Source organism: Triturus cristatus, chromosome 8 (genome assembly GCF_964204655.1).
Source record: "Triturus cristatus chromosome 8, aTriCri1.1, whole genome shotgun sequence".
NCBI lineage: Eukaryota > Metazoa > Chordata > Amphibia > Caudata > Salamandridae > Triturus > Triturus cristatus.
In genome coordinates, this window is record NC_140591.1 from 1,684,263,964 (window position 1) to 1,684,336,052 (window position 72,089).

Here is a 72,089-nt window from a genome sequence, read left to right on the forward strand (position 1 = left end):
CTCATTCAATTACCCAGGCATTACCTATGTACTCCTCTAATCCCCCAAACATTACCCCTGTACTCATCAATCACCAATGCATTAGCTATACACCGGTTCAATCACCCAGACACTACTGTTGCACTCCTCAAATCACCCTGTCAGTATCTATGCACTCCTCCAATCACTTAGTCAGTATGTATGCACTTATAAAATCACTCAGGCACTACCTATGCATTTATGCAATCATGCAGGCACTACCGTAGTACTCCTCCAATCACCCAGGCACTGCCCTTGGTCACATACAATCACCCAGGCACTACCCATGCACTCATGCAATCACCCGGGCACTACCTATGCACTTATGCAATCATACAGACACTACCCTAGCACTCCTCAAATCACCCAGGCACTATCCTTTATTCTCATACAATCACCCAGGCACTACCCCTGCACTCATGTTATCACCCAGTCACTACCTTTGCACTCTTTCAATCACCCAGCCACTACCCATGCACTTATATAATCACTCGGGCACTACCCTTGCACTCCTCCAATCATCTAAGCACTATCCCTGTAATTATGTAATCACTTAGCCAGTAGCTATGCACTTATAAATTCACCCAGGTAGTACCTTTGCGCTCCTTCACTCATTCAGGTATTCCAACAGTACTCCTCCAATCATCCATGCACTTATAAAATCACCCAGGGACTTCCTATATACTACTGCAATCCCCAGATATGACCCCTGCACTCATCCAATCACCCAGGCTTTTCCTATGTACTCCTGTAATCCTCCAGATATTACCCCTGTACTCATGCAATCACTAATGCATTAGCTATGCACTGGTTCAATCACCCAGACACTACTGTTGCACTCATCGAATCACCCTGTCAGAATCTATGCACTCCTCCAATCACTCAGCCAGTACCCATGCACCTCTAAAGTCACTCAGGCACTACCTATGCACTTATGTAATCACCTAGGTACAACCTCTGCGCTCCTTCAATCACCCAGCCACTATCTATGCAAATATAATCACTCAGGCACTACCCTTGCACTCCTCCAATCACGTCGGCACTATCCCTGTAATTATGTAATCACTCAAGCAGTACCCATACACTTATAAAATCACCCAGGCACTACCTTTGCCCTCCTTCAATCACTAATGTACCACAACAGTAGCCCGCAATCACCCAGGCAGTACTCATGCACTTATAAAATCACCCACGCACTTCCTATGTACTCCTGTAATCCCTCACACATTACCCTTGCACTCATACAATCACCCAGGCATTACCTATGTACTCCTCTAATACCCAAACATTACCCCTGCACTCATGCAATCACCAATGCATTAGCTATGCATTGGTTCAATTACCCAAGCACTACCCTTGCACTCCTCCAATCACCCTGTCAGTATCTATGCACTCCTCCAATCACTCAGCCAGTACCTATGCACTTATATAATCACTCAGGCACTATGTCTGCACTTATGCAATCACCCAGGTACTATCCTAGTACTCCTCCTATCACCCAGGCACTCCTCCTGTACTTATGCATTCACCCAGATACTACCTCTGCACTCATGCAATCACCCAGGCATTATCCCTGCACTCCTGCAATCACCTAGGCATTATCTCTGCACTCATGCAATCATACAGGCATTACCAAAGCACTCCTTCAATCATCCAGCCACTACCCATGTTCTTATGTAATGAACCAGGCACTACCCTTGTACTCTTCAAATCACCCATGCCTGTACTCTTCCAATCACCTAACCAGTACCCATGCAATTATAAAATCACCAAAGCACTGCCATTTCACTCCTCCAATCACCCAGGCACTACCACTACACTCATACAACTACCCAGACATTACCCCTGCAGTCATGTAATCACCCACACATTACTCATGCACTCCTCCAATCTACCACACATTACCCCTGCACTCATGCAATCACCTAAGCATTACCCATGCACTCTTTCAATGACTTAGGCAGTAACCATGCAGTTATAAATTCACCCAGCCACTACCTATGCACTCCTCTAATCACCCAGGCAGTACCCCTGCACTCATTCAATCACCCAGGCACTACCTATGCACTAATGCAATAACCCAGGCACTACTGTTGCAGTCTTTCAATCACTCAGACACTATCACATGTCTCAGCTGTAGGTCTCACCACATTCCTGAAATTATGTATACATATGTTTGTTCCTTTTTCTACCAAATTCATATACAAAAATATTATACACAGAGATGTATACCTGTGTTTTATGTCTATCAACTTCACATGCATGATATGTATCAAAATGTCTATGGAAGTAGAGATATACCTCAGTCACAAGAGTATAAAGGTTTTAAAAGTTGACAGATTGCACTTTACATTTCAAACACACACTTATATTTATGTGGCATACTTCAAGTGAACTTTTCTACAGACTCATACAAAGTAGCGTAATTACTAATTTCTTACCAAACTTATTTTAAACATCACTTTTCTAATTCTTCTGCTTCACTATTGTACTACTATTCAAGTATTGAGCATAGTTAAGGGCAAAGGAGCAACGTTTCCTATGTGTCTGTTGTAAGTGTTACCATCTAACTCAAACTGTGCTTGCATGTATCGGTACCTTTTATAATGATTTCATATATAAAAGTAGTATAAAAATGGATGTATAACTGTGTTTTACACATATTGCAAGTTCAGATGCATAACACATATCAGAATAGATGTGTAAACAGACATTTACTTCAGTTAGAATTCCATAGAGACCTTCTAACTTGAGAGACTGCTCTTCACATTTTAAACACACAACTACATTTATGCGGTGTACTTTAAGAGTACTTTTCCACACACTCACACAAATTAGCTTAATCACTAATCCATTTACTAAGATCTGTTAAACCTCACTTTTGTGCTGGAGGTTCATCATTCTGTGATTAGTTACGGTGTTGGACCTAGCCAAATATAAAGTATTAATGTATCATATATGTCAGCTATAAGCCTCACCATATTCCTGAAAGTATGCATGCATATGTCTGTATATTTTCCTAGGAGTATCATATACTTTAAGAAACATCCAATTAGATATATACTTGTGTTTTATATGTGTAGCATATTCATATGCATAATACGTATCAGAATACATGTTGAAGTACATACATACCTTAGTCACAACGGCATGTAGATCTTAAAAGTTAACAGACTGTACTTCATATTTGAAGCAGATAATGAAACTTTTGTGGTATATTTGAACTGTTCCTTTTCACAGACTTATACAAAGTAGTGTAATAACTAATCCATCTCCTAACATGCCTTAAACATCACTTTTGTCCTACTGCTTCACCATTCTAGTAATGCTCAGGGTGTTGGGCCTAGGCAAATATAAAGGAAAAACATATGACATGACATTAGGGGAGAGGAGTTGGCCTAACGGCTAGGGCGGTCTACCTCGAATCTGGGGAACCAGGTTCGAGTCTCGGCAATGAAGCTGAACATCCTGTGATTCTGGGCAAATCACTTAATCTCCCCGTGCCTGAAAAAATGAATGTGTCCTCATGTAATGCAACTGGTGCTATGTAAAGCGCTCTGATACCCGATTCGGGTCAAGTTCGTGCTATATAAACCTCTGTAAAATAAAAATAAAATAAATGTCTCAGGTCTCATCATATATCTCATCATATTCCGAAAACTATATATGCATATGTCTGTATCTTTTGAAATGAAGGTTTTTCTTTAGTAATAGATGAGAATAGTTGCATATACATATTTTAATAATATTAATTAATTTGTAGAAAGTTTAGAACACATGTCTACATATATAGACTATTTTCTAGCACAACAAGTCAAGCAGTTAATATCCTACATCAGGGATACCAAAGACTTTTTGAGACGGATCGGTGAGATAAAGTGGGAGGAAGGTTACAAATTGATGGTGTTGGATATAACCAGTCTCTGTACCTGTATAACCCATAAAGATGGACTCAAGGCAGGACAGTTCTTTTTGGGCAATTGCCCTTTAAAATTTCTAGAACATAATGCCAATGAGTTGAGAACCATTCCAAGAAACAACTGGCATATATTACTAACTGACTCTGTTATAGGGCAAGACATACCTGGAAGTCCCTTAGTCCCCTTTAGAAAAGCTAGATCCATCAAGGACAGCCTTATTCACAGTCATCAGACAAAAGAGGTTCAAAAGCCAATGGTGCCATCATTGAATGGCTTTTTTCCTTGTAGAAAATGTAACGTCTGCTGTAAGAGTAAGAGAGTCCTATCTTTCGAGATCCCAGGTCTGAACAAACCAAAAAGGATCAATAAATTCTTAACCTGTACAACACCGTTTACTGTATACTGCTTGGGTTGCCTGTGCGGCCTGAAATATAAAGGCAGCACCATACACTCTACTAAGATCCGAATACTGGAACACATGAGGGCGATCAGCAATGGGGATGTTACATACCCCGTTGCCAGACACTTTAATAAAGAACATCGACAGAACAGGGATCTCTTAAGGCTCTTCTGCATCGACCATGTCCCAGTAAATCCAAGGGGGGACAGAATACTGCACCTACGATGTCGTGAGTCCCGTTATATCATTGACTTACAGATTAAGACCTCGAGGGGCATGAATAGCAGTGAAGAATTAGCAGTACATTTAGGAGATTAGATAGTTCGTATTGACACATCTGTGAAATGTTACATCTGGGTTTCCTAATGTCTTAGCCTATTCAAGCTTATTTAAGCTTACTATTGCTCTCTATCTTCTCTCTTTCCTTTTCCTTTCCTTTTTTCTCCTTTATTTGCTTGTCTCAATTTCTCTTCTACATTTATATTCTATTGAGTGCATGGTTTTATATACACATGCACATATATATATGTTTCTTCTCTATTAACCACAAGCGAAGGTCACTGATTAATGATGTTTCTATGAATGTGCTCAGGTGAATTTGCCTCAGTTATACACATACCAACCTGTAATGATTACAATAACATAAGGGACAAGGAACTGATTTACATGTTCACACACAATTTGTCTTGGTATATTGGCCCATACAGGGCTTGAATGATTTATCGTGTTAAGCAAAGATTCCCTAATAATGGCAAGATACTATTAGACTGTTATTTATTGAATGGTTGAGAGCCTTACGGTACTTACGTAGTGGGCTATACCTTTGTAGAATTTTTTTAAGTTTACAGGGCGTGATGAGTTTATAAACTCTAAATGCATGCAACTTGATCTTGAATTAATAATGAAATGCCATTTTATAAGGATTTAAACACCATGCCAAGATGGCGGAACCAAATGAGATTGTAGCTTTGGTCCCTTCTCTATGTTACTGATGAATTGTAAAGTTTAAAATAATGGTGGTTTTTGCCAAAACACGTCTGTCTGTGCACAAGTCCAATTAAAATAACGGAACTCACCCCCATGAGTGATTTCTTCATTTCAGGGTATGATTACCCTTTGGAAGGTTTGAGCTTGCATATATATATGTGTATATTTCTGAAATTAATGAACTGTTTAGACTAAATGACAAGCATGCCCTTTCAACATTTCAATTGAATGATTTTATACATGTTGTATGCATACCGTCATATACTAGTCATTGAGAAATTTTCAAAGTGTTCCCTTTTTAACGGTTCTATTATGTAAAAACTTTTTTACTATTTATGAATCACTTGCCCCACAATACTGTATTTATTTATTTAATATGATCAACTAGTTCGCTTATATCATGCTTTTAAGTGGAGTATTTCTTCTTTGTTTATCAAGTCACATGACACTTGCAGGGTGAGGGTGCTTTCAAAATGAAAAAAAGAGTATAATCTGGTCATGTGATCAAGCCCACTAGTTGGGTGAAACGCGTCATCTGCTATGTCGGTCAGTGCCAGTAATTAAAAAGAAGAATATACCTGTACGCAATTGGTGTCCGTGTCCCGTTCTTCAGCTAAGCTGCTGCTGTTGGAAATCTGATGATCTGTATATATATATGTACATATATACATATACATTTATATATATATATATATATATATTCACTGAAAAATCCATAGGTTTCAGGCACGTTATAGTTAGGAATTGGCATTTAAAAAACCTTAGAAATTCACTGAAAAAACCATAGGTTTCGGAGGTGTTATAGTTAGCTGGACATTTCCCTCGTACAAAACCCTAGAAATTCCCCTGTTATAGTTAGTTCAGCTAACTATAACTCGCGCCCCCGCAATGCACTGCTGATGACGTCACATATTACATCACTCATGACATGGTCAGTGACATCACTCATGACGTCTCAAATGACATCACTGAAAATTAAATATGTTTTATATATGTATATCTCAAGGTCGATGGAAGAATAAATGGGTATATAAGTGTCTAAATGGATGATTTCTTTTTGAAAAATTGATTGTGTAACTGACTGATTAAGTGTATCATAGTGAATACATGGCTTAGTGTTTAAATATGTAAATATCTGTATCAGTCTCTCACTTTGTGTATAAGTGGCTGCATGGGTTGGTGAGTAGCTACATGGGTGTCTATATAGGTTATTAGTTGGTTTTTTGAGTATCAGTCTGAGTGTCTGCATGGTTCGGTGGGGGGTATTACGTAGTGCATAGGTGCATGAATGAGTGACTCACTCTTTGTATGTGTTGAAGACAGCATGTGTGCAGGACTGTATGGGTGGATGAGTGTGTGTATGGGTGTGTTAGTGAGTGAATGACTGTCTCAATAGTGTCTTTATGAGTAACTACATATGTTTTAAACTAGTATATGTGACTATTGGTGTATATAAGTGAGTATATGTGAGAGTGAGAGATTAAAGAGTTCCGGTATGAATAAGTATGTGTTTCTATAAGTGATTGTTTAAAAGACTAAGTATGTCTAAGTTTCCGTAGAAGTAAGTGTGGTGGTGTGTGTATAACTGTATATGCAAATAAATGTATGTTTGATTCTTTATTAGCATGAGTGACTATGTGTGTGAGTAACTCTATGGATGAGTGGCATTGTGTAACAGGATGTATAGGTGTATGAGTACATATGATGAGTGAATACATGTATGAGTGACTGTATAGGACTGTTGGTGAATGAGTGGATCTGTATGTGGATCTTAGAATTACTGAAGAGGTTGTTGTAACTGGTATTGGTATGTCCATTGTTTTGAAAAGTTTAGTCTCTATTTTTGAATGTGTGTATCAAAGGTTATATTAGGGTGAGAGGAGGTCTGCCACTCTATCACAAGGATGATGTCATCAGTGATGTCATCAGTGATGTCATTTGAGATGTCATCAGCGATGTCATGAGTGATGTCACTGACCATGTCATGAGTGATGTAATATGTGACGTCATCAGCAGTGCATTGCGGGCGCGCGAGTTATAGTTAGCTGAACTAACTATAACGGGGGAATTTCAATGGTTTTGTACAAGTGAAAAGTCCAGCTAACTTTAACACCCCTGAAACCTATGGTTTTTTCAGTGAAGTTCTGAGGTTTTTTAAATGCTAATTCCTAACTATAACGTGCCTGAAACCTATGGTTTTTTCTGTGAATTTCAAAGGTTTTTTAAATGCTAATTTCTAACTATGCCTACAGAGATAGGACATGTGAAGAAAGAAGAAAAAATGCACAGAAAGAAAAAAAAGAAGTGCAGAAAGGAGCAACAGAAGTCTTCAAAGACGAAGAAAAGTGCAGGAAGAAGGATAACGTGCAGAAAGAACAAAAAGAAGAGCAGAAAGAAGCCTTGTTGCAAAATCATCCTGTACCCTCAACTTTTTCAGACGGATACAGGTGGTAACTGAGTCTGACTAACCAGTCCTAGAGCCAGTGCTATGTTAAAAGACACTTAGAATACAGTGAAAACACCTACATATACTAGGGAACATTATGCGTTGGGGTCCCCCTGTGATTACCATGACCTCCTCTGTAAGCCCCTAGTATATAATAGGGCAGGGGGATTAAAACTACCTCTTAAAACAGGCCACAGGGCGTTTTTGCACACGTTAACTCAGGCCTCGTCCCCTCCCTTCACCACTGTGTAAACACGCCCTGTGTCCGTTTTTAGTTGGGAGATTAAGTTCATTTGAATCCTGAGGGTCCCTAGGGTCCAACTAGCCCACTAGGTACCTCCAGTAAGTGCCACAGAGCTGCGTTGCAGAGAGGTGTAGAAAGTGGCACGGCCTGGACCACCTCTCTGCAATGCAGCTCAGTGGCGCTTACTGGAAGCACTTGGTGGGCTAGTTAGCCCCCAGGGGCCCTCAGTATTGAAGGAAAATTATATCCCCAATTTAAAACGTGCCATAGTGCGTGTTTGCACACGTCACCTCAGGCCCCGTCCCCTCCCTTCACCACTGTGTAAACGCGCCCTGTGGCTGTTCTAAGTTGAGAGATTAAGTCCCCTTGAATCCTAAGGGTCCCTAGGGTCAAACTAGACCACTGGGTACCTCCAGTAAGCGCCACAGAGCTGCGTTGCAGAGAGGTGTAAAAAGGGGCTTGGCCTCAGAACACTTGTCTGCAGCGCAGCTCCCTGGTGCATACTGGAGATGCCTGTTGGGCTAGTTGGCCCTCAGGGACCCTCAGTATTGAAGAGGAATTAATTCCCCAACTTACAACTCGCCAGGGGGCGCGTTTGCAGAGTGCTGAAAGGAGGGGGCGTGGCCTCCGGCATGATGCCAGTCTTTTATTTATTTTAATTTTTTAAGAAGGGGGGCTGTGTGGTTCCCCTTCTTATTCTAATTTATTGGGCCTGATGACCCCATCCCCCAGGGCCTGTCTCCTAATTATATTTTTTTGACCCCAATCCCCAGGGCCGGCCACTGTTTTTTATTATTTTTAAAAAATATATATTTATAGACACACCTAGGACATGCTGGACAAACCGTATGTACCTAACACCATGACGATTTGCGTGATCTTCATTAAAAGGCGACTATGCATACAATGAATCCACGTGGAATGTATTTACACCACTAGTGAAGCTCTGACATGTCTGATGCCCTACCGTGCCTAATCCCGGTAGACACCCTTGTCGTTTATTTATACAAACATGGGTAGCTATTGACGGGCACATTTAATACACATGCACACCAAGCCATTCAAAGGGGATTCGACAAAAATTCAAACAAAACTATGCAAGAAACCCCCCTCACGGTTAATAAAACACACATCCACTGCCGGATGTGTAATACTTTTTATTTTACTCTCTGGAAAGGGGACGAACATCACTTGAGAGTCACAGCACGCTCCTGGCAGAGCCCAATGCTGTGTTACACCCACCATTGCCTGCTGAGTGCCACACACCTCTGTGTTGTATTCCACTAGCTAGTGCATATGCTATGACACTCTCTAGCCCATGTGCACTGTAACACCACCCCGTGAATATGTCATGCCACACTTGTCTTCGCACAGGTTATATTGCCCCATCTAACGTGCCTTCCTCGATGCCTATGTTATAACGCACACTGCTATGCCATACATATTACAATCTGGGATCCATATCTTTGTCACAGTGCATATGCAACGTTACACTCCAAGCACATATTTTATATTACAACTTTAGAGACTAGTTAGGTTACACAACACTGCCCTGTGCATATTACACTCCAAGGCGCATATCGCATAGCACACGCTAGTGCCTGTGCTATCTCGCGCTCTCCAATGAATCTGTCATTGCGCACAATGTATTGCATATTATATTTCACGCCCGGTTCATCTTATATCACACTTTTTGGTGCATAGTTTATACCATACACTATATCTAGTTTTCATTTTCAATCGTGCTCTCAGGACTATGTTCTATATAACACTGTGTTCACCTACCCTTTTCACGGGCATTACATTTTGCAATAGGGGGTGGAGGGTCAGGGGGTATTTCTGCCAAGTGAGCCCGGAGTCACAGTCACAAAGGTCCTCTTCTTCCTGAATAAAAGTGAGATTATGCTGCTTACTTGTTCATATTTTAAGTAGTTCGCACAGACACACGTTTTAAAAACAATAAAGTTCCTAATACCCGCCTTCTCTGAACAGTTAGCTTGCTGCCCCATCCCCTCCTCCCTATCCTCTGTTGTCTGAATCCATGGACTAGCCTCCTCCCTCCTGTCATGCATGGTCTGATGTGCTGCCACTGCCCTCAATTTAGTATGATGTACCAGTCCACTCCTCCTGCCCTCCATTGCCCAATTCTATGCCCCATCATTGACCTCCTGCTTAAACTCTGTGCTTAGCTTGCTGCCCCTATTCTCCTTCCTCCTGCCCTCCGATGTCTTTGTGTATGCCCCTGCTCCATCCGTTTTGCCCACCATGTTCCATGGACCTGCCACTCCTATCTACTCTGAGTGTTCTGTTGAGCTGCCACTCCCCTCCCACCTGCCTAGCATTGTCAGATGACTGTAACCTGACCCTGCCACCTCCACCCTGCCTGTCCACATGCCATGCCCCCATCCTCTTCCTCCTGTCCTACATGGTCCATTGTACTGCCACACCCTTCTGCCCTCCCTGGTCTGTTGTGCTGCAACTGCTCCTCCTGCCTGCCCCGTGCGGTCTGTTGTGAGGCCCCTTCTCCTGAACTTTCTTGTCTGTGCACAGGTCCTGACCCTCCCTTCTATCCTCCATCGTCTTTTGTGCATGCCCCTGCACCCTCCTTCTTGCCCATCATAGCCATTGTGCTACCACTAACCCTCCCACTTGCCATGCATGGTCTTCTGTGCTGCCATGGCCCCTCCCACCTTCCCTGTGTGGTCAGTTAGCTGCCCCTGAACCCCTCCCACCTTCCCTCCATGGTCTGTGTGTATGCCATCACAGTCTCACTGTTGCTCTTCATGGTGTGTCTTGCTTCTAGTGCCCATCCTGCCTGACCTCCATGGATATCTTGCTGCTCCTGCCCTGCCCCATTGCCCCCAGCCCTCTGTTTACATGTGCAGACCCCTGCTCCCTCTCTCCTGGCTTGTCTGTTCCATTGTAATGCCCCTGATCCATCCCTCCTGCCCTTTATGGTCTGTTATGCTGCAGCTTTCTCTCCTGTCTGTCCATTATGGTCCTGCCTCTTGCCCCTCTGTTCTCTGTTGTCCATGTGCATGGTCCTGTCCCCTCCCTCTTGCTTTCTATGGATTGTTGTGCTGCACTCCCGTCCCGCAGGCCCTGTGTGGTGTATTGTGCTGCTGCAAACCCTGATGCCTGCCCTGCAGGGTCAGTTTGGTGCACCTCTCCATGTCCCTCCTGTCCTCTGTTATCCAAGTCCATTTCCCTACCCCATTTCCTTCCATGATCCAATGTACCATACTTGCGAACATTTTGAACTTGGTAAGAGGGAGATTTTGAAAAAAAACTGGGGTATTGATTTTCCCCTTTGAGTTACATTGAAAAAGAGGAGATTGTAGACAGGAGACAGATAAAATAAAGCCCATTTGAGCTTAAAAACATTGGATGTTTCCTGGCTGAATCGGGTCTGTTGGCATGTATGGTTGTACTACCATTGCCTCTTTCTTCTGCCCACAATGGTCTATTACATTGCCACAGCCTCTCTTGCAAGTCCTGTATTGTTGGTTTGTTGCCCCTGCCCCCCTTTCCACTGCCCTCCATAGTCTGTTGTGCTGCCACGGCCCTTCCTGCCTGCTCAGTGTGGTTAAATTGTTGCCTTTGCACCCTACTACCTGCCTTCAATTTTCAGAGTCCGTGCCCCTGGCCTCTGCCTCTCAACAGTATCCTAATGAACAACTAGATTGCTAACATTCTATATTTATTACAAAAGTGTGGAACGCCTGACGTCATCTTGATGTAATCAAAACTGTAATACCTAGAGCATTTCCTTTAGAAATTACATATATGAGAGGGTCTTATTGGCATCAAAATTATGGTTAGTGGTCTAAAAGACTAAAATAAGGACATATTTTCTGAGTTTTCAAATAGCGAGAAAGCACTTTTAAATTATTTGTTACCTTTATGTTTTTTTATCCAGTTGACCACTTGATTAAATGCTGCACTTAGGGGAGAGGATGTGGTGTTACTTCCAGAACTGCAGACTTTGCAACTGGGGAACCAGGTTGGAGTTTCTGCTTCAGCTCGACATTCTGTGATTCTGGTCAAATCACTTAGTCTCCCCATGTCTACAACCAAAATGAATTTGTTCTTGTGTGATGTAACCAATGCTCATGTAAAGCACTCCAATACCTGACAAGTCTGCACTATATAACACTGCAAAAACACAAAATAATAAGTGTTTTGCACACTTCTGTCATTGGGCTATATTTGGGCTACATCTGGGTGATTTTGGGCTACATTTGGGCTCTTTTGTCTCCGGTGGCCATCTTGGGAGATTTATTTGTTATGAAGTTTCCTAATTTCCTCATGTACTGCAGTCTCCTCAGTAGGAAATACTTTCAGTTTTTTACTTTGATTCCAAAGGCATTCAGATGTGTTACACATTTGCCATACATTCAGAATGTTAGCACTCTTTTTGCTCATTAGATCACTGTAGTAAAGCTACTGCTCACCAGGGAAAACTGCTGCTGGTATTGAAAGTGCATGTTTCAGTCTGCATGTCAGAATTTTTTAATGAAATAGAAGAGGATTTGAGAAGTCACTCAAAATGTGCCCTAATTTTTCTTTCTGCAGCACTAATCATACTTTTAATGGAAAAATGAACCCCCTAATTTTGTTCCTTTTTAAATTAAATGTTTTAAGAGTTACCACATTAATCCAAGCAAGATGGCTTCAGGTGTGCCATACGTTTATCATAAGTAGGACTGTTAGCGCTCTAGTTGTTCTTTGGAACACTCTGGGAAGCTGCAGTAGAACACAAAGGAATCACTGACAGTCTTTGCCCTTGTTGGATGTACATGTTTTACTGAGAATGTCAGACTTCATTCTCACATGACTGAGAAAGATAATGTGAATTTACAGAAAATAAGCTCTCAGTTTAGCTTATTGATCACCTTCCAAACCTCTGTGGGAAAAGCATGAGAAAATATTTTTCTCTCAATCATGATATCCCAGCAGAAGGCTTTTTCACATGGTGAAATCACCTTAGAACATACCACAATTCCTAAAATGAGTATGGTACCATCAAAAAATGATTTATAATGTAACTAAAGTCTTAAAACCTTCTATTAACTGCAATGCTTTTTAATGAGGTGCTATCATGCATATTGGTCCCAAGATGGCTGCCAACACTTCTTGGATGAAGTGCTGACAGCCAATCAGATCTCAGGATGAGATGTGTGGTTAGGCTCCGCCCACATATATATATATGATTTTACTTTTGATTTTCTCAGGAACTACTGAACAGATTGACACCAGACCTGCAAAAGGCACATCCCTGACCTGAGGACTACCTCTCTGCCAAATTTCAAGTAATTGTGTTCAGCCGTTCGGGCTGTACCTTGGACTAAAGGACTCTATGGAAAATTGCATGGGGAAAACGCGTTTTGGGACCCCCCTTTTTTCTCAGCCCCCGCTTGACGAATCCCCCCGAGACTTTTAGGGTAGGAGCGAAGCGGAGCGCCCCACCCATTTTGAAAATTTCGTGAGGATTCGTCAACCGGTGCCAAAGTTATTCCAAATAGACTGTTGCGGATTTCCTATGGAAACACGGTCCTAACTATAACTATCTACTGGCGATCGCCAGTAGATAATATATATATATATATATATATATATATATATATATATATATATATATATATATATATATATATTCACTGAAAAAACCATAGGTTTCACACACGTTATAGTTAGGAATTAGCATTTAAAAAACCTTGCAAATTCACTGAAAAAACCATAGGTTTCACACAAGTTATAGTTAGCTGTACATTTCACTCGTAAAAAACCAATGAAATTCCCCCGTTATAGTTAGTGCAGGCAACTATAACTCACGCGACCGCAATCCTCTGCTGATGCTAATACTGTATTTAGACACTTATTTGCCCATGTCTTCTTCCATTAAATTTTAGCTATACATATATTACAAATATTTTTTTCTCATAAAGACACATATGTCATCAGCAGAGGATTGCGGTCGCGTGAGTTATAGTTGCCTGCACTAACTATAACGGGGGAATTTCATTGGTTTTTTACGAGTGAAATGTACAGCTAACTATAACTTGTGTGAAACCTATGGTTTTTTCAGTGAATTTGCAAGGTTTTTTAAATGCTAATTCCTAACTATAACGTGTGTGAAACCTATGGTTTTTTCAGTGAATTTGTACGGTTTTTTAAATGCTAAGTTACTTTACGCCATTCGTGGCATGCGCGCCCAGTTAACGCAGTTCGTTCCGTGCACGCACGGTGCGCTTCGCGCACCTACTTTACGCAGTTAGTGCCGTGCACGCACAGTGGTCACGCGGTGCGCTGTGCGCACCGCGTGCCCACGTTATGCGGGATGGGCCATGTACGCACGATGCGCTTCGCGCACCGTGCGCACATGGGGGGCATATTATGCGCATCGTTGTGAAATGTATTCTTTATTAATTTCACACATGTAATATGCCTTGCACAAATGGTGCCCTTCAGGCACCATTTGCACACGGGGTGGGGAGAGTGTGTATAATTTTTTTTTTTTTTTAAATGTTACCGTACGCGTACGGTAAGCGTAATCGGCGATTTTTCGAAAAAAAACTAAAACATTTTTTTGGGCCTTGGGGGTTGTTTGGGGACCCCTATATCAATGCTGGGTGGTTATGATCTCAATATACTGCCCCTTTAGACATTTTTTGGCTTCATTTTTGCTGGCCCACTCAGAGTGCGAGAGAGAAAATGGCGGCCGCTGCTTCCTGGTTTCGACCGATTCGAATGTTTACTAAGATCTAAGAGCCAATCAGAATCGCGCTCGCGCACGCCACCGTACGCGTACGGTAAGCGCACCGTAAGCGCACCGTAAGCTGGCTCAGATATATATATTGATTTAAAGGCTATTTTCTCAGAATCTACTGAACAGATTTACACCAAACCTACAAAAGGCACTTCCTTGACCTGAGGACTACCTCTCTGCCAAATTTCATTTAATTCTGTTCAGCCGTTCGGGCTGTAGCTCTGTCTAAAGGTCCTACGGAAAAATGCATGGGAAAAACGCGTTTTGGGACCCCCCTTTTATCTCAGCACCCGCTTGACGAATCCCCCCGAGACTTTCAGGGTAGGAGCGGAGCTCAACGCCCCACCTATTTTGAAAATTTCGCGAGGATTCGTCGACCGGCGCCAAAGTTATTCAAAATAGAATGTTGCGGATTTCCTATGGTAAGAGGGTCCTAACTATAACTACCTACTGGCGACCGCCAGTAGGTAATATATATATATATATATTTTACTAAAAAAACCAAAGGTTACAGGGACGTTATAGTTAGGCTCAGATTTCACTTGTACAAAACCAGTAGAATTCAGCAGTTATAGTTACCTGAGCTACCTATAACTTATGCCCCTGCAATGCACTGCTTACGACCTCACATATTACATCAATCATGACATGTTCAGTGACATCACTGATGACATCATTGATCACATCTCAAATGACATCACCGATAACATCATAGATGACATCATCAAGTGTGTATAACAGTTTTTAAGAGTTTATGGGTGTTAAAAATATATACTATATATAATACAAACGTTAAATCAGTATACTAGGTGCACTACCACTGAGGGATTCTACTTCTCACATATATTATGTGAGTGGCTGTGTGACTGTATGTATCCTTGTGTGTATGGGTGTCTGAATGGGTGTTTACGTGGGTGTATGTGTAGCTGTGTGGGTAGTGAGACACTCAGTGAGTGGCTGTATTAGTGAGTGAGTGGGTATGTCATTGGCTGTATAGATGAGTGGCTCTATCGGTGGGTAAGTGTGTGTGTGTAGTGACTGTATGGGTGAGTGAGGGGCTGTTTAAGTGGGTATTTAGTTAAGTGAGTTGGCCTGTGAATGGCTGTATTTGAGTGAGTGTCTTTGTGAATGGCTGTATGGGTGAGGGAGCACATGTGTGAATGCCTTTATGGATGTGTGAATGGGTATGTAAGTGATTTGTGGGTGTGTGAACAAGAGTGTGAGTGCATGTATAGGTGACTGAGTAGCTGTGTTGAGAGGCTGTAAAAGTAACTGAGTTGGTATGTGAGTGGATCCTTGGGCGAGTGAGTGAATGTGTGAGTACTGGTATGGGTCTTTGAATGGGTATGTGAGTGGTTGTGTGGGTGTATGAGTAGGCATACAAGAGGTTGTATGTGGTCTAAGTGAGTGTTTGAATGGTTCTGTGGATAATGTCATGAGTTATGTCATGAGTGATGTCATTTCAGATGATATCAATGATGTCTTGAGTGATGTCATTTCAGATGTCACCAGTGATGTCCTCAGTGATGTCACTGACTATGTCATAAGTGATTTAATATTTGAGGTCATAAGCAGTGTATTGCGTGGGCATAAATTATAGCTAGCTTAGGCAACTATAACTGCTGAATTTTACTGGTTTTGTACGAGTGAAATCTAAGCAGGAGTATAGTGTCCCTGTAACCTTTGTTTTTTTCTGTTAATTTATATGGGTTTTTTTAAACTCTGTTTCCTAAATATAATGACCCTGTAACCTTTTGTTTTTTTAGGTACATTTCTAAGATTTTTCAAATTCTATTTTCTAACTATAACGTTCCTCTAATATGTGTTTTTTAAGTGAATTTCTACGTTTTTTAACTAGTAGTCGTGTTTGCAGAGTGGGGGCGAAAAAGGCCGGGACTCTGGCCAGTTCCCAGGAATCCTGTTGTGTTGGACTTACTGGTAGTAACAGGAGGGCTTCTGGGTCACCAAGAACAATACAATACTTGGACACAATTTGTATTTAACTATTGTTTGGGATGGAATTATCACCAAAAGAGAAGCATCACAAACAAAAGATTGAGCCTTGATCAAGTTGCGGGATAGTGTGCCCACCAGGTGCCGAAACACGTGTTGGCTAAGTATTCATCATAATGAAAAAAGAAAAAAAGAAATTAAGAAAAGAGAAACCAAAGAAGATTGATTGATTGTTTACTGGGTTTTAACATATATGTGGGACCGTGTTTTTGTCATTGATATTTCACCCAGGCTTGAAGGGTGCCAATTGCATCTCTGAGTGACAGGTGACCTTCGCTATCTTAATCAACAATCTAGTTGTCCCTATAACTTATGGTCCATTAAGAGTGATGTCTTTGGAAGGAGATATTAACATTGTGAAGAAACTAATGAGATAGATCGCCAGTAGACACTTTTTGAAATAATACATTGACAAAGACCTTTCCATTCTGGGGTTATATTTAGAAAGGATTTTACTTTTAATGATTTGGATTCCTGAAGAAATATGGCTACTAATAAAGAAATTTAAAAAAAATCTAAATAATTTACTGCAGAGTGCTCTATTTCTAGATAAGAATAGCATACGTTGATGTTAAAGAGAACTACAGTGATCGATATACAAAGACACAGGTCAGGGATATCCTCAGCTCACTGCAATGGTCTGTTTTCAAAGATTAGTTGAGAAGGGAAATCAATCTCTGCTACATGCAATAGAAAGGAAGGCATATTGATAATGGAATACAACTTAAACAGTGTATTCTCTGTTTATGAGAGATCTCTCACAGCTGATAAATATTCATCATTTTCAAACTGCTTTACCTTTTTGCCCTAATGAAGGCATGTGAAGTTGGAAAACATGCCGAAACATGTCAAAATTCTTCTTGCTTATGACTGGGTAAGTTAGTATCTTGATGGTGATTCTCACAGTTAGTGGTTAGAAGATGAAATGGGAAGTCTGAGACTGAATGACATTCACACTGAAAATAGAGTTGTGTGATGCACGTGTTCATTCATTTTCACAATAGTTTAATAAAATGAAAACTAAGAGCAAAAATTAGCAAGCAACAGTTCTTATTTTAGCTGTATAACACAGAATAGCCTGGAGAGACATGCTAGTGCCCCAGGCCTGCTATTTGTAACAAGGAAGAATTTTTCGAAGGGGTTCTCGAGGGTGATTATGTAGCTGTTGCACATAGAAGTGCCTCATTTTACCTCCATACATCCGTTCAAATCTCCTGGTGACACCTGGCAGTCTGTTCTTTCCTCTCCCTCACTGACCTATCCAGTGTAAATCAGTGGGGTGGCATTGGGTGCTACATGTGTCACACTGTCACAGAAGAAACACTTAGGAAATGCAGTGTGGTATGTGATGGAGCCTGGAGAGGAGGAAGACCAAATAAAAAAAAAAGGTGGAACGCCACTCATATTAGAAGTAGCCATTTATTGATCAAATTAACTATACTTAATGCAGCAAGAAATGTCATTTTCCCATGCATGATAAATACACATATCAAGAGTAACAATCATCAAAATAATACAACTAATACAATAACTTTACAAATGTTAGTTGACTGAAAAGACAAAAAGGGCAAGTTGAGTGAATCAGTTTAGAAATCATGTTATATGATTTTACACAAGAAGGATGAGCCGTCAAGAGCATGTGCAAAGGGTGGTGCTGAGCAGTGCCTTGTAAGGCTCAGTAACCAGGATCATTTATGAGACAATTGTAAAATGTATTGACAATATTTGTTGTTGCACATTGTTAAAGAGGACCCTCTGATACTGGGCTTAAAAGTTGGTGATGGGGTGAATTGGCAACTGCTGGACCAATAAAGCACATACGCTAATTCACTGCAGCGTCTGCTGAAGGTGGATGACTGTATGGCGACACCCGGATAACCTCTGTTCCAAGGAGTCCTTGACATCTTGTGGGCCTCTGATTTGCAAGTTTCAATGGCAAGAATAAGTGCTAAACCTGCATCATCCTGAGTGCTATTGTAGGTTCTAAGTAAGTCCTCTCAGGAGAGAGTGGAGGTAATGAAAGAGATGCTCATTTTCCAACTGATGAGAGAAGAAGGTCCATGAAATATAATAGGTGGGTTGTCAAAGTAATGAATAGCTGTCTAGGACTCATATCCATTGCGAGTAGAAGCAGGATTCTTTCATAAGAGCAGGTAATGAGGTAGATCTTTGTATCACACTCCTAGCAGAGAATCAGCAGAATAAAACTCCCATCAAGTCCATATCCAAAGAGAGCAGGAGGTCTGAGGTCATGTTTCGTGGTATGTGAGCAATTTGAGTGAGAGGGGTCTCCTGTCCTACTTTCAGCAGGACTGTTGGAGGTGGAATGACCGTTCCAATTGTAGGAGCAAAGAAATGGATTGGACAATAGTGGAGAAGTCACTGGTATTCCTTAAACTGTAAGTAATGTCTTCGCCCCCTAACCCTCTGGATAAAATGTCCTGTTGCAGTCATTCCAACCCCTGTTTTTTGCTAGATTTGTCCTATGTCACTCTTACACTGTTAAACAACTACTACCTCCTCCGGGGATGCGCACCTGGGTCTTCATGTTTAAAACTGTCCTATGCTTTCACATTTGTGTTTGAAGATTTACTAGACGGATCATAATCAGAATATTTGTATCCAAAGTTTGCTGCTTGTCTCACATAGTCCTTGATCATTACTGGAGGTATGGAGGGCACTATGAAATCATTTTGGCCGTGCCCATATATTTTGCTCTTCGGGTACATTTCCCTGGTAGCGTTGTATTTCACGCACCAGCGTTCGTATATTCTGCAGAAAGAGAAGATGCAGTTGTTAATAGGGCAAGAACATGCAATCATTAGAAGAGATAACATTGAGATGAAGGAGGGAATTCCGTGTTAATTAATGACTCTGACTGGGGACAATCCATCTCTTACAACATGTGACATGCAGGTGAGGGAGAAGAGCATTTGGTAGAAATGGATGTGATAATAGTCCAGATTCAGCTGCCAGGTTACCTGAGAGGAGTACACAGAGGAAAATGCTGTGGCGATGATTTGGAAATGAGGCTAGCTCTGGCTGGTAGAATGTACCAAATATCAGGGAAAGTAAATGTGGCGCTGAGACAGGGGAAATCTGGTTAGCCCCAGTTGTACACATTGCTGGGCACATTTATGAAGGTTTTGTGTCAGCGTTGCACCACGCCAGGGGTGACACAAAAGCTAAATGATATTTATCAAGCCACGGAAGGCCACCTTGCGTGGGCCTGAGTGGTTCCATACATCTAGAGTAATGCAAGGCAGCACAAATCGTTGCCTTGCGTTACTCTGTGGGAGGGAGGTGTGCCATGGATGAAGCATGGGTGTGCCCACGCATCCACCCATGGATTCTGACACAATCCCAGATTCACCAACATTGGTAGACCGGGAAATGTGTCAGAATTGTACACCTCTCCACCAGAGACGCATTGAGGAGAAATATCTTTATTTCTTGTTGTTTGCATTATGCAGCACACTTAGAAAGAGGAAAATGCCTCTGAGGGTTGAAACAATCCTGCCTTTAATGCAGGCACCACTGAAATTACGTAAGGGTGCCTGCATTGGTGCTAGGAAGGCAAAAGTGCCAGTGCTAAGAAAGGAATGGAGTGCGCCGTATAATGGTAAATACAGCCCATTCCTGCACTTTCTCTCTTACGCAGCGCAGCAAGGCACCTTGCGGCGAAAAAGGGAAAGGGCGGTAATGTGCCATATTTACCATTATGTGGCACGCGTCTGTCCTCGTCTGTGAAAGCGTACGTTTGGCTGCGTAGAGTCAATGCAGGTACCCTTGCGTCATGGTGCAAGGGTGCCTGTGTTGTAGGCAGGATTGTTTTTGTGCAGGAAGGGTATAGCCAGAGGCAGAAGGGCCTAAGGGATTTTAGAACATTCCACCCACTAAGGGCAGAATGTTCTAAATTAAAAGGTGAGAAAGAGAAACATTGGAATGCTGGAGCTGCTCCATTATCTTCAATAGAGCTCTCAACATTCTAGTGTTCTAATGGCCAGTATAGCTCGCTATGGTGGGCTAGACGGCTATTAAAACATTATACCTTATGAGGTCAGAATTTCCTAACGCAAAAACAAAGGCCTCTCGGAGCCCGGGGTGGGTTGAGCCGCCCGAGGCTCCAAAGCCTTTGTTTTACAGCTGCTGCTGTGATGGTTCAGCAGATAACAGCAGTTTGCAGGACCACAGCTGTTAGCTGCTGAACCTTCACAACAATAGCTGGGAAAGGAAGCAGAAGTCAGCCCCCGGCACGCCCTTAGCTCGAATAAACTGACTTTGTCATTCAGCCGATCCAGGGAGACCCAGGACCTGAGCAGAATTTCCCCTTCCCTCCGTGCAAGGCTCCAATGATACTGTGAGCCACGGGCGAAGGGAGCGGGGGAAGGCTCCTGTTTGTCCTGCTGCGCATGCTCTGCGTTTTGCTTTCACCTGCCCAATCCATATATTTTGGAATGCAGAGGCTGTGTATTAGGACATTGTACTGTTGTGAGCAGTGGTCTATACCGTTTCTCATAGGCTGATGCTGCACTATTGCATTGACTGGAGAGCTCAAAATTCCAATGTTCTAATATATAACATATACTTTGAGTTAAATGCGGCTGCAGTCAATGGGACCATTTGCTATGTCTAGCTGATAGAACGTGCAACACACTCCAGCAGACGTAATGGGGTGCCAGTGGATTAGACAAGCACTGGCCAGCTGTCAGAATGCATACCATGTAGCTTGAGGGTAATGATGGGCTGTTTATGTGTGGATGCGATCACTGAGTCGACACTGAACTCTGGTAACTCGCTATAACTGGGTTTCTCAGAATACCCAATGAGAAGGCTCAAGGGGGCTTGCCTGCTTGATTTTAACTCACCTTATGCATTTCTTGGTGTTGGCTTTTGGGCAGCATGAAGGGCCCATTAATGGACATTTGCACGGTTCACAGTCCGCACTAATATGTCAATTATCTATTTCTGAAATCTAAGGATGTACCCTAAAAGTCTGTGTGTACATCGTGGACAGACGCACAACATCTCTTTAAAGGTTCTTGCTTTAGAAGCCAGAGACAAGGTGGTTGAGCTGTGTCCATGTGGTCCCTACACTTTGAGGACTGTCTCTCTCTCATAATTGTCTCAAGGTGTTTATGCAGTAGCTGTAACATCAGTTTTTTTCTTATTGTCCATTCAGACATTTTTCAACCATAGATTGTGCCTTACTTGTCAATGAATGAATGGTGCAAAAGGAACATGGGATCGTTGCCGGATAGGGACACCAGGCTCATTGTTCCTCCCATGTACATGTGGAACAAGTTGTGCAAACTCCGCCTTATCATCTTGCCGCTGGATGGATCAACGAAGCCTATGAATGGAAAATGTGATGGAATCTTTAGTATGAAAAGTTGATGAATATATTAGAACACACAGACTCATGAGGAGAAACAAGGAGCAATAAATAAAACACATGGGGCCCGATTCACAAAAGTAATCTGAGACAAAATCCTAACTTTATGACTTTCGGTATACATGAAGGGCATTTAGGAGTAGTAAAGTTAGGATTTTGTCTCAGTTAAACTTACGTTTTGGTCTTAAAGCAGAGTCTTTATTGCAAGATTTAGGATTGAATGAATATGTCTTAATTAAGGGGAATGCTTTGCTGAGCCTCTCCGGAACAGCAAATTAGTTTAAAAAGTTAGGGCCCGATTCACAAAAGTAATCTGAGACAAAATCCTAATTATACTACTCCTAAATGCGCTTTGTGAATACCGAAAGTCGTAAAGTTAGCATTCCCCTTAATTAAGACATATTCATTTAATCCTATATCTTGCAATAAGGACTCTGCTTGTTGTAAGTGGGCGTTCTTCAATTCCAAGAATGTTCACCACGTATAAAGGCTGCTGGTGAAGAATCCTGTCTCTGAACACAGTTATTCAATGCAAGATTTGTTGAGTGCATGGTATTGTCCCTGGGGAGTGACTGGGAGAGTGGGGCCAATGGTGTGGGTCATCAGTCGAGATCTTTGTCAGTCTTTGCAATTGATTGTTCACTTGTGCTTCAAATTATTGCACAAGTTGGAGTATAAGATTATCTATTTTATAACAGAAGGCCTGATATAATCCCTGTTTCTAACACGGGTGAGTTAAAGGCCACAAATGTAGATCTTGTTTATCTTTTCTGCTTCCTTCATCCCAACTCGTTACCAAATCAGGTCTTGTCCCCTCAGCTTCCCTTCTATTGCTCCAGTAGTAGCCTTTAGGTAAAGCAGTGAAGCTTCAACCTCTGCAGTCAATCATGCTTCAGAGTGTCCTCTGGTGCAGCGAGAATTATGACACACTTATTACAGCACTGGAAATAGGCGAGGGTGATACTCACGGAGTTTGACTCAGCGAACTTACATAGAACCTCCGTGAGGTTCTGCCGAGTTCCGCCAATGGCCAGAAATAGGCACGTTGTGCTGCCAAAGCTGTGATTTAGTCTTGGGAACGCATTCCATGCTGAAATATCAGCACAAACAGCACCAATGGTGCACCAGAGGGCGCAGCTACTTGAGATGATTTTGGTGCCGCTCAAGTAGATTTTCTACTTTAGCAGCGGCCTTCTGGCCATGAACCACAAATAATGGCGACCTGCTGCATTAGAAAAAACTGGCCGGACTGGAAATCGCGGTGGGGACACAAAATCTTGCTTGACAATTTACCATTCTGGAGCTGTGCATGAGAAAAAATTCTGCCATGCGGTGATTGCGAGAATTTGTCCAGAACTCAGCATTACAAGAGTAATGCGGAGTTGCCAAAATGCCACCAATTTCACCAGCGAAACAGAATATTTTCCCATCCCTACCTGAGAATTGTCTCCTCATTTAAAGGTTCCAGGGTCAGCTGTTGACTGACACCGTGAGATCTGATGCACTTTCCATCCTTTCACTGTATTCACTCCATAGAAAAGAGTAAAGACTTAAACATGTGGCTTCATGTTACCTCCTCCATCCGTTCCTTCTTTGATCAGATATGTGAAAGAAGAAGAGAGACTTCACACACAACCAAGATATTTGTGAAAGACCGTATTGCACCTACCTTCCAGACAGTTGCGGAAGCTGTGCTGCGAAGTGATATTGTACGGAGGCGTGTCATAGTCCTTCCACTGCAACACGTCCTGCACTTGCTGAGCGGAGGGCAGCTGGCTGTTGTTGGGGTCTGCACCAGGGTTCCTGAAAATAGGCTCCAATCTGCACTTATCTTCTGCAACTGTGCAATACTTATCAGGGTAGTTAAACCCGCTGCATATACTCTGGAAATGGTATGGAAGGAAGAGAATTTAGAAGCTGGAAAGTCAGAAGAGAGAGCTGTATTGTGTGAGGCAGTACATGTTAGAATATTTTTTTTTCTACTTCATACATCATAGACAACTCCTCCACCTAAAGACTGATCACTGTAGACCTCTTAGTGATCTTATAGAAAGCAGGGCCACAAAGTCTATAATTTCCTGGTCAATGGTCCTTGTTGGCCTATTAAAATCATTGAGCAAGGGCAGTTTGAATGAACTTTGGTTGTGGTGTCAGTAGTGCCCTGAAAAGAGCCTCAGGACTCAGAGACAGGAGATCCATCATATTCAGTTACATAGCAGGGGTCTGCTGCTACTCTTTGGCCCCTATTGCAGCTAATGGGCTCATTCCATTTCCAATGCAAACTCCCTTGTGTCCTCCAAAGAAGAAGTCAGAGTTGGTGATGCTATTACCCCAGGCTCAACTTTTGCACCCTGAACTGACCTTGTAAAACCAGGTGAGAATGAAGTTTGCAAATATCCTGAGGCTGTGGTAGCCTGGCAGAGCATTTAAGGACAAGCTCACCATGTCTGGTTGGAACATTTAGATATCGATTTACCAGTACAATACAGATAGAAAAGTTGGTAATTTGTATGAAACAAAAACAATTTTATGACACATAAAAAATTAAATATATACAGAAAAATTATCAACCAAACAAGATACATCACACCCATCAAACAAAGCAGCACAATGCCACAAATGTAAAATAGTGACAACACTGGGTACCTGTGTGATATTCAGCTCATGAAGTTCTTAATTACTAATCCATGGCACAAGTCCATCTCAGCCTGGGTGGCCGAAGACCATGTATGTTTTATGTTTGACATAATTTTCCAATGATCAGAGTTTTAGAAGTGATTGGATTATTTATCATTAGCAGGTGTCCTACCAACCCAGTCAGAGGAGTTATTCTTTCTGTGTGTACTGCATTAGTTGTTCCTCTGTGTCATGTGAATGAGTGTGTTTGGTGCCTTATTGTGTTGACTTGTAATGGTCCAAACGGGACTTTAGCTCAGAAAATTAATCAGCACATCTCAATTGTATTCTTTGGATGGTCACAACTTGCAACTTGATAACACCTTATAGCAATGTGATCCTGTCTCTCATCTAAATGTAAACACATCTAGCATGTGACAGTCTTGCACACTAGCTTCTGGCTACAAACATTGCTGTGGGTGCGCCTTAGAATGCCAGAACTTGAAACCCGCACACAAACCTCTCCTGGAAATACATGTTTTTATACTTAGCAGTGCAATCACTTTACAAAGTTGTTTCTTCCCTCTAGTTGATGTCAGTATTTGACATTCCTTTGCCAAACATATGCATACCTAGAGCAGTTCATTTCGGTCTTTTCAGACCAAAAAGGTTGGCATGTTAAACCCTTTACCTGCATGCCCAGATGGCCTCCATAGGCCTCCCAGTTGAAGTGAAATGGGCCGTTCTCTGAAATGTGCTCCGGGTTGAGTCTGTGTGCCCAGCAATGTGGGCAGTACAGATATGTGTCTTAGCAACACATCAGCATACATAATGACGGACATCACGTTATCGGATACCTCGACGTTCAGGGAAATGTGGAGTTTTGTGTTTCTCTGCCCCCCTACTCTTAGTCTTAACGCTTGCATTTTAAAATTCTAATTTTGCTCTAAATTAGAAAGCACAGTGAAAGAGAATGAAGGACACTGAGTAAGGACTAATGCAGCATGCACAGAAAGAATAATCAAGCACTCTAACTCTGAAAATAGAAAAAGAATAAATAAGAGAATCAGCTCAAAAAATCAGAAAAGATAATAAAAGAAAGGCGGACAAGATTTACAGGGCCGTTGGATCTCTGAGCTCAAAACAATGGAAACAAGAATTAAAGCCCTGTTTGTAGAAATGGAAAGAGGAGGTCAGCTCTTGGACATAGGAAAAGGTAGTTCCTTTTGCAGTTGCTAAAATGGGACAAGTGGAAGGCTGCAAGTACTGCTGCACTGCTCCTTGGAAGTGAACAATTTACAAAAAAGGAGGGACAAATAAGACATGTTAATCACTTAAAAGTAAGGATTTTTAAAGGACACTGAAATAGGCAAATGAAAAGCAATGGGTGAGCTTTATGGCCACAAAGTATGTACAACATGTCTTGAAAAAAGACAGCACAAGCGATGTCTAGGCTCAACCTGTAAGTATGCCAGATGGGATCAGGAAAAGTTGGAGCTGCTCTGAATACTGCTCCATCTTCTTTGCCTCTGCTGGTGCAGCAGATACAACAGAGGCAGAGAGATCCCCACCAGGCAGGAATAGGTTGACCTCCGGTAGGGGCATGGAAGCCAAGGACTCCTCTGACTGGGTTGGTAGGACACCTGCTAATGATAAATAATCCAATCACTTCTAAACTCTGATCATTGGAAAATGATGTCAAACATAAAACATACATGGTCTTCGGCCACCCAGGCTGAGATGGACTTGTGCCATGAGAGGCAGAGTGGCACCGTGAAAGGACAAGTAGAGGAGACCCACAAAGAACTATCCCTTGGCAGAGGGAGACAGTTTGCTTACCAGACTGTTAACATTCATCTCATCTATACTTGCACAAGGATGGTTTTGGGTAGTGCTTCAGCTAGTCCTTGGTGTATGGCGGCTGCTTGGCACTCTATGCCCGTGTACTGGGACAACCTGGACTGGATGGGGGTTTCCATGCAGGCATGGTCTTCAGTGCAAAAGCCAGCAGAGTTTGGGTAGACCTTCATGTTTAATCCAGGCCTGCAGGGAAGGGTCAATATGCAGCTCCAGCTTCAAGGAGCAGTTCAGCGGTGCGGCACTTACAAGTTGATATAGATACTTTGCATGCAGGGTGAGGCTCAGATTGCATTTATAATTCATGCCAGGTGGACAGCACCACAGGAACAATTGTTACCAGCCTATATTTACTGTTTAAATTGTAGCCATTCAGGTTGGAGCAGACTTTTCCACCCAGAGACAACACAAAATGGAGCAAGCCTTGTCCTGCTTGGGAAGTTAACTATGGAAGACCTTGTATTTAGAGGCACCTCAATGTCAGCCAAAAATAGAAAGATCCACAGTCTCTTCAGTGTCAAACACAAAAATGGTATGGCAGCTGCCCTGACAATAAAGGGCTTTCGTGTTTGTAGCGTGAACTCCCCCCCAAGACCTGCATGTTCCCCTCACTCACTTAGTGCAGTAGGGAGCTGACAATAAACTCCTTTCTAGGACTGCTTCTATCAGATGACAGGCCAGCCCTCCACCAGAATTCCATTAATTATGGTGGGCTTGACCTGTGTCCCTCAAAACCTGGTTATATAATATTATGGAGCTACTGTTGGGAGACACAATTCCTTTGGGTGATTTTGTTGCTTGATTAGTATACCTATATATGGACCAACAGAATTTTCAAGTCTGGGCTGGTGTCAATCAACATTGGGCATGCTCAAGATATGTTAGTGAATTAGACACAACACTCCAAAGACTGTGATCCAAGTTGTACACGTATTCTCATACATGGCTGTTACACATACAATATATAAAGTACATAAAAGCTTGACTTAGTGACAAGGTGACACAATGTGGACACATCAGTCTAACAATACCATATCATAAATGAAATAAAATAAATGTAGAACAAAAAAACGAATTCAGTGGAAGAATGTCCGTTTTCCAATTGTAAACAGCTCAACTCCATAGAGCTTATATTAATACTGGTACTTTCTCTAGGCTTGCTGCCCGTGAATATGGATCATCAATGTTATCATTGACGTTTCGACCCTGTGGGTATGTGATAATTGTTATGTATCACAGCAGGTCTTCCTCAGGAGTACATAAACATGAACAGCACGGATAGAAAGTGGCTTGTAATTGGTCGTAGTGAGAAGCAAAACTCCTCCAGGCCTGGATGGAGTCTAAACATGGATTAAAACATGTCTACAAGATGTAAGCTTTGTATCCCAATATAGAGATGCATAGGTCACAACCTATCTTTTTCTATTGCTCAGGTTAATAGGTGGCTTCAAACCTTTGTTTGCTAAAGGGCAAGTGAGAATATACTATACCATATTTACAGGGCACCCCATAAAAATGTATCATAAAATGAGAGAGAATAAGGGAATAAAATTAGTTTTGGCTGACAGGGTTCTAGGGTATGCTTACAAGTCACACTCTTTCATCTTCTAGCTTGTGGGTGATGTGGGCCAAGAAGATCATGGATATTTGGTTTGTGAATTTTAAATATGTTGGAGCCATTTTCTCCAAGTAAAGTAATTCTCTGCCCTCTAGAGTAAAGGGCTGCCTATCAGTTGTAGAACACAACAATGGTAAGTGGTGAAGCTATGTGGACACATATTTAAATTCTTTTATGATACAATTTAAGTTTGAAGAGGTTCCTAGGAACTCAAATATGATCAATTGTGTATTGTAGTGGAGGAGCACTGGGCTGATTCTCTCACATGAACAACAGTGAAGGAAACATCCCATTGTAGGTACTTATTGTTTTACCTACTTTGTACCCCTTTCTATTATACATGACTTTCCAGACACAAACATACATCATGGCAAGTTTCTAAACAGACAGGCAGAGTTGTGTATTTACCTTCCAATTGGCGAAGTACGAGGTAGAAGTCAGCAACCCCTGGGAATCGCTCTTGCCCATCATGTCGTCCGTGCAGATGCTGCATGTCCGTCCGTCCATGCTCCAGTCGTAGTACGGAAGGGCAAAATCATGGTCATGGGTCAGAATCTGAATTTCCCTCTCGAGAAAGAGGAGGTACCACCGATGCCAAGAAGGGAAGTTGGGGCCTTCATGAGCAAGGTTTATGGTCACATCAAACATATTATTATCTAGGAATGGTGCAAAGGAATAAAAGTGCATCCAGGCAAAGATATCATACACAGTGGCTTCAACGAAGCGGAAGGTGTTTCTGTCATACCTGTTGCCTGTAATGAGAATCTTATATCTTGCACTTGTTTTCAATTTTGCAAGGCTCAGATAACTGAAAAATGTCAATCTCTCCTGACGAGAGAGCTCACGGATGTCCCTCCTGATGATGGTCTTCTTCTCAGTGCACGTGTCTCCATAGCAGCCAAACTTACATTCTCCACAGTCAAAACCACCGTAGTTCCCATTGCAGACACAAACACTGTCATAGAACTCATGTGGCCAGTCTAAGCGGTCATCGTTGGTCTGAGTGAAGCTCCTCTTCTCTGAATACGTCTGATGCATGAACCTGCAGCGTCCTCTTCCTGAGTCTACCCCACACATGCTGCCGTCCTTCCACTTGGGGCAGCAGCGCCTGTCCTTCAAGGCCTGATCAGTAGTGCAGGCAGTGGGGAACTGCCCCAGGACCCCACTAAGGAACACAGGGAGCAGCACAAGGGAGAACAGCATGGTTGCCTCAGATCTTTGATGATCTAGGGTATTCCTGGGGAGGAAATAAAACTTAATGAATTCCATGTTATCCTGATTTGAAAGGCATGCATTCAAACAAGGTATATGGGCATGCCAGAGGACATTAGTGCAACAGCAGCATCAGCCTTATAAATATAACTATTGTGCCAATGGTGGGAACCCGCCCCGGAGGAGCCTGGTTCTCCTACTTCAGCCTGCTTTGACCCGAGTTATTCCTCTCAATTGCTTGGTGGCATTAATTACCCATGTCTTTTGATCAGACACCATCTAGTCTTTGTGTATGTACATGGACTTGTGTGCTGAGAAATAAAAACCAGGAGAAGGAAATAGAATGGTGAAGTTTGAGGAGAATAAAAATGAGTCAAGATTCTGGATGAATCATCAGGAAGACATCTGAGATGAGAAGACCCTGGAAGGAACAAGAAGGAACACCAAAGCTTCTCTGCATGGAGCCCAGAAGTTGGAAGGAAAGTGAGCATCTGTAAATCTGCCAACTTCTTCCTATAGGCTTTCCAATGCCTTCCACTCTTGATCATATTCCATATATCTGCATCTGTTGCCTATATTCTGATCACATCCTCAGTTCTGGAGTCTCCACTCAGAGCACGGATTGGATCCAACAATCTGTTTCTTCAGTATTCTCAGACTGTTGTTCTCTGAGGTTTTAATGTTCCAAATTCCCTTCAAACTGTCAAACTCTGTGTACTCTGGGTCCCACCCTCAGGATAATCTCTTTGTTCACATCAGCGGTCACCACATGCTTGAGGCCGTGAGAGACCCTCTCCAGTCTGTACCCTCCAATCACCCCACTGGAATCCCACTCTAAGGCGCATCTGCTGGCCCACAATGAAGATCCAAAGTTCTCTGACACCCTGAGACCCTCTGTAGTCTGCACTTTCCCTTCCTCCAACACACTGGTAAGTGAAGTCCAACCCTAAGGCTTCTCTCCTACTTCTCCAGAGTTCTGATCACCATTTCTCTGCCTAATCACTGTCTCAGTAAGTGTCTCTAAATGGTGATGAGACAGAACAGAGCAAAAAAATTCAAACTGCAATAATATTTAGTGAAAACAATCGTGGAATGGAAATATTGAGTGCAAGAATATTGTTGTCAAGAATATCGATTTGAAGGTAAGTAAAATTGATTTTAAAAATATAGAAGTCATTAATATCGTTGGCAAAAATATAGGGGCTTATTACGATGGAGGTGAACCCGCCACCGACAGGCTGTCTGTGGCTGGTTCACCGCCGTCATGAGGCCCTTTTCCACCGTCCATATTATAATGACAGGCGGTAATGTGGCGGTCGGAAAACTCTGACCGCCACACATCCGACAGCCTCTTTGAGCCAGCCAGCGCTGCGGAGGCCCTTGTAATCCCATAAATGGCGGTGGTGCCTACCGTACATTGTGGGATCACGATGGTCCATCCCAGCCAGCCTTTTCATGGCGGTTCACCCGCCATGGAAAGGCTGGCGGGGATGGACTCTGGGAGCCTCTGGCGGGCACCCTTTTCACCCAGGAACTTTGGTTTTAGGCCCCCCCACATTTCCCTGTACCGTGTGGCAGGCATCCCAGGGTGCCTGCCACTTAGCACAGGGAAATGTAAAAAGTGAATTTATAACAATGCGGCAGGTGCTGCAGCAAGCAGCACCCGCCGCAATGTTAAGTATGGCACTGGTGGCCTCCTTGGTGGCGGTCGCATCGTAATACCTGTCGGACTGCCGCCTTGTAGGCGATGGCATACTAACTGAAGTCTATCCGCCATTGTAATCACCCCCATAGTTGTTAAAAATACTGTTTTGTAATCATTATGTTTTTAGTATCTATTTTAAATGTATATGACATAATTTTTTTGTTTATTGTTTATTTTTCTTACAATATTAGTTACACTTTTAGTAGTTATAAATTTAATTTAATTAAAGTTTGTCTGTAGCGGGTTGTGGGTTTATAGGGGTATCAGGTGGGAAGTAATTTATTTTTAATGTATTAATAATTAGTTGTTAATTAATAATAATTAATTACTTGATAATTATGTTGATTGTGTAATATTTGTGTATAATTTTTTTTAGCTAAGAGTTGTGGAGTAATAGGGTTTTTTTATGTTTCTTACAATATTAGTTACATTTTTAGTTGTTCCGAAATTTTATGTAATTTAATTTTGTGTTTTTTAGTACTGTAGCGGGTTGTGGGGTGATAGGGGCATAGGGTGAGCCATAATTTATTTTTAATGTATTAATAATTAGTTATTAATTAATATTAATTAATTAATTGAGCATTAATTATGTTAATTGTTTAGTCAAATGTTTTTAGGTTTGGGTTGTGGGGCATATAGGGGTAATGGATGGAGAGTAAACTATTTTATTTTATTTGTTAATTACTTGTGTGAAAATCTAATCATTATTTACTTTTGTTATTACTTGTTTTTACTTTTGTTTAATTTTGAGTTGGGGTTGTGCAGTATATATGGGTAAAGGGTAGGAAGTTAATCAGTTTTAATGAATTGAGATTTAGATTTTCATAAATAATATTTGTTTAATTCATAAATATTTATTTTACTTGTGCAAGTACATTTTTTCTTAATTTAGATGTGGGTTGTGGGGTTTGTAGGGGTGTGGGGTAGGAAGTAAATTAATTTTAAATTTTTAACATTAAATATATTTCTATTTTGTATTCAACATATTTTTTATGTATTTACTGTTTTTAAATTATTTTCATTTTTAAGATATTTATTTTGTTATAATTTTGCACTGACTGGGGTGGGAGTAGTACATTTTACCCCCCTGCAATCCATCAATTTCCCTACTAATGCACAGATTGGAGTGGGAATAGGAAATGTTACCCCTCCTCAATCCAACACTTTCCCTACTGTTGCACTGACTGGAGTTGGAATAGTAAATTTTACCCCTCCGCAATCCAACACTTTCCCTACTGTTGCACTGACTGGACTTGGAATAGTAAATGTTACCCCTCTGCAATCCAACACTTTCCCTACTGTTGCACTGACTGGAGTTGGAATAGTACATTTTACCCCTCTGCAATCCAACACTTTCGCTACCTTTGCACTGACTGGAGTGTGAATATTATTATTTTTGTTTTTGTTAATTTTAATATTTACTGTTGTGTTATCTGTATTGGGAATAGTAAATTGGAGTATTTTCAAATCTTATGTTTTAACAAATGTTATATTTATTGTAGTTAGAGTAGTAAATCTTAGTTTTGTGTAAAGTAATCCATTTTTTTATTGTTCTGTGGTGATAGGTGGAAGTACCTATTTTTATATTTATTTTGTATAAAAATGCTTTTTTAATGTATTGGGAAATGTATATGTATTTGTCGTTGAATCCTGCTGCCCGGAACCCGGGGGAAGTGAAGCCCGGGACCACCTGCCCCAACACCCTCGCGGCCGCTGCCACCAACGTCAGCCAGCTCAATCAATCAATCAATCAATCACATAATTTGTAAAGCGCACTACATACCCGTGAGGGTTTCAAGGCCCTGGGGGGGGTAGGGGGGGGGGGCTGCTGCTATTGGTCGAAGAGCCAGGTCTTGAGTTGTCTCCTGAAGGTCAGCAGGTCCTTGGTCTGTCGCAGGTAGAGGGGGAGGGTGTTCCAGGTCCGGGCGGCGCAATGGGAGAAGGATCTGCCTCCGGAAGTAGTTCTCCAGATGCGTGGGATCGTGGCCAGGGCGTGGTCGGCAGAGCGGAGTATCCTGTTGGGTACGTAGAAGGAGAGTCGGCTGTTGAGATAGGCTGGGCCGGTTTTGTGGAGTGCCTTGTGTGCGTGGATCAGGAGCTTGAAGGAGATTCTTTTGTTGACAGAGAGCCAGTGAAGGTTCCTCAGGTGGGGGGTGATGTGGTCGCGGCGTGGGACGTCGAGGATCAGGCGTGCAGAGGCATTCTGGATTCTCTGTAGTCTGCTGATGAGCTTGGATGAGGCGCCAGCATAGAGGGCGTTTCCGTAGCCTGCTGACTAGGGCCTGGGTGACTGTTTTCCTCGTGTTTGTTGGGATCCATCTGTAGATCTTGCGGAGCATGCGGAGGGTGTTGAAACAGGTGGAGGAGACTGCGTTGACTTGTTTGGTCATGGAGAGTTTCGAGTCGAGGATGACTCCCAGTTTGCGTGCATGGTCGGTGGGGGCCGGGGGGGCCCCAGTGACATAGGCCACCAAGAGTCATCCCATGCGGAGGGGTTGGACCCGAGGATGAGGATTTCTGTCTTGTCTGTGTTCAGTTTGAGGCGGCTGTCCTCCATCCAGTCTGCGACGGCCTTCATTCCCTGGTGGAGGCTGGATTTGGCGGTGAGGGGGTCCTTGGTGAGGGAGAGGATCAGCTGAGTGTCGTCGGCATAGGAGATTATTTTGAGGTCGTGCTGTTGGCCGATGCATGCTAGTGGTGCCATGTAGACGTTGAACAGCGTCAGGCTGAGGGAAGATCCTTGAGGGACGCCGCAGATGATCTCGGAGGCATCGGATCGGAACAGGGGGAGGCGGACTCTCTGAGTTCTGCCGGAGAGGAAGGAGGTGGTCCAGTCCAGGGCCTTGTCTCGGATCCCTGCATCGTGGAGGCGCGTGCGTAGTGTCCGGTGGCAGACGGTGTTGAAGGCGGCGGAGAGGTCCAGGAGGATGAGGGCTGCCGTCTCGCCGTTGTCTAGCAGGATCCTGATGTCGTCTGTGGCGGCGATGAGGGTGGTCTCGGTGCTGTGGTTGCTGCAGAATCCTGATTGGGACGGGTCCAGGATGTTGTTGTCTTCGAGGTGACGGGTGAGCTGGATGTTTACTATCTTCTTGATGACCTTTGCTTGGAACGGAAGCAAGGAGATGGGTCGGAAGTTCTTGAGGTCGCTCGGATCTGCCTTGGGTTTCTTCAGTAGGGTGTTGATCTCTGCGTGATTCCAGTTCTTAGGGAAGGTGGCAGTTTCGAAGGAGAGGTTGATGATTTTGTGCATGTGTGGTGTGATGAAATTGCTGGCTTTGTTGAAGATGTGGTGCGGGAGAGGGTCGGATGGGGATCCGGAGTGGATTGTTCCCATGGTCTTGATTGTGTCCTCAATGCTCACGTTGGCCCAGGTTGTCAGGGTGTCGTGGGCAGTGGGGTGCAGTGGGTTCGGTGCGGTGTGGTCGGCAGGGGTCGTCCGGGGTCTGAAGCTGTCATGGATGTCGGTGATTTTCCGGTGAAAGAAGGTGGCGAGGGAGTCGCACAGGGCTTGCGATGGTGGGATGTCATTGGCGTTGGAGCTGGGGTTGGAGCATGCCTTCACGATGGTGAAGAGCTCCTTGCTGTTGTGTGCGTTGTTGTCAAGGCGTCTGTGAAGGAGGTTCTTTTGGCGGTCCTGATGAGGTGGTGGTGGTTGCGGATGGCGTCTTTGTGGGCAGTGCGGCTGTCTGGCGTCTTGACACTGTGCCATATGTTTTCCCGTTTCCGGCAGGTGCGTTTTGAGTCGAGGAGTTCCGGTGTGAACCAGCTGACTCTTCGGCTGGTGTCTCTGCTGGTGGGGTGTTTCAGTGGGGCGACGGTGTTGGCACAGTCGTTCATCCAGCGTGCAAGGGTGAGTGCACCTTCATCTGGGCTGGTGGGTTTCATCGGAGGGTTAAGTGTGAGGCTTGTCTGTAGTTGTTCTTGGGTGACTTTGCCCCAGCAGTGGCGGAGGGTCTGTAGTGTACGGTGGTGTGTGAGGGGTTTTCGGAAGGAGAAGTGGATGCAGTGGTGATCTGTCCAGGTGAGTTCGGAGGCATGGCTGATGGTGACTTGGGGGCTTTAGGAGAAGATGGCATCTAGCGTGTGGCCGGCGATGTGGGTCGGCATCGTGACGAGCTGTTTCAGTCCGAGGTTGGCGAGATTGTCGATCAGGGTGGAGGAGTTGCTGTCGTTGTTGTTCTCCAGGTGATAGTTCAGGTTTCCAAGGAGGATGTAGTCGGTGGAGATCAGCGCGTGCGTGCTGATGAGGTCGGCGATGGAGTCGCAGAATTGAGGCTGGGGTCCTGGCGTTCTGTAGACGAGGGTGCCTCTTAGGGTGGTCTTGGGGTCCATGTGGATCTGGAAGTGCATGTGTTCGGCGGTGCTGAGGGTGTCGTTGGTGTTTGTTGAGACCCTGATGGTGTTTTTGTGGACGATGGCAATTCCTCCTCCGGCCCTGTTGGTGCGGTCTCTGCGTGTGATCTTGTACCCGTCTGGGATGGCTATGGCGATGTCTGGCGAGGAGGTTTCGTTCATCCAGGTCTCGGTCAGGAAGGCGACGTCCGGTGATGTGGTGTCGAGTAGGTCCCAGAGTTCGACGGCGTATTTGTGTGCGGAGAGGGTGTTGATCAGGATGCATCTAAGCTGGTTGGGTTCCGGCATGGCAGGCGTCTTGGCGCTTTCAAGGCAGGAGAAGCTGCAGTTCCGGCAGGTGAAGGGACCGTGGGTGCGCTTCGGGGCGGCCTTGCAGCAGGTGTGGTTTCTTCCTGGTTGAGAGCGACAAGGGTGCTGGTGTCGTAATGGAGGCGGTCTTTATGGGTGGTGTGGGGGCAGGGGTTCTGGTGCTGGGCGCAGTCCAGGCGCGGACGGGCGCAGACGGGCTTGCCTTAGGCACGCCTTCGGCGCGCCAGCGGCACGGCCACCATATATGAGGAGGTGGGGAGGTAGGAGCAGCTGGGAGGCGGAAGGCGAGGGACGGGTGGAGCGAATGGGCACGGAGGGGGTGGGGCCGCAGGGGAGGCAGCGGTGGGGGAAAGGAGACCGGCGTGGGGCACGGACTCGAGCAGGGACACAGAAGTATAAAACAGCACAAAATCAGAGGGGTACTGAAGTCAGAGGTACAGAATGTAAGGGGGCACAGAAGTACAAAAACAGCACAAAATCAGAGGGGCACAGAAGTCAGTGGTACAGAATATAAGGGGGCACAGACACAGCGGAAATGAACCTTAGGCCACCACTGGCCACCAGGGATGAGGCGCAGGTGGAGCCTGCGGGTGGTGGAGGGCCTTGAATCACCGGCGGCACCAGGAGACAGCGGGGCGACGGTGGAGCTGCAGTGGGGGGAGCGACCTACCAGGAAGGTCAAGGGTCGCTCTCCTCACCGCGCAGCGGCCGCCATATATGGGGAGGTGGGGAGGGAGGAGCAGCTGGGAGGCGGGAGGCGAGGGACGGGTGGAGCAAATGGGTGTGAAGGGGGCGGGCCGCAGGGGAGGCAGCGGCGGGGGAAAGGAGACCATCATGGCGCACGGACTCGAGCAGGGGCACAGAAGTACAAAACAGCACAAAATCAGAGGGGTACTGAAGTCAGAGGTACAGAATGTAAGGGGGAACAGAAGTACAAAAACAGCACAAAATCAGAGGGGCACAGAAGTCAGTGGTACAGAATATAAGGGGGCACAGACACAGCGGAAACGAACCTTAGGCCACCACTGGCCACCAGGGATGAGGCGCAGGTGGAGCCTGCGGGTGGTGGAGGGCCTCGAATCACCTGCGGCAGCAGGAGAAAGCAGGGTGACGGCGGAGCTGCAGTGGGGGGGGGAGCGACCTACCAGGAAGGTCAAGCCAGCTAGCGCCCGGAGATGCTTAAAAAAGAGAGCGGGCTCCGGCAGCGCAGGAAGCCCGACTTTTGTTGTTGAATCCTGCTGTCCGGAACCTGGAGGAAGTGAAGCCCAGGATTACCTCTCCCAACCCCCCTCACGGCCATTGCCGCCAACGTCAGCAGGATAGCTCCCGGAGGCGCTTAAAAAGGAGAGCGGGCTCCCGCAGCAGCCAGAAGAGGCCGGGCTGGGCCACCCCCCTAAGTCCTCGAAGGGGAGCGGGATAGATCCTGGAAAGCGGACCCCTGTAAAGGTTCACTAAGGTTATTAGCATAAGGCCACCAGTGCATTTATTACCGTACACTAACCTAATTCATCTGTAAACATTGGGAGGAGAGCAGGGGCGGGGAAGCCAAACGCAGCACCAGCGCAGCCGGCCTCCTCTATCCAGCAAACTTCATTAGACCGGATGCTACAGAGAGCCATTGGCGTAGTGGCAAATGAAATTGAACTAACAGAAAGGCGACTATCCCTCACACCGATCCTCGCCTCACCTCCTAGCCCACTTGACCTAACAGGTTCGCCACTGACCACGGACCAGGAACACGCCTCCTCCGACACAATACCTTCTGTAGAAAGTAGGGCGGACGATCTACACCCAGGAGGGGCCCGCCCCAAAAAAGGGAAAACCAAAGCCACTATATCTACCCCCTGAGACTTCTATTGCTGCAAGATCAAATGACCATAGCCTCTCTTCCAAAGGAGGCCCAGAACAGCCAGCCTGGGTCATGGACGTGGTAGTGGACATGCAGGTCCAAGTAAGGACCATAGTGAAGGACGAACTAAAAAATGTATGGGATCGGGTCGATAAGCTTGTAAAACTGGTCAAACGCTGGATGGACAGGACCGAGGTGATTTTGAGGGAAAAGGAACTGCCCCACATAAGACCTGGCCCCCAGCTCCCAAAAATTAATACGCCCCCTCCCAACAAAACACCACAAATATATCCGGAGAAGGAGGGTAAGCAATCCAGTAGCCCTAAGGGGGTGGGGAAAGAAAACAACACCCATGGACAGGAGTACAGGCAGGGAGCACAGAAGGAAATAGTTAACGCCCATGGGGCAGCCAGTAACTCTGAAAGCTACCTTAGTGGTGCGAGGGCCAGGCAGAGGAGCAGGCCACAGAGGGGACCCCATGAGGCAGGGACAGCCCTCCCGTGTATCAACCTACCCCCAGCCTCAATCCCCTATGTAGTTCCGGAACTAAAAAAAGACACTAGGGAATCCTATTATGATTTAAAGAATAAATGTTCCCATTGGCTGATCAACAACAAACAGTTCTCTCACAGAGAAGTAAACTAAATGATTATGTTTCGTAGGGTGGGGTGGGTAGGCTGGAGACCCAAAGACATCACTGGCGACTGAATTGTCATCAACTTTAGGAACAAGGTGACTGTAAACTCTCTCCTAGATCACCACATATATAGGCTTGGGAGGTCTGTCAATTTACTACCCTTAGGCTATTCTTATCCCCCAGGCCAGTATCGACAAGAGCCCAGAGGAGCCTATTACCCGAGGGGGGCAATTCAACAGAGCAATCAATTTTTCCCACCCTCGCTGGCACAATTATCTCCACTTTTTTTTAACATCCCTGTGAATAATAGGTTCAGTCCACTTGGGGCAGTAGATTGACTGAGCAAAGAAGCGCCACGCACACAAGCTAAAGCTCAACCTGCAGAGGAGGGGAAAGGCATCATATTAGAGGAAAAACCGAACCAAGATCTTATGTGTAAACTGATCCTAGAAATACCCCTTGTTGACATATACTTAAGCAAACCAGCACCTAGGGATGAAAATGCCTTCCCTACAGCCAGAAATGTATATATTCCGAATCCCGGCCCAAACTCACCATTATAGATAGTAAAACCATCGAACCCCCCTTATATGTCACACCAGTGCACTCCCCAAGCGTAAAAATACTTCATGGAACACAGAGGAATTAACATCTAAGTTGAAGAACCCTGACTGGGGACTCTTCATTGAACACCACGAAACCTGTATGTTCCAAGAAACATGGTCTAGGGCGTACGCGGTCTTTAGCATCCCAGCCACCCACGCGGGGAGAGGTAGACCCTCAAGGGGACTGTCCATTTGGGTTGGAGTCCATCTAGGCTGTGAGGCCAAATTTATTGAAAATACCTCTCGTGATATTCTTTGTGTCCTCTTAACTTTCCAGTCAAAACTAAATATACTGTTAATAAATCTATACTCACGCCCGATGCCCCGGGGCAAGAGTCTAGTACCTTAGACCAACTCAACATGCTTCTCCCATCCTTTCCACCAAATTGAGGGGTAATTATTGGCAGCGATTTTAACTGCCAATTCGAGCCCCTGGATGGTCTGGTGACAGGTCTAATGGATGAAGAGGACCAATATTGGTCCGTCCCTGTGCCAAACATTTTCCCAGTAAGGACTTGGACCCCGCTAGCTCTCCAGATACATACATTAACACTAAACTTCTCTTTAAGAGCATGTAATGGACGCACAACGTCTGATAGCCCGGGGAACTTTACCTTTAATAGACCGGGCCAAACCTCAATTATTGATTATAATATGCTAGATGTGAAGTCCTGGTACATCCCCATCACAATAGTGATCACAAGGCCCTTATTTTAGAAATAGCATCGCCGTGTACTATGAAGGCACAGGTCAAACCCCCAACTCCAGCCCAAAGCCTGATTCTGACCAACGGTGGGAGAAGAGTACGCTGGGCTGAAACTTCTTAATCAAAAGACAAATTAGCCAAACTGTACCATCAAGCAATGCCCTATATTTTAGCCACATCTCAAATAACATAGAGCAATGGAGCCCCCAACTCCTTTTCAAGGCTCTCTCAAAACCACCATGATCTGGTCGACACTATGGCTGCCTTTTTCTACCAAAATAAAAAGCAGAGAGCACATAATAAGCCGAAGCGAAAATGGTTTAATGGCAATTGTCGATCTGCCAAATCTGACCTAATCACCGCCATCAAAAGTAGCGACAAAGTAAAAATCAAAGAAGCGAGAGCTGCCTACAAGGGCGTCACAACTAAAGCTAAAAAACTCTGGGAAGCTCAAAGATGGGAGGACGTGAGAAATGCACTCATTTCACACGATCTGAGGTCCTTCTGGAATATCTTAAATACTGGCTCCCAGGTTGGTAGACCGGCCATTGATCCCAATATAGATGAAGGAGTCTGGAATAGGGGTGGGCGGAATTCGCGTAATCGCGTTACGCAAATCTCCGCGAAACGGTAAAAAATCTCCGCGAACACGCAGAAATTCCGCGAACACGCGGAATTGCTTGTTCGCGATGCTTTTTTCCTGTTCACAATCGCTGTTTGCGTGCTCGGGGAGAAATATCTCGCGAACACGCATTTTGAGAACGCGAACAAGCAAAATATTTCGTGAAGTCGCGGAAAGCAGAATTTTGTGCAATTTCGCGTTCTCCGCGGAACGCAAAATTACCCAAATTCCGCAAATTCCGCGAGCGGAACGGAATTTACCGCCCAGGCCTAGTCTGGAAGGCACACTATGAAACCCTCCATAGAAAGGACAAAGAAGGAGATGAAAGCATGGCAAGAGCATCACTGCATTCAGGCCCTAACCCAGAAGATGCTCCCCCAATTTCGGTAGGAGAAGTTACCGACGCCCTAGGGAAGATAGTACCTGCAAAAGCGGCAGGTCTGGACAAGATCCCTGGCGATCTCTGCTAATCTGAACCCACCTTCTGGGCTCCCTATCTGGCCACTCTTTTTAATGCCATACTACAAGGCATGGCAATACCCACCACGTGGGCTGGAGCTGAAATTATACCAATCTACAAAAAGAGTTCCCCGCTCCTGCCTGCGAATTATCGCCCGATTAGCCTTATTGATGTTGGCCAGAAAATGTTTGCTTGTGTGTTACTGGGGGCCTCCAAGAAAGGATGAAGTAACACAATATCTTAACCCCCCTCCAAGCTGGGTTTAGAGCTAGGAGATCAACGATCGATCAAATATTCAGGCTGAAGTTGATATACTGGAAATCTTTCTTCATTGAGGGGGCAGCCTTTATCTCATTTTTGTAGATTTAAAATCTGCTTTTGACTTGGTCCCGAGGGAAAAATTATGGGCAATCCTATCAGCTATGGGAGTACCAGAACATCTGTGCAGGCAGTTAAAACGTCTCCATGAGGGTAACTTTGCCCGTATCAGATATGGTAGGACTGGCGAACTTTCAGCCCCATTGCCCGTAGAGAGAGTAGTTCACCAGGGCTGCGTCCTGGCGCCCACACTCTTTTCCCTCTATATTAATGGTATAATAGACTTCTTGATTGCAGGGGAGAACATTGATGCCCCCAGGTTGGCGCAGCGTAAGATCCCGGCCCTGATGTTTGCGGTCGATACGCTTCTCCACACAAAATCCCCTATGGGAATTTAGAGGACCCTTGACAACTTTAGCACCTTCTGCAAACATCGTGGGCCTGGAGAATAATCTGCAAAAAAACTAAGTATATGGCCTTTAATGTAGACAACTCTACCCGCCCCAATCCCTGTTTGGACGGCAGTCCTCTCGAGAGAGTAACCATCTTTGAATACCTGGGACTGACGTTGACCGAGATAATGGATTGGGGTGCCCAAATCAATGAAGCAGGGCTGAAGTTCACTCAAACGGGGGGTATTTTAAAATTATATAGGAGTTGCACTGAAAAAACACTCAGTCCAGTGATAGAAATTTACAAGGTGCAGGCCAGGTCTGCTGCTCTCTACGGTGCAGAACTATGGGGTCATTGTGCACCGGGCCCGTTAGTCCGACCTGAGAATTTTTTTATTAGAAAGCTTCTGGGCCTCCCCATCAGTACTCCCTTAACACCACTCCGCTTGAACCTTGGGGTTAGACCCATTGCGGATGAGGTTGCTCTGAGGCCTCTTCTCTATTGGCATCGCCTCTGGAGCACCCTGGAACTAGCTGCATATAGGGATGAATTAACCAACGTAATGGGCCTGCGAGGCTCGGGGAGGATACCCTGGTTGGTTTACATTAAGAACATCTGTGAGGGTTTGGGTTGGGGCAATTTATGGAGTAATGCGGAAGATACTGCCCAAACAACACCTAGAAAGTTCTTGGTAGAGTGCTATAGAGAGCTAAAGCTCAATGAGCTTGAAAGGAGAACTACCGCCGGTCGCCTAACGGTGGCATTTCTGGCTATAAAAAATAGGTATACACTAGAACTGGCACTGGATGACATCCAGCCTCTCCTTGCCAAAAAGCTTTATGTCCAGTTCAGACACGGAGTCCTCCCGTTGCGCTATTTCACTAGTAAATGGGAGGGGACCTCAACTGGGGGATGTCCGGCCTGTATCCACTCTGATGAAACAGAATTGCATGTGTTATTTTTCTGCAAGGGTTATGGGAAGGCCAGGTCACGCTGGCTAACCCAACTCTGTAGAAATCTGGGGTCCAGACGTTGTAGTGAAGTGTATAGGATACTTAAATCGAGTACGCAAATGCCTATTGTCTACTCCACTTCACGGTTTTTATTTACTATGTGGTGCACTCGAAGGGCCATCCTAAAAAAAATGGCTCAATAGAACGATATTCCAGAAACTGTATGACTGACCCCAACTGCATTCTTCTGGTTACATTTTGGGATGGGGGGGGCTACAACTGTAACTGGATTAATAATTGGTATTATACCCAATTTTTATAGCACTTTTTTAAATTTTACAAACTTCTATGAATTCAATGTATTTTATTGCCTGTTTTTAATGTTGCTTTTATGGCATTGATTGCCGAAATAAAGTTTTATGATGAAATAATGTATTTTATGTTGTAATTAAGATAATTCTGTGTTTGAATTATTATTATAATAATATTTAAAAATGTCAAGATTTTTGTTTGTAAATTATTTATAATTACATTTTTAAAAATATGTGTTTACTTTTTATTTTAAACTAAACTGGTTTTCTTTTTTAATATTTTATGATTTTTGTATATTTAAACATGTATCTATATATTTTGGATAATATATCATTTACAATTTTTAAATTATATTATTATTTAAAATATTAGTTTATTTATATATGCATATAGCAGCGTAATGGTGGAATAAGGACTTCATTTCCAGAAACCTCCCCGTGTCGGTGTCCCGTCCATGGTGTGGAGAATCGGACGTGGCGTTCATATATATATATTTGTTTACATTTTTAACAGTCATTTTATTTGTTATATTTGTTACATTTAAATACATTTTATTTTTGTAAATTGATGTTAGTATTTAATATATGTTTAGTTTAATAGTTTAAATTATATATATTTAAAAATCGATATTTAATACAACTATCTTTATGTACTAACCTTTTCAAGTAAAGGCAGTTGATATTTTCGTATTCTATATTTTTTACTCAATAATTTTTTCTTCAACATTTTTTTCCTCGATATTCTGTTGGTGACCTGCTGGAAAGTACCGAATATTAGTGAACACGATATTCCGTGGGATACTCTGAATGTATCACTGGGTATGTGTTTCGGTACAGTAGACAACGCAGACTCAGCCCTGCTCAAGGGCTTCCCAGTCTGTGCAAATAAAGACAATTTGGCACATGCTGGGTGATTGGTGTTCCCTTGGATCAATGACTGTTCTCATTGGAAGCTGGGACTGCATCTCACACCTCCTGGTTCCACACTCAGAATTAACAGACAAGATCAACCCTCAATGCAGGCCGGGCCCCTGCTGCTGCCAAAATACTGTGAACCCCATTTACTTTTCAAGACAACTGTTCTTATTTAGTTCAATTTTGTTCCAAATACACAATTTTTTATATTTCCAGACTGCCATGGACTCCTGGCTTGGAGTGCATGCGCTTCCAGAGTTACCACTTAAACGGGGCGTCTCCCTCTTCAGGGCCTCCTCCTGGGTGGAAATGCATGAGACTGTTTCCATGTGTGGGAGCAGAGGTGAATGGCAATCAATCAATCAATCATGGCATTTGTAAAGCGCACTAAATACCCGCGAGGGTCTCAAGGCGCTAGGGGGGGGGGGAAGCTGCTACTGTTTGAAGAGCCAGGTCTTGAGAAGTCTTCTGAAGGTCAGAAGGTCTTCGGTCTGCTGCATACTTGAATGGATGCGGTGCAGACATGTGGTGGGATGAGGAGACATGGGCATCTCTACCTTCCACTGTCTCAAGTGAGTGACTGTAAGAGTCGCTGTTACCTAGGCTCTTCTGGGAGGGGTGTAAGTTGGTAGGGATATAATAATAATAATAATGTAGCCAGCATTACATCACAAGACCAGAGGCACAAGAGCAACACATTCATTATGGGTTCATCATAGATACAGGTTTTCATTTTCTGAGTCAAGGACGAAAACTATTGCTGGAATACAGGCTGCTGGATTATTGCTGTTCACCAACTTCTGTATCTCATTGAGTAACCTTCCCTCATGCCTCTCTGCAGTTTATAAGCTAACACCAGACATAACACAGATGTAACATGATATGACAGCCACACACCAAGGAAGAGAGGCACAGAGAGACAGCCACACACCAAGGAAGAGAGGCACAGAGTGACAGCCACACACCAAGGAAGAGAAGCACCGAGGGTCAGCCACACACCAAGAAAGAGGGACAGCCACGCACCAAGTAGAGGCACAGAGAGGTACTGAGGGACAGCCACACACCAAGGAGAGGCACAGAGTGACAACCACACACCAGAGAGGCACAGAGGGACAGCCACACACCAAGGAAGAGAGGCACACACTAAGGAAGAGACGCACTAAGTGACAGCCACACACCAAGTAAAGGGACAGACTGACAGCCACACACCAGTGAGGCACAGAGTGACAGCCACACACCAAGGATGAGAGGCATACACCAAGGAAGAGAAGCACGGCGTGACAGCCACACACCAATGATAAGAGGCACGGAGTCACAGGCACACACCAAAGAAGAGAGGCACACACCAAGGAAGAGAAGCACAGAGTGACAGACACACACAAAGGAAGAGAGGCACACACCAAGGAAGAGAAGCACAGAGTGACAGCCACACACAAGAGAGGTACAGAGTGACAGCCACACACCAAGAAAGAGAGGCACAGAGGGACAGCCACTCACTAAAGAAGAGAGGCACACACCAAGGACAAGAGGCATTGAGGGACAGCCACACACCAAGGAGAGGCACAAGTGACAGCCACACACAAGAGAGGTACAGAGTGACATCCACACTCCAAGGGAGAGAGGCACAGATGGAATTCCACAAACCAAGGAAGAGAGGCACAGATTGACAGCCACACACCAGAGAGGCACAGAGTGACAGCCACACACTAAAGAAGAGAGGCACACAGCAAGGAAGAGAGGCACAAATAGACAGCCACAAACCAAGGAAGAGAGGCACACACCAACAAAGAGAGACACTGAGTGACAGCCACACACCAAGGTGAGGCACAGAGTGACAGCCACACATCAAAGAAGAGAGGCACAGAGAAAAATCCACACTCCAGAGAGGCACAGAGTTACAGCCACACACCAAGGAAGAGAGGCACAGAGTGACAGCCACTTAACAAGGAGGCGAGGCACAGAGTGACAGCCACACACCAAGGAAGAGAGGCACAGAGTGACAGCCATACACCAAGGAAGCGAGGCACAGAGTGACAGCCACCTAACAAGGAGGAGAGGCACAGAGGGACAGCCACACATCAAGGAAGAGAGGCACACACTAAGGAAGTTAGGCACAATATGAAAGCCACATGCCAATAAAGAGAGGTACACACCAAGGAAGAGACGCACTGAGTGACAGCCACACACCAAGGAGAGGCACAGAGTGACAGCCACACACCACAGAAGAGAGGCGCAGAGTCTATATGCCCAAGACACTGGTGAACGTATGCTCTGGAAGGAGGCGGTGACAAACAAATGTGCAGGGAACCCATTGGCTGCTGAGAAGGGCCCCTTCCACATCAGGGAGTCCCTCTAACTTTCACAGGGAGGTAGATGCATGCAGAGATGAGGCTATGGACGATCAGGCACAGCATAAGGTATGCCCAAACACACAAAAGGACTGCCAAGACAAACGTATCCAGCTTTAGGTGCGATGCCACAGGGGCTGTGCCTTGCTTACATGAAAAACACAGGCCGGAAAGCCTGCTCAACGCACATCTACAATGGCTTTGTCACATCCACCACGTTTGAGGCAGAGTATCCCGTCCGCCAAGCTCTAAGTAAAGCTCTGTGTCTCTGACCCTTAGAAAGCACGAGGCCTCTGTGTCTCTGACCCTTAGAAAGCACAAGGCCTTTGTGTCTTCACAGGTGAGACATGAAAAGACTCCTTTAATCGAAGGAGAACCCCACTCCGAGGCAGTCCGGACACCACCAAAGACTTGAGAATGTGTTAACCTTCCTTGGACTAACACGAGACAATATACACAAGTACATGGCATGCCACCGACTCTTTGTGGAGGTGGCTCCAAGCCCACAGAGCCCAGGGGCACAAGTCTCCCATGGGAGAAGGAGGGCCCTGGGCAGAGTGGAGGCATCAGACTCTCTCTGGGTGTTTGAAAGCTGTGAGGGCGAGGGAGCAACAGTTCTGACATTGAGGACCTGAGGCTCCCCTGCCGCTGCCTGGCCACAACCTATGACTCAAAGAGGGGGGCATTTCTCCCTACGTGAAGTGAAGTGCCCATCACCATCCCTCCATACCCTGGGCCTGGAGGAACTGGCTACAGAGGCAACAACAGTGGGTCCATTTGACCATAATACCGTAGCTGCAGAAAACCGGTGCAAGAAAGGGCTCAAGATAAATACAATTGTAATCACATAGGTTGATGAAGCAGGTAAAAGGGGTAATAAAGAGAGGGAAGGTGGAGAGTGGCACTACTGGTTCAAGCAGGGTCACCAGTATACCGGTAGAGTAATATCTGAGCATGACAGGTGGGTCTGCAAAGGACGTTTGGAAAAAGGAAGAAGTGAAAATCAAAAGGGCTGGGTTGAATGTTTACAGGTTAAGGCTAGGTTTGTTTGATTCAATGTAATTTGCATGAGAGAGCGCTCCTAGTGTGCCTGGCATCGGGGTGAGGATGTGGCACTTCAGGAATGAACCAAAGTCCTGTCTGTATGCTCTGTTTTCTGCCTTGGCGAGGTGGGAAGCATGGATGCCATCCAAGCTAAGCAAGGTATGTAGGACACGTGCCACCTCTGAGGGCTATAATTTAAAGTGAGTCACTCCCAGGTACCTTGGCACTGATGGTACACTGTGCAGTGAGTCTGCACAGAAGGCATGCATGCCACTTGCTATCCTTCCTCAGGGGCAGAAGCAGCGAAGGAGGGTAGGAGCTGCCAGGACAGATGCCTGACACATGCCTCTTGCTTGTCACAGTGAGGCATGGTGCAGACTCTCAGCAAAAAGATGGAAGCAAGCAGCAGCATGCCCAGCACTTCAGGTGCACCAAGGCTGGCATGGTGTGCCTGTGTCCTAGTGAAGATTCAGGAGGAGCACCAGAGGTGACCATAGCCACCAAGCAACTTCTGCGAAGCAGTCTAGGGTGTCACCAGGGGAGCAGGGCAGCTCTCTGGGAATATAAACCAGGAATGCCCAGAAATACTAGTTACAACAACTGCCCCACTGAGCACACAGCACTGTTTCCACTGTGAAGAACCACTACAGAAGGTCTAGAGCACCACACTATCACCACACCAGAGACCTGTGAGAACCACAGAAGACAAAGGGCACATGTCCCCTCACCAGACTTACACAGAGAGCTCTAGAACAGATCATGGACCCACTGAACTATCTTTGCCACTTGATTGTGCATTGTGGCAGTTCAAAGGGGGCTCACAGGATAGTGTTAACTCAAAGACTTGACTGTGAAGATTCAGCTTTGAAACTCCCTAACCAGACAGAGATTTACTTTCATGTGGAGGTTTCTCTGCTTTCAGAGAATAGAGGGAGGGGTGTATGTTAGCGAGAGAGGGGGTATTTAGTAGAAAAAGAGAGAGAGAGAGATTGTGTATATTTGAGTGTTTGTGTGTGTGCATGTTTGTGTGTATGTGTGCGCGCACACAAGAGTATGTTGGTACACAAGCATGTATTTATGTGTAACCATGTGTACATGCACATGTGGCTATGTTTGTTGGGCGACGTAATTGTTTTCCCTGAATTTTCTTAAAGTGCACAGGATCAAACATTTAGAAAAAGGCTAGAGAAGGCAATTCAAAGATGGTGATTCACCTCTCACTTAGGTAGGTGTAAGGTTGAGATAAGCAGACAGTTCAATATAAACAAAGCAAACCCCGGATTGTGTCTGAGGGAAACAACAAGCAAGCAGATGAGGCTGTCTTAGGATAAGCTGGTACCCCACCTTCAGAGATGGACCCCCCAAAACTACCTTGTAGATGTACAGTTGACATATCTTCATGGTGGTCTCAGCTCTAGTAGGTCAGAGCCTGCATCTATGCCTCTGTGACCTTGAGCTCAATGTCAGGAAAGGGCTGCACAAGTGACCTTCCTGCACACACAGCAGACACCACTGCACTGCAGGACCTAGCATCCTGGTCCCTGGAGGAAGAGAATCCTGCCCTGTACTGTACCTTTGGGCTCAGGCTGAGCTATCAAGAGCCGATGAAGGTCCACCTCGTCGCTCTCCAACCTTCTTCGGCAGGTGCTTGGAGTCTGCAGATGGGCACACATTTATAGGGCCTACACAGCACGAGAAGCTGGTGCTTAAGAATGGGGTGGAGCCAGCTTTCTAGCAGGAAGTTGTGTAAGAGCTGCTGGTGTGTGAGCAGCCTGCAGGTCCTGTGACTGGAGCAAGCAGCAGATTTAATAAGGGTAGGGTAAGGCGCTGCAAGCACAATTATCTCACCCTCAGGATAATTTGGGAACAGCCCTGGTGTGACATCCTATCTTCAATATTTACCTCATCTAAGCTACATATGGAAAGTAAACGTGCACATTCCAACTGACGCCAACAGCACTTTTACAGCACATGTGAAATATTCCACACACAGTACATTCCTCAGAGTCCTGACTGATAACAAGATTCCCAGACTGGAAATGTAGATTAAAATACACACTCATGATTTGGAACTGCGGTGTTGAGAACAGTCAGCAGGGAGGACAGTCCAATTCCAATGAGTGGCCTGTTCCAGCACTAGGAGGCAGTAAAGAGCCTGTCAGTGTTGTGGCTAGCAGTGCTCCAGAAACCTTGAACGGGGGTAGGTTGTGGGCTCGCCACCTCTACAGATGGAGGGGAAGGTGGTCAATGTACACTCGTACTCTAGGTAGTCAAGGTACACTAGTACACTAGGTAGGTAGCCACGGTACATTAGTACTGTAGCTAGGTAGCCAAGGTACACTAGTACTCTAGGTAGGTAGTAAAGGGACACTAGTACCCTAGGTAGGTGGTCATGGTACACTAGTACTCTAGCCAAGCTCCATTAGGACTCAAGGTAGGTAGTCAAGGAACGCTAGTACTTTAGGTAGGTAGTAAAGGCACACTTGTACCCTATGTAGGTAGTCAAGGTACATTAGTACTCTAGCCAAGGTACACTAGTAAACTAGGTAGATAGACAAGGTACATCACTACTGTAGGTAGGTAGTCAAGGTACAGTCATATTCTAGGTAGTTACACTAGTAGTCTAGGCAGTTAGTCAAGGTACACTAGTACTCTAGATATTTAGTCAAGGAACACTAGTACTTTCGGTAGGTGGCCAATGTACACTAACCCACAGAGCAGAGAATACAGACAGATGTCCCGTCAGCCCTCTCCCACAGCCGAAGTGAGAAAGATCTTCAACTGGACTGCCAGTGACAGTCAGGTTATAATTGAGTCCTCCTCACTACTGACCCAGAGTCAGCACAAAGAAGATACCGGGACTGGTATTTGAGAGGGTTTTATTATAGGCAAACCTGGTGCATAATATATGTAGACAATTATAGGCCAATAGGACACTTGTATTGGCAATAACAAAAATAGAGAGCAAGTGGAATAAGAATAAAAACGTACACGATATTAGCTGGCCTTCTTTCTCTAAAAGTGCAAATGCCAATCCTTAGTAAGTGGAGGGTTTGCCATTCTTGTAGGTGGGATGGAGAAGCCACATTTCTGGCCACATGGGAAGATGCCCTGTGTCAGTAAAGAGCCCACTCTGTGGTCTGAAGTCCGCGGGGAGATGTTCCTGCCTGGCACGAATGTGTTTGTGTTCGGTGGAGGCTCCTCAGCTAAGGTGGAGGAGTGTCGCCCGACTGCTTTCAAGCAGTGCAACAAGGAACAATAAAATGATAATAACGGGATGTTATTATCATTTTATAGTTCACATCCACTTTGCAGGCTCTGGGAGGGCGAGGCTGCTCTGCTCTCAGAGCAGGGCAGGGGTGGAATGTTTTGCTCACTGCTAAGTGCACAATGACGCTTTGATCGGCCAAACCACAATGGGCACTTTGCATTTTCTCCATGCTGGCTGCATTACAGCCTGTGCAGAGAACATGCCCAAGCCCCCAGCTCCCGTCTGAGCGCCGTGCTACGGCGCTCAGACCAATCACCAATCACATTGCATTGTGATTGGTCAGGGGAGCCTGGCAGTGCTTCCTGGTTCAGCCGAGTCCGACGGAGGAGAGACGCTTGAAGCAGCGATATGGTAAATGGATGTTTTTTTTTTCCATCCACCCTACCACTCCCAATCCCTGCCCACCGCCACTGCTCTGTGCAGTCAAGCCACCATTGTGGTGGATCCCTTTCAAGCACTGCAGCTTATCTAAGCAGACGCCATGTTTAAAGCACCTGCTCGGCAAATGTTTTTGTTGAGAGAAAAAAACTCTCAAGAAGTTTGTATTCTCAATACAAAGAACAAATAGCCTGATGTTCTTGGAGTTATCTACATGCACATTGAGACCATGCTACATTTTCCTTGCCTGTGTCTGTCATGTCTTCTATGGCAGGCACTGGCTAGAATTAATCAACAATGATCACCTGCCTTTGACAGGGCAGGGCTACCACCACTATGCCTCAGTGGTCTGGTAGAAGACGGATTGCCAGGTTAAAGTCTGCCATTGGTAGAGTCAGATGAAGTTCGGCCAGGGGTAACTACTCAGTTTCCCCACCTCTAACTGAGGGGCTTAACCATGAGTTTAGTGTTTCAAAAGGATTGTTGCTTTACAGCACTCTCCCCATTCTGCCAAACCCAAAAAGAGTCCCAGAGTCTATAATGAGGAACTCTATGAATTGTATGTAATCAGGGCCAGCTTTAGCACTGTTTGCTCCCGGTGCGACATTCATTTCTGGCGTCCCCCCCCCCATTGACCTCCTCCTTGGATTCCCGTATGACCACCGGGCAAAAATGCTGCCCATCTCTCCATAAACACTCTCTCACATACATTTAATTTGTTTTAAAATACTTGTAAAGGCTAACTTTACTAACAAGAATGTATATCTATCCAAACACACCCTTTTCAGCAGCATTAGAAAGAGTTAATGAAAAGACTAGGGGGAAAAAACACAACTTCCAAACCTATTTAATGCAGTTTGCATGCAGCTCTTTGATGATAGTTTGTAACGGTCACAGTTCTATATTCAATCAAATCAATCAATCAGGTGTTTGTTAAGCGCGACTACTCATCTGTAACGGTCTCAAGGCTCTGGGGGGTGGGGGGTGTCACAGGTTCCAGTCCATCAAGGAGGGGGTCTGTTGAAGAGCCAGGTTTTGAGCTTTCTTGCGAAGATGGGGAGCGATGTTGTCTGTCTGAGGTGGAGCGGAAGGTCGTTCCAGGTTATGGCTGCGCGGAAGGAGAAGGAGCGGCCTCCCGATCTGGTCTTTCTGGTGCGGGGGACCACGGCATAGGAGAGCTGGGCTGATCGTAGGGTCCTTTGGGGTGCGTAGAATTTGAGTCAGCTGTTCAGTTAAGCTGGTCCGGTGTCATGGAGGGCCTTGTGAGCGTGGGTTATCATCTTGAAGGTGACTCTATTTTCGATGGGGAGCCAGTGGAGTGTGCGCAGGTGCTGGGAGATGTGGCAGTGCCTTGGCAGGTTGAGGACCAGCCTTTCGGTGGCGTTTTGGATGTTCTGTAGCTTGTGGGTGAGGTTTTTGTTTATTCCGGCATTGAGTGCGTTGCCGTAGTCGAGCCTGCTTGTGACCATGGGGTGAGTGACGGTCTTTCTGTGGTCGAGGGGGATCCATTTGAAGGTCGTACATAGGAGGTGAAGGGTGTGGAAGCAGGAGGACGAGACAGAGTTGATCTGGCGGTCCATTTTGAGCACTGAGTCCAGGATGATTCCCAGGTTGCGTGCGTGGTCCGTGAGGGAGGGCGGGCTTCTGAGGGTGGGGGGCCACCAGGGCCATGATGAGTACTTTAGTTGTAGGCAGCTGTTTTTCATCCATTTGGCGACGGCTTCCATGCCTTCTTGAAAGTTGTGTTTGGAGGTGTTGGGTTTGTTGGATAGGGAGAGGATGAGTTGGGTGTTGTCTGCGTATGGCACAATGTTGAGTCCGTAGGTTCTGACAATGGGGCGAGCGGAGCCATATAGACGTTGAAGAGCGTAGGGCTGAGGGAGGACCCCTGGGGGACTCCGCAGGTGGAAGGTGTAGGGTCCGAGAGGAAAGGGTGGAGTCTGACCCGCTGCGTTCTGGCGGAGAGGAAGGATCGGATCCAGTCCAGGGCCTTGTCTTGGATCCCTGCATCGTGGAGTCTGCGTATTAGGGTGCGGTGAGAGACTGTGTTGAACGCCGCTGAGAGGTCAAGGAGGATGAGGGCTGCTGTTTCTCCTTTGTCCAGTAAGGTATGTATGTGTTCTGTTGCGGCGAGGAGGGTGGTTTCCGTACTGTGGTTTTTTCAGAAGCCGGATTGGGAGGAGTCAAGGATGTTGTGTTCTTCGATGAATGTGGCGAGTCGGCGGTTGATGGCTTTCTTGATGACTTTCGCTGGGAACGGGAGCAGGGAGATGGGTCTGTAGTTTTTGAGGTCGGTGGGGTCCACCGAGGGTTTCTTCAGGAGGAGGTTGATCTTAGCATGTTTCCAGTCGCCAGGGAATGAGGCGGTTGCCAGGGAGCGGTTGATGGTGTGGCAGAGCATAGGTGCGATGGTGTTGGCGGCTCTGTTGAAAATGTGGTGGGGGCACGGGTCTGTGGGGGCCCAGGAGTGGATTGACTTCATCGTCTTCAGTGTGTCTTCGGTGGTGAGGGAGGTCCAGTTGTCGATCGCTGGCTTCAGGCTGTCGGGGGTGATTGGTGAGGGTTCAGTATGTTGGTTATCTTCGTCGAAGTTGTTGTAGATGCTCTTGATTTTGTGGTGGAAAAAGGTGCTGAGTTTGTCGCAGAGGTCTTGTGAGGGAGGGATGTCGGTGGACTCGCTGGTGGGCTGGGCAAACTTCTTGATGATGTTGAAGAGTTCTTTGCTGTTGTGTGCATGAGTGGAGATTCTGTCTTCAATCGCTTGTTTTTCTGATGAGTTGGTGGTGGCCGTTGGTGGCGGCTTGAAGTTGTTGTGGGCTTCTGTGGATTTGGTGTTCCTCCGGGCCTTTTCGAGGTAGCGGCAAGTGCGGCTGGACTTTCGAAGTTCGGTGGTGAAACATCTAGCTTTCTTGGCGTGGGTGTTGTTGTTTTCCTTGAGGGGGTCTATGGTGTTGGCGCTGTCGGAGATCCATCTGTGCAGGGTTCGGGCTGCGGTGTTGGGGTCGTCATTTTCCACGATGGTTGGGGTGGAGTTGCTGAGTAATGAGGTTAGCTGGTCATCAGTGATTCTAGTCCAGTTCCTTCGTGAGAGCAGGTGCTGGTGTCTGTGGATGGTGGGTGTTCTGCAGGTGAAGTGGATGCACCGATGGTCAGTCCAAGGGAGTTCGATGGTGTGGCTGAAGGTGATGGAGTTTCTTGTTGTGAAGAGGGGGTCGAGGGTGTGTCCTGCTGAGTGCATGGGTTCGGTCATGATTTGACAGAGTCCAATATTGTGGAGGTTATCCAGGTGGGATGTGGTGCTGGGGTCCAGTTGGTTGTCGAGGTGGACGTTGAGGTCTCCCAGTAGGGTGTAGTTGGTGGACGCGATGGCATGCGGGGAGATGATGTCCATGATGGAGTTGGCGAAAAGTTCGTGGGGTCCAGGGGGTCGGTAGATGAGGGTTTCTTGGAGGGTGGAGTTAGGGCTGGCGAGTATCTTGAAGTGAAGGTGTTCCATCAGCTCTGTGGGCTCGTCGGGGAGTGTGCTCAGGCGGAGGGTGGATTTGTGGACGATGGCAATTCCTCCTCCAAGCGGCTGGGGCGGTCCTTCCTGGAGATCTTGTATCCTTGGGGAATGGTGATATCTGTTCAAGAGGTGGTGTTGGTCCAGGTTTCAGTAAAGAATGCTACGTCCTGGGTGGTGCTGACGAGGAGGTCCCAGATTTCGGTGGCATGTTTGTGGAGGGATCGGACATTGACGAGGATGCATTGCAGGGTCTTCGGTTTGGTTGTGTTCTTGCTGGCGGGTTGCGCTGGTTCCGTGGTCTTGGGGGCGCTGCAAGTGTGCTGGCAGCGGTGACAGCTGAAGGGTCCGTGGGTGTCGGCTGGTGATGCTACCTTGCAGTTGTTGTCACGGCCTGGGTTGAGAGTGGGGAGTGTGGAGTGTGTAGGAAGGTGGAATATGACTATGTGATTGCCCCCACTTTTTTCCTGGTGCTTTGCTGGTTTATGACATAGTTGGACTGGGATCCTGCTATTCAGGGCCCCAGTCTATCTGCTTTCTCTGTAAAATGGTTTCCATGTACATTAGGTACATATCTAATTGGATTCTGGAGTGCCTTATAAGCCCCTAGTATATGGTATACTATGTACCTAGGACATAGGTACCTCAGAGGCCTACCAGGGGCTGCAGCATGTATTATGCCACCCCTGGGAAGCACTCCAAAATGACACCACAGGTCTGCTACTGCAGCCTGGGTAAGGGTGTGCTTGCACCCCTTACTGTGGTATAGGCTACCTATATCACTACCTTATACAGACACATATAAACCTATAAGCCACTCCTATGGCAGGCCTTGACAATCCTGAAGGCAGAGTGCTTGGTTTTATGTGAGAGGGTGCCCAAGCATGAGCTGAGCCCCTCTGCAGCTTTCAGAAATACTTCCTTATGGCTGTTCTGTGATACAGCCATACCATATACTCTTAAGTGCATTATAACCTCGCGGTAAATGCTAACTTTGGGATGGCTGAATCAAAACATGTCATGTTTGGTGTCAAATGTTTTGGAATACTACCCCCCCGCCAGTCCTGGTGGCGGGGGTAGCATTCCACCCTTCTAGAGGGAGAGACATGTTCACACTGGCTAAACCCGGTTAAAACTTTCCAAAGCCCTGGCATCACAAAATGGATGCCACTGCCACAGACACGGGTCTGGCCTCCTGCTGCTGAGGGAAACTCTGGCAGGGCAGGCCTGGACAATAGGTTTACTGTCACAATGAGGTGTAACCACCTCCCCCAGAAAGGCAGATGTGTATTGGGGCAGGGTGGGTGCATTCAGAGAATGCTTTTGAGACACTGCCTGGGGCACACAAGGTGTCCCTGTGCATAGCCCAGTTCAAACCGGTTGCAGGGGCACTCAGCCCCTGCTCTGGTGCAAAACTGGACAAAGGGGAAGGGGTGTAACCACCCCCACCCCAGGCCCTCCCATAGGTGGGGCCTTAGAGTTAGTCCATCCCCTAAACTTAGTATAAGTATAGGAATCCAGTCCCTAGGACTTTAGATTACCCTGGACGAACCTCTGAAAGATATATCCTGGACCTTCGACTTTCTATCACGTCTAGAAGATGGAAGAAATCTCCCTTGGGTCAAGGAGTGACTCCCCTGCTTGGCAGGCACCAAAGAAGCAACTGACCGGTCTGCATTGCTGAAGCTCCCGCCGGACGCCGAAGTCTTTGCATCACCAGAGGTGGATTTCCAGACTTCCCCGAGGCTACCCTGAATCCACAGCAAAGCTGAGGCCCGTGGCTATCGTGGGTAATGTGGAACTGTGACCCCTGGACACCGTGAACTTTTGCAGCAACAACACCTTCCTGGTCATCCTCGAAGTTATGCTTTGGGCTTCCAGTAGCCGCAGTCTTGAGGACCTCTTGCACCAAAGATTGTTGGCCTCCACTCCACGAGTGACCCGTGGGCCAGCTTTCAGTGCGACCACTTGAGGCTCCTTTGCAATCACTAGCCCATTGGCTAGCAGGTCCCCACGAAGGCAACTCTACTTCTGTTGGGGCTTTTATGGTTGCTCCAGAATTGCTCTTACTTACCCTCGCTGCGTGAGTCCATCAGACCATGCTGATCTGCACCGCAGTCCTTTCTCTGATTTCCTGTGACTTGCCGTTGCCAAGGCTTGTTGGGTCCTTCCTCGTCGCCGACACCGCAGCACTTGACAAACTTTGTGGGACAGCTCGAATCCAGCTCGTGGACTTCATCGACGCCTCCTGGATCTCGTGGCTGAAGAGTCAAGACACCCATCAACTCACCTGAAGCACCCGACCTCTATGGGCATTGATCCATCCTGCCCCCACTGCTTTCAGGTTCCTTACATCCTAGATCCAGGTTTGGATCTCTCCGGACACTTCTCCTCTTCACGGCAGCAGCAGTTCTTTGCAGGTTTCCATTGAAATCGACGACGCGACCCGACACCAAAAGACACCTATGCACCCGGCTTTCCTGGGTGAGGTAACTCGAGTGCTCTGGTACTCTCGTGGGTGCTAGCCCTAGAACTACCTAAGTCCAAGAGGGTTTGGTCCTGACTCGATTAGAAGTGTCCCTAATGTTTAAAATTCCAACCGTAACATTCCCCATAGAAAGTAATAGGAACCCGCGGTTGTGTTTCCACACTGCATACAGTTCCTGTGGGTTCCCTGTGTTCCTATCTTGGGTGGTTCCGTGGGGTCCCAGCGATTCTATTGGCAATAGGCCTAGTGCCTATTACAGTCGTGATTCTTATACCACTTTTTCAGTATATGGTTTGGTACGCCCCTAGGGCCCAAACGTGTATTTGTGCGTTTACTGATGCTTGCTTACTTGTAAACTAAGTACTTCGAACTCCAGTCTCATAAAGAGACTAGAGGGGTGTGTTTAACCCTAAATACATATATTTTGAATATTTACCTGGTGTGGTTGTCTTTTCATTTGATCATCCAAGAGATTATAGACTGGTAAAACAAGCTGCTTTACATTCCTTCAAGATTTAGCCTGAAGGCTGCTCTCCATAGCTACCACTTGGATAGCTTTCAATAAAGGTTGTCTTTAACCAATTCACCATAAGGGGTTGTTTGGACTGATAAAAGGTGCCCAGTAGAACTAGTGGACAGCATATATCAGGCCACCTTCTCACACTTGTCCAAGGTGAATCTGTGTTTTTACTTGCTGTGACATGACTGGTGAAACTCTTAGTCACAGAGGCTAGACAGGTGGGATGGGGGATGTGGCCATTTCCAGCACAAGGACCTCCATTTTGGAATGATTGATGAAGAGGGAATTCTCCTTCACCACTGATGGATGTTCTAAAGCCACTCGCTCATGATGGATACGTCATTCACCGTGTGTCCCAGGTGGAAGATGATCTGTGTCTCATCTGCATGCTTTTGAAAGTGCACGTGCACAGCAGCTAACTCTCTGGCAAAAAGTATACGCTGAACAACGACAGCGATGAAGAGGGACTTGCCAGAAGGCGCTAACCCTGTGCGTGGAGTCCAACGGGAGCAGTGCACTCCTCTGCCTCTCACCACCTCCACCAGTGACCAGATGCACAGGAAGAGGATGGACAGCGGTATACATGGAGAAAAGGGAATGGCACATGAGAGACAAAAGAGGCCATGGGCTCCAGCACTTGAGCAGCCACTCATGTTCATCGAGGATGTTTGCAGGATGCAGAGGAAATCTACAATACACAGAGAGGTTTGAAGTCACTTGCTATAGTAGGTTGTATTGATAACTGTAAATGTGATTGGACATACCTAAGACATACCTTAGGATATTTCTAACAGACTCTCTGTACTTTGATGCAGAACTTGTTTTTTCCCAAACTTAAATACTGTCATCACTATGCGTCTTCTGTCGAAGATGAGTTTTAGTTTGTACTTTGACTTTTGTTTGGTAACCAAAAATGTTAATATTTTGATATTCCCTAATCTTGATAATTCACGTGTTCCTAACAGTGACGGTTCCTCCGGTAGGGCGGCAGGGCGGCGCCCACCCTGCTGCCAGTGCGGCAAACATGAAACATAAAATGGTAATAAAGTGATTTTATGCCCATTTTATTTTTCAGCGCAGCCGGCCAGCACAAGCCAAGTTTTGGGGCGGGGCCATTGCTTCTGACTGACAGCAGTGGAGGAGAAGTGGTGAACAAGTGTAAAATGTGCATGTCACTTTGGCTGGCTTTCGATTGGCCGGCTGTCTTCCAACAGCCACCCTGATATGCACACATAAAACTTTTCCGACCACAGCTGTCTTAGACAGCTGGGTGGAGAGTAGGCACAGGCTTCGAGTACCTGTAGGAGAGCTGAGCCGACTAATCCGGGAGATTCTCTCATGCTGATTGACAGCATGAGAGCAGCGTCTGGATTGGATAGGAGAGTTCGCTTCCTCTGCCTTTTTGCCACGGACTGCAGGGCCAGAGTGCAGTAGGTAAGTACGTTTTTAAAAAATGTTTCAATTGATTTATTTGTTTGTACACATGGTCACCCAGTGTGAGAAACTCGCACCTACTTCAGCCTCAAACCCAGAGCTCTTAATCATGGCCCTCTATAAACACTGTATATAATGGACCCTTCGATGCCAAACTTTGGGGGGCGGCTAAGGACATTCCTTGCTTCAAAAAGAGCCTGAAAGTGGGTCGATAAATGTGCATGATCGCCTCACCACTTGTAAATAGAAAAGCCGCCACTGCTTGTGATACTAACATGTGGTGCAAAGAATTGTTTTATTTGTGCACTCTTTTACACTCCTGCAAGAGGTAAGCATCAGTGGGTCTAAATATAAAAGATTCCATTCTGCATGTGTTGCCTGTATATGAAGAGAAGGCACACCATCATAAAATATACGCTTAAAAGATCTAACCTTCTCACATATAATAAACAAAACTCACGGCACAAACAGTACACAGTATGTGCAGTCAAATACCACTTCATGACGGCAAAATGACTCAATAAATCACTCATAAATGACTGGCTGCCTAAGGACTGTGGCACAACAAACAAACCCAACATATTGTGAAGAATTGTTTTGTATTGTATGGTGGTACTGCCCCTTTGTGGGGCCCTGAATCTGTGTGGTTGGAGTGTGTTGTCTTTGTTTGATCCTATGTGGGAAGTGTTTCCATATCATCAGTGAGGACCACGAGGTGTGGTCATCGTGCTATGGCACGCGGTGCCTGGCAGTGCCATGCATGAAGGCGTGAGAGAGACAGGCGCGCAGTTCATAGTTTTCAGGCCACTGTCAGCTTTGAGCCGCTCTGCAGGTGCCCTATAGGATTTCTGATGTTCATAGTCACGTACCTCATTTACAAACAGGGTTGCCCCTTCTGAGATATTTTGTTTAAAGTTTATGGTCCTGAGCAAGCATAACCTAAAGAGAGAAATGGTGGCAGGATCAGCTTTGGTAGACTTTGTTAAAACCATGCCATGTTTGATTGGTGAGGTGTCAAGAAGCGTCATAGCATGTAGCTAGCTGGGACCTGCGGTCGGGGACAAGATTACAAAGTCTCCATTGGCCAGTGGCATGTAGCAAATCTTTCTTTCATTGCATGCCTGACCAATTGGTAATGGGAGGTTTATTTGAGGCGGCCTGGTACAGCAGTCGGAGAGAGGCGTGACCTGTAGCAGTTGTGACATATGTGAGCGTTAGCGTCAAGCAGTAACAAAGGAATTAATATACAAGCTGTATGAACTACAATCAGCTGACCAACCCCTGAGTGCCGTGGAATTCTTAGCATTCCTTGTCATCTCTCCATACACCAACTCTCCCAACCTAAATAAATAAGGTACCAGTCCTATATCAATCTGGGAAGGCATTTCAATCCATCAAAACACTAAATTAACAGACCAGACACAGAAGAGAAAACAGAGGCAGTTCACTGTGCTCTGGTGGAAGCTTCAGCCTGAATTAGTCTATAGACAGCAAGTAACATTGTGAATCACTTCCAAAGAGGGCACCTCAGAAACAGAATTTAGAAAGAATATTTGTTTCAAGTGTGTTATGAAGAAGAAAGGAATCAGTACACATGCAGGGCCGGATTCACAAAGGCAAACTTAGACCAAAAGTTTAAGTTTATACCTGAAGGTTAGGTTTAGACCAAAAGTCTAACTTAGCTAGCAGTAAAGTTAGGCTTTAGGTCAAACTTAGACTTCAGGTTGAAACTTAAGGGGCCTCATTTACTAGACACCTTGTGACACTTTCGCATGTGCAGAGCGTCACCTTTTTAGGCTCCAGTGACGCAATGTACCGCAGCTTATTTACAAGCCCGTGCAAAGCCACTTGGCTTTTCATGCCTTGTAAATATGTGCCCCTTTCAAGCAGAACACTGCATGAAAGGGGCGTTCCATGGGCGTTGCAGCGGGTGTTTCCACAGCAACACCCGTGGAACCTGACGTATTCCTAGATTTACGAGGAATCGTAAAACTGAGAATGTGTCAGAATCCAACACCACCCTGGGGGTTGGGTTAGGGAGGTGCAACGAGGAGAAATATTCCTATTTCTCATTGTTTTTTTATTTCTATGTATGCTGCTTCTGCAACACAAATCACCTGAATTGATTGATATTGTGCAGAAAGGTATCCCTTCCTGCACAAGCTCAATCAACCCCACAACGCCGGCACCCTTGCAGCATGGCACAAGTGTGGCTGCGTTGGTGCACAGCAGTCAACTGTGCACCAGCACAGGTGAAATGGACAGAAATACCTCCTATCTCATGGATATGGCACCTTCTTGCCCTTTTCTTTTGACACAGGGAGTGTATCAAGATTCCTTGCGGCGCTGCCCTGAGAAAAAACCTCATCAATGAGGCCCTTAAACTCTTGGTCGAAGTTCACCTTTGTGAATTGGGCCCACAATCTCTATTTCCCATTCCATCATGTCCCCACACTCCCACCTCTAGCCTCACAAATGGTTTCTTTGAGGAGCTCTATCACCGGCTCCTGATTGCTGAACATAAAGGCCCTGATTACAAAGTGGGTGGAGAGGTATCCCAGGTGGAATGCGGTTCCATCCAATCACAACTGGCCCTGTGTTCCTACGTCTGCTACTCTTCTTTCAGCTCTGCACAGGTCAAATGTATTTTTATTTTATAGGTCATTAAAACCTTTGCAAAAAGCTAAAGCACAGTAAATGTAAAAACAGAAGGTGGTAAAGAAATAAAACAAAATCAACAGTCAGTGTCTAATTCAAAAAGACCACATTTTGCAAAAAAAAGGACTTTAATTGAATAATAATTGAAGACCCAAGAGGGCAATGATCTTTAAACTGAATGCAAGTCTGCTTATGGGGCCACAGTGTCTTAGCACTGGAAAAGGTACCACCAACTGCAGAACTACCCATGCCCCAGTCCCTTGGCAGGTACTTGAATGGGACAGGGATTTAAGATGTAAATTAATCCTCAAAGTGCCTAAGTGCCAATGGTGTATAACCATCTGCTTGAAATGCCAGATGTCATGGTGTCATAGCTGCAACAACAAGGCAGCTAGAGTAACTCTCCCCATACATCAGATGCACCAGTTTGGAGGCAACTCCTCAGGCTGAGGTGGAAGTCTTTTTGCTGCAAGGTCTAGAAATGCAATCACCTGGGCCTTAGCCTGGTATTGGCCCCATTGTAGCGCTCTATCACGGCTTGTCTACAACTGCGCACACCCAGGGAGATGAAATGAGATGAAGCAGGCATTTGTGCTCAGACAGGAGTGTGGGCGTATACAAATAACGGCACTATCCATTCTTGCACCAAGTGCTTAATTTGGAAAACAATAAGTGCCAGGGCCCTCATCAGGCGTCCTCCGCAGCTTGCACCACTCCTTACCCCTGTCAGCACTGCCAAAGGCAGTGGGTACACAACTACTAACCAGCACTCTGCTACAGGTATGACCATTCAGACTATTCCAGGCCCCCAAAACCTTTGAAATTGGCTTTTGTGGCAGGTATTAGTTATTTTTAATGTGTATCAAATTAATAAAGAATTGCTGTTTGTTAGGCTTGGCATCTTTGGCGTGGTGTCCCCTTACTTTTTGCCTCTACCTCCTGTATTTTTGATGCTGTGCTGAATTTTGTTTTTGCTGGCTTAGATGCTTGGGCACTTTGCCACTGATGATCAGTGTCAAAGTGCAAGTGCTCCCTGTATAAATTGTTGTTACAATTGGTTCTCCTTGATTGGCTTATTTGATTTACTGGTAAGTCCCTAGTACAGTGCTGATACTTTATTTTTCTAAACTAATGTGGTGTACATTTGTGGTGTTATCACTGTATTACTGTGTGTTTTCAGTACAAATACTTTACGCATTGCCATTGAGATGAGTCTGTCTACTGGTGCCAATCTACCCAGGGGCTGAGCAGGGGTTATCTAAAGTGTGTATCCCCCTTACCCTGATTAGAAGCAAGGGTCCATATTTGGACAAAGGTACCTATCTCTGCCAACTAGAGACCCTAATTTCTAACACTGTTCTGCTCATCTCTAAATGATACAAACAGGGCCACCATGTGGCAGCTGTCATAAGTGCTGGTGTTGACAATCAAGTGCTGGTTCTGAGTACCAGAAACCATTGGCTCAAATTAAGTGCTGCTTCAACCGTCTGCATGTAGAGTTAGTCCAGTCGGCCTGCTGCCCGGCCCAATGAGTCGGAGCTGGAAGCACTCTCAGGTGCTGGCCAGCACCGGGGTCCATGAGCTAGTGCTAGAGGTCCCCACATCCACTAGCCAGCCACCCAGGCCAATGAGCCAGAGCTGGAAGCACCCCCAGGCATTAGCCAGCCACCTGGGGCAATGAGCCAGAGCTGGAAGCACCCCCAGGCATTGTCCATTGGTCCGATGAGCCAGAGGTAGAAGCCCCCACAGGTGCTGGCCAGCCACCTGGGCTGATGAACAAGAGCTGGAAGGGCCCTCAGCATTAGCCAGCCACCGGGGCCAATGAGCCAGAGCCTGAAGCGCCCCCAGGCGCTGGCCACCCTGGTCAATGAGCCAGAGACAAAAGCGCCCCCAGGCACTGGGAGAAGAGCTGACTAATGTTGGATTTATAGCAGCAACTGTCCAAACAGGTTAGCCTACAAAACTGTATGTAAGTGTTTATCATACTCCAGGCGTGGCACCTCCTGGTATATGTATTTTTATCTTCGAAGACAGATTGCTGACGCAAGTGGTTGTTGATTTGTTTTTTTAAACTCTGTAACAGAGAGGACAGGGCGCCACAGTTGATGTACTTGAACAGCCTCCAAGCTGCTGATGAGATGGTCTGTAAAAAAGGATTCTAGATCTAGATTCCTTATTTTGTGCCAGAGTAGATGGTCCACCGGGGGAGGGGGTGGTAGAGGGGGTGGTGGTGGGGCTCCTGGGGGCTGTCATTTTTAAAAAAAAGATAATGTTATAAATGCAGCTTGCCTCGCATGCCGTTGGCTACCATAGCCTAAACTCGAGTCAGATCTGTGTCCTATCTAGCACACGACATCATTACTTGACGCATGCGCATGGTGTGTGCCTGGAGACTGCTGAGATGCGAAGTTCCAATATTTCATTCTTTTATTGAATAAATGCAGTGCTAATTGTTATATTATTGGCAGTACATGCAGGGCCTTCCTTAATACGTCATATATACAGACCAACACAAACAACACAGTTCAGGTCAGTGACAACCCCCGAGCTGCTGTAAGGTGAATCGCACAGATGAGTGGTGAATCCACAGATAAGTGGTGAATCCCACAGATGAGAGTTGAATCCCACTGATGAGCGGTGAATCCCACAGATGGGCGATGAATCCCACGGATGAGCGATGAATCCCACAAATGAGCAGTGAATCCCAAAGATGAGCGAGGAATCCCACAGATGAGCGGTGAATCCCACAGATGAGAGTTGAATCCCACTGATGAGCGGTGAATCCCACAGATGAGCGATGAATCCCATGGATGAGCGATGAATTCCACAGATGAGCAGTGAACCCACAGATGAGCGATGAATCCCACAGATGAGCAGTGAATCCCACTGATGAGCGGTGAATCCCACAGACGAGCGATAAATCCCACGGATGAGCGATGAATCCCACAGATGAGCAGTGAATCCCACAGATGAGCGATGAATCCCACAGATGAACGGTGAACCGCACAGATGACAGTTGAATCCCACTGATGAGTGGTGAATCCCACAGATGAGCGATGAATCCCACGGATGAGCGATGAATCCCACAGATGAGCAGTGAATCCCACAGATGAGCGATGAATCCCACAGATGAACGTTAAATCTCACAGATGAGAGTTTAATCTTACTGATGAGTGGTGAATCCACAGATGAGCAATTAATCCCACGGATGAGCGATGAATACCACAGATGAGCAGTGAATCCCACAGATGAGAGTTGAATCCAACTGATGAGCGATGAATCCTATAGATGAGCGGTGGATCCCACAGATGAGTGGTGAATACCACAGATGAGCGATGAATCCCACAGATGAGCGGTGAATCCCCCAGATGAGCGGTGAATCCCACAGATGAGTGGTGAATCCCACAGATGAGCGGTGAATCCCACAGATGAGTGATGAATTCCACAGAGGAGCGGTGAATCCCACTGCTAAGCGGTGAATCCCACAGATGAGCGAAGAATCCCACAGATGAGCGGTGAATCCCACAGATGAGCGATGAATCCCACAGATGAGCAGTGAATCCCACAGATGAGCCGTGAATTCCACTGATGAGCGGTGAATCCCATAGATGAGCCATGAATCCCACAGATGAACGGTGAAACCCACTGATGAGCGGTGAATCCCACAGATGAGCCGTGAATTCCACTGATGAGCGGTGAATCCCATAGATGAGCCATGAATCCCACAGATGAACGGTGAAACCCACTGATGAGCGGTGAATCCCACAGATGAGCCGTGAATCCCACAGATGAGCGATGAATCCCACAGATGAGCGGTGAATCCCACAGATGAGCGATGAATCCCACAGATGAGCGGAGAATCCCACAGATGAGCCGTGAATTCCACTGATGAGCGGTGAATCCCATAGATGAGCCATGAATCCCACAGATGAATGGTGAAACCCACTGATGAGCGGTGAATCCCACAGATGAGCGGTGAATCCCACTGATGAGCGGTGAATCCCACAGATGAGACGTCAGCTTAGCCCAGAACACAACAATACTTCTGTTAAAGAGCATTATTGTATTCTTATGTGCTACAAGTGTTAATATTAGAAAATTTCTAAACTACTCCATTTTGTTTTCTTGTACTTGTGGTCTGCATTATGAAAAACTGTCTTATAAAAACGGAATTTAGGAGAAACATTGACAATTATATTATTATACATCACTCATCGACACCATAAATGAGAAAAACATTACATCATTTACAGGATTTGCTTTTCTATCAGTTGTCATTACTGCACACAGCTTCACCACCTAATGCCAGATGTCAATCCTGTTTCTCTTAAGAACTCACCTTTTCTACACCAAGAAGGCCGGCTTTAGGGCAGTGCGACTGGTGCAGCCGCACCGGGCGCTAACCTGGAAGGGGGGGGGTGCTAACCTCTGGTGTGTTTAGCACTAAGGTATGATTTAAAAACACTTGTGGCACAGTTCCTTGAGGGTCCAGTTTTCAGGCTGCATAAACAATGTCACGATAGCTCTTGTGGTAATGGTGGCCATGTCTCCCTATTTTCAGCAGAGCACATCAGTCTAGCACATTAAAATAAGCTAAAACATGTTGATAGCAGCGCATCGAGGGCATTGGTACTGGCATTTTGCAGTACTGGCAGGTGTCAGAGAAGTTGCGCCAGAAATCCCACAGAGGCAGAATGCTGCTAGCTCCCAATGCCCACCTCCCGGAACGCACTGTGGAATACAATGGCTCGAGGCAGGGGGAAAGGGGAATGGGACAAAGAAGAGACACTCGAGCGTTTCTGGACTCCTTCTCCTATTCTTGATGGAACTGTCTTGGAGTACCTAATGCACAGAGGGAGATATCACTTCAATCTTATTTACTCTAATTACCTGGCAGTCTCTGCTCTAAACATCTTTATTACCTCCCCTACCCAGATTCGCTGGTGTTTGGGCTCCTCTTCTGATTCAGCCGACTAACCACTGGTAGGTGTGATTCTCAACCTAATGCACAAAGGAGATATAAATTTGATTATGTGATCACCTATTCTACTCACTCAGTATTCTAACTGATCTACCTCCCTTTTTCTCTTCTCTTACCTTGTGTTAGTCTGCCTGAATTACTATTTGGTTACAACTGCCAGAGAGGACTGCGCAGCAATTGGTAAGTTGATCTCAAAGTCTTTAGTGAACCTTAGTTCTGGTCAAGGCGGTGCGAACAACTGGAAATATTTGGCTTCAAGAGGAAATCGCGCAAAAAGGTAAGTATAGGAAAACAAAGGGAGGAAAGAACAAGTAAGTACGCCAGGGGAGGACTGGGAAGAAGCCTGCGTGCGTTGGTCTTTTTCTTCTGTCAGCAATGTTTAATACATGAATTCAAGTCTTAATTGGAATCGTTCTTACTTGTTTCCTTTGTGTTCGGTCTCAAGTTCTTGGCCTCCCTTAGCTCGACGATAATCCTATCGGAGCAGGGAGAGCCTCCGTATACCTTCTGGAATCTTCTTCGGCTTCCTGATCACCAGGAAGTCTGTTGCTCTCTTCTTGAGTGAATCCTTGCCTCACTCGGAATTTCTCTGGAAAAAAGCTTCACTAGGGAGATATTAGGAATTATTTCCCCACAATACTTAGACTCTGGACTCTTTCTTGCAAGGGCAACTACTCCTTCGCAAGCGGACAGTAACCCCACTAAAGGAACGTGACGCGCACTAGAATTTACTCGTTTCCTGCAGAGCGCGACAAAATGCAGCTTCCCTCACTGGAGTCAAATTGAAGTGCGCATTAGAACGCTCGTTGCCGACGCACGAAATCTCGTCTCTCACGAGATCTCGAGCGTCAATCAGTCATGTGGATAGATCTTGGGGAAACAAGCGGCCATCTTGAAACGGTGTGGCTAGACCTAATAGGCATTCATCCAGACATTGCAGCAGGAGGGCTTAACCGTTACTCGAGATCTTTTCTCATTCCGATTAAAAGTAGTAACAGCATTCGCCTTTTCCCTGACAGTACCCCCTCTCAAAGACCGATTTATCGGTCCTGGCTTCAATGGGTGTTGCAAATGAAATTGTTTTATCAGTCTTGGGGCATGTACATCTTCTGCAAGTTCCCAGGTTAGTTCTTCTGGTCCATAACCTTTCCAATCTATTAGATAGACTAACCTGCCTCTAACCTTCTTAGAGTCTAAAACCCCTTTTACCTCATATTCGAGATGTTCTTTGATCTGCAAAGGGGGTGGCGGTCTTTCTACTCTGAGATTAGGAGCTGTCTTTTTTAAGAGGGATACATGAAAAACTGGGTGAATCCGCAACTGCTTGGGTAGCTTGAGTTTACGGGCCAAGAACTTGTTCTATAGGGAATGGGCCTAAAAATCGAGGCTGAAATTTTCGATTTCCCTTCAACCCAAGATGTCGGGAGGATAACCATACAGAATCTCCCACCTGATACTGTGGGGCCTTTCTTCTATGTCGGTCGGCTTGTTTCTTGTAACCCTCTTTTGCCTTCAATAGATTGGATTCCGCAGCCTTGCGAGCAGAAGCCAATTCCATTAACAGGTTACTAACAGCAGGAACCCCGAAATCTCCCTGATTACAGAAGGGGTTTGGGTGTCTCCCAGAATTTAAAAAGAATGGAGAGTAACCTGTTGAAACATTCTTTGCATTGTTGTGTGCAAATTCTGCCATCCACAGTAAATCTGACCATTCACCACCCTGATCCAAAAGAAACAGACGCAGATACTGTTCTAACTCTTGGTTCACCCTTTCAGTCTGGCCATCTGGTTCGGGGTGGTAACTGGTAGAATGTCTGACTTCTACGCCCAACCCTCTCATAAAAGCCTTCCAAAAGTGAGACACAAATTGAGGGAGCGGCCTGAAATCAGGATCTTAGGGACCCCATGAATCTTTACAATATTTTCCCTGAAAAGCTTAGCCAACTCAGGGGCGGAAGGAACTCCTTTTACTGGGATAAAGTGGCTCATCTTGGTGAAGGTGTCTACCACTACCAATGCAGTGTCATATTCCTTACTCCGTGGAAGGTTTTAGATCAAGTCTAACTTGACCATATGCCAAGGGTGTCTTGATGTGGGTAACGGTTGCAAAAACCCCTGAGGGGTCTGTCTACTCGATTTCCCTCTGGCACAGAGCCCACAACACTCCACATACTTCTTGATTTGAGACTTCATATTTGGCCACCAAAAATAACGCTGGATTAGGTTGATAGTATTTAAAGTTGCTTTATGGCCGGCTAAAGGTTGATCATGACAGTCTCTTAGAACTTGTTCTTGAATCTCTTTAGTGGGCAAGTACAGAGCTCCCTGTCGATAAGGCAAGGAATCCTTGATGACTCTTCCTTCCTCTTGACTTGCCCATTCGGTCATTTCCGCTGCTGACATCTGTCTGCCAATCTCTTCTTGATAGTCCACAAGAGAAAGTGTGCACACAATCTTAGAGTCTGGAATGATTGGTTGTGGAGTTACCAAATTCAGTACTTTCTGTCTGGATTCTGGACAAGGTGTCCGCCTTGCCATTCTTACTCCCGGGGCGGTATGTGATCACGAAATCAAAATCTGCGAAATAAAGGGACCAACGCAATTGGCGTGGGGTTAGTGTTTTTGCAGACTTGAGAAATTGAAGGTTCTTGTGGTCCGTAAACACTGTTATTGTGTGTCGGGCCCCGAGTAAGTGATGTCTCCATTCAGTGAATGCATCCTTCACAGCCAACAGCTCTTTTTCTGCAATGGTATAATTAATTTCGTCTGGATTCAATTTCCGAGAATGATACGCCACAGGGTGCAGCTGTCCAGTTGATTAGTGCCGCTGAGACAGGACTCCCCCCATAGCTTGATCAGAAGCATCTGCTTCCACAAAGAAGGGCTCACTTGGATCTGCATGAAGCAAGATGGGTGCTGAGGTAAAGCTGGTCTTAAGATATTCAAAAGCTTGTTCCGCCTCAGTCGTCCAAAAGAACTTCACTCCCTTTTTGAGCAATTTGGTGATGGGGATGATTTTCTGCGAGAATCCCTGGATAAATCGACGGTAAAAGTTAGCAAATCCTAGAAATCGTTGAATCTCCTTTACATCTTTTGGTGATGGCCAATCCACCACCGCTTGAACCTTCTTAGCATCCATCAAGATTCCTCCTGGCAATAAAATGAATCCCAAGAACTCTACCGTCCGTACACTGAAAGCACACTTCTCTAATTTTACATAGAGCTGGTGCTTACGAAGTCTCTCTAATACGGCCTTGACGTGCCCAGGATGTTCTTTAGTATTCTTAGAGTATATCAAGATGTCATCTAGATAGATCACTGCCACCTTATCCACCAGATCTCCCATAATGTCATTAATAAAGTGTTGAAAGGCTGCCGGGGCATTACATAGGCCAAAGGGCATGACCTGATATTCAAATAGCCCATATTTGGTCCTAAAAGCGGTTTTCCATTCATGCCCTTCTTTCATGCGAATTAGGTGATATGCCCCTCGAAGGTCCAACTTGGTGAATATTTGAGCATCTTTAATCTGGTCTAGGAGAACAGAAATCAGTGGCAATGGGTAACGGTTCTTGACAGTGACCCGATTGATTGCACGATAATCGATGCACGTCCTCAGAGAACCTTCCTTCTTCGGAATGAAAAAGAGTGGAGAGGATACTGGAGACTGTGACGGTCTGATGAACCCATTGGCCAAATAGCGATCTAAATACTCCTTGAGTTAGCCATTCTCTGCTTCCGTCAATGCATAAATTCGACTGAATGGCAGTGCTGCTCCTGGTTCCAAATCAATGGTGCAAACGTAAGAACGATGTGGCGGAAGTTTTTCCGTTTCCTTTTCACTAAAAACTTCTTGAAATTCTAGGTATTCTGTTGGAACTTCTAAGGTGTCTATGACCCCAATTGATTCTCCACTGAACGATAACAAGGTGGCCATGGATGGTTCTGGAACCTTAGACGGGGAAGCGAAGCAATGTTCAGAGCAGAAGATCGAATCCATATCGACCGTCCGATTTTCCCAATCTATCGTTGGATTATGCAACGTAAGCCAAGGAAGACCCAAAATTATCTGAAACTGTGGGGCGTCAATCAAATTAAATTGAAGGATCTCATGATGACCATTTGCCTGGATCAGTTCCACCAATTCTGTGTGATGCGCGATTGGGCCTGAGGAGAGATTAGTCCCGTCCTCAGCACGAACGGACTCCTTTTGTTAATTGCGCATAGCCTGAATTCCCATCCTTTTTGCATATTTAATGTCACAAAAATTGCCCGTGGCCCCTGAATCAATCATAATGGCCACTCCATCTATCTCTTGATCTCGGAACTTCAAAATCATTTGCAATATTAAATGTGGCGTCTGGGTCTGAAGGGTATTCATGATATGATGAATTCCTGGAGTCTGGGCTTCCATTTTCGCCATCTGAGCGACTCCGCCTCCAGATGGTTTTGAGAGTTTCCCGAATTCATGGTCTTCGGTCTTTTCGGACACTCTTTCACAAAGTGTCCAGAGCCCCCGTGTTGGACCCGGCCTCGTGGCGTGGTCCTTAACCCCCTGGATTGTGGCCGTTCCCCGCCCCGGCCGTCACGGGCCACCCGTCTGGACTGCACCAAGGCCCTTCACCCGGAGCTGCACGTGGTCGCATACTCCTCGTGGCTCCGCCATCTTGTCGGCATCCACGTCACACCGTGCACCAGCCAGCGCGACCCCGCTCAACCCGGCCTCGACCCCAGCGAAGCCCCGACATCGAGGCACCACGAACTGGCCAGGGGGTGCCGCAGGAACTATTCATCGCCCCCGGCGGAGGACAGTATCGATGGGACCCCCAACTGTCCTCCCCTCTCGAGGTGTGATCGCCCTGCAACTCCCATGGGCCTGGCTCCTCTCCTGCTGGGCGTCTGGCCACCTCCACCCAGCCACTCCGCCCCCTCGGGCGCATAGGTCCGGACATCAAAGGGCTCCAGACCTATATCTGGGGCGACCCCACCACAGCTCGGCAGTTGTATCCCGGAGTCGAGAGCCCTGCTGATCGAATCGCGGCTGACCCTACGGAGAAGAACTCTTGTCGGAACCATCACGAGCCCTGCTGACTGCGTCGCGGCTCCCTCTTGTGAACCCTTTCTGAACCACCTGGAACATCGGAGCCCTGCAGACGCTGTCGCGGCCCAACCTCGCTGAAACCTTCCTCGGAGCCCTGCTGACGACGTCGCGGCTCGGGCTGAGCAGAAACCATCTTGAGAGCCCTGCTGATTGAATCGCGGCTCTCCACGAACTGTACGCCAGAGCCCTGCTGACGCCGTCGCGGCTCGACCCCTCCGAGATCGGAGGTCCTCCAGCTTGAGGATAAGAACTGGGCCCCAGGTACCCTCGTACCACATTCCTGCCAAAGACTGTCCCGCTACCCCTACCCTTCCAAAGAGACATTGAGACTTTTGGTGGATCCCTCGATCCCTTTGTGTAAATATTGAACTCGTAACCTTTTACTGATGATAAAGAATTGCTTGTCTTGAGACAACCTCCTTGAGTCCGGTGTGGTGGTGTTACTGTGCTAGTACGTGATAGGAGAAGGATCTCTCAGGAGACTTCTCGGCAGCGCTCGGCTACTTCGTGCAGTGAGAGGGCCCCCCCCTTGGTGGTCTCACCGACTACTCGGGGTCCGCCTTCCAACACCCCGCAATACATGCATAATTTATTTTTTCTTCTTTGTTCTTTTTCTTCCTTGCTTAAAGGCCCAGGAAAACAACGCGACAATGGAGTTCCAGCCCGAACGGCTGGAAGAATATACGCACAAAGAATTAAAACAGTTCTGCAGAGACAAAGGCATTGCAACCAC

The 72,089-nt window shown here is 45.8% G+C and overlaps 1 protein-coding gene across 1 annotated transcript; it reads right to left on the minus strand.

Annotated features, from left to right (window-relative positions):
* Nucleotides 1-18,197: 18,197 nt before the first annotated feature.
* On the minus strand, nt 18,198-48,671 carry LOC146808601 (tyrosinase-like). Its single transcript, XM_085623621.1, has 5 exons — nt 48,597-48,671; nt 28,692-29,520; nt 23,862-24,075; nt 22,009-22,150; nt 18,198-19,569 (listed from the first exon to the last, which is right to left on the minus strand). The coding sequence occupies exons 2-5, from the start codon at nt 29,484-29,486 to the stop codon at nt 19,359-19,361; spliced, it is 1,362 nt and encodes a 453-aa protein (XP_085479747.1). The 5' UTR covers nt 29,487-29,520; nt 48,597-48,671; the 3' UTR covers nt 18,198-19,358.
* Between the last annotated feature and the right edge of the window lie 23,418 nt (nt 48,672-72,089).

Coding starts and splice junctions, on each gene's coding strand:
- LOC146808601 (XM_085623621.1), bottom strand. CDS start 29,486: ATGCTGTTCTCCCTTGTGCTGCTCCCTGTGTTCCTTAGTGGGGTCCTG. Junction 24,076..28,691: donor CGTACTTCGCCAATTGGAAG/GTAAATACACAA, acceptor TACCATTTCCAG/AGTATATGCAGCGGGTTTAA. Junction 22,151..23,861: donor CTTCCGCAACTGTCTGGAAG/GTAGGTGCAATA, acceptor TTCCATTCATAG/GCTTCGTTGATCCATCCAGC.